This window comes from Glandiceps talaboti, chromosome 15 (genome assembly GCF_964340395.1).
Source record: "Glandiceps talaboti chromosome 15, keGlaTala1.1, whole genome shotgun sequence".
Classification (NCBI taxonomy): Eukaryota; Metazoa; Hemichordata; class Enteropneusta; family Spengelidae; genus Glandiceps; species Glandiceps talaboti.
In genome coordinates, this window is record NC_135563.1 from 12,508,359 (window position 1) to 12,567,930 (window position 59,572).

Sequence of the window (59,572 nt, forward strand, 5' to 3'; positions counted from 1 at the left end):
CCAAATTCTGTAAGTTAATGGTGAACCACAAATGTCGTTTTCTTTATTGTAAAAGTGTCAGGAACAGGCCATCCTATGGCACAGTCGAGAGATGTTTGAACAAATTTGATTTTCAGAGAGAATTGGTCTCCGAGGCGTATTCTAACTTAGCGAAGCTTTGAAACATAGGAAAAGAGCCAGCCTTAAAATACATTTGAAATATTCAAATTTGAAACAATAAATAACGTCTTCAAATGGCTCGAATTGTAACAGTGGCGGGTACACGTACACTGTGATACAATGACAGCAACTGGAGCCACTTTTGAACTGGTGGACAGCGGGCTCATGTAATGATACGATAAAGGCGCAAGACATGCATATGTTGGGGAGCATACGTTGATGAGTCGGGTAAAAGAAAAAGTTAGTTCTGTTCATAATATAACCATTAGAACATTACAGCATTGAGATTGAAATAAATCTCACCTTTATATATTTCTGTAAAGTAATATCCATTGAAGGTATCGGCATTCGAGGATTAAACTTTTGTGTTGATGCTCCTCAATATAAAAATAAATTACACAGAATGCCACAGAATAGTAGAAAAAGAATTCGGAAAAATTGCTTATTTCATTTCAAACCTCACAAATTGCTACAGGCCTTAAACTGTCGATAGGTTGACATATATTATTATATTCCAAAGACGTCTCCACTCTGTCTGACAAATTTGTGCTGACGTATTGAAGAAGCAATTCAAAGATGTCAAACTAATTCAAGCAAGTGAAGCAGACAAATATATCGAAGGATTGCAGTTTGCTGTGGCATATCTGCAAAGATAAATCAGGTAACAATCGAAAGACGTCAAAAACTAAACAACATTATTAGACACGTTTCGTGTGTGTTCAGACCGCTCGGCTTCCATTTACCCACAAATCGGTTAACCAATTTAAAACGCGGTGGAACGGAAATCATTTTCGTCAGCACAAATTTTCTCTGAAAGTTTAATCACAAAACCTGTTTTATTTCTATTAATTCAATTCAATGTTTGTTCGAAGTTGAACATTGGTCGAATATCGCTAATAAAAAGGTTAGAATATAATTCTAGAATATTCCTGAACGTTCGTGATTGCTAAAAAAAGCCACTATTTTAGCAGACGCGTACTAGCTTCTTTAAAATGCTACGATATCGTAAAGTACACGTTATTTCAAAGTGATAACGCTCTAAGAACAAATGAACGTTTCTGAACCATCCGAATGTTTTGAGCACGTATGGGGTCACTGACGATATAATCACGTGACGCCATGTATCATTGAGAGAATATTTGACATTTTCCGTCAATTTAAAATTCTGCTGAATACGTTGTCCATGGCAACAGGTACGTAACAGTCCGCAGATGACATATATCCCAAGCAAGGAGTTTACTTAAGATGATTTCTTGCTCGATCTCTCGATTTTTCTAATGCGATAAATTGAGTAATAATATACCAGGAGTACGGAGGACGAACTTGATGGGAGTTGAGAGAGGGAGGGGGGATGGATAGAGGTGTAGGAGGGGGGGGGGTTGTACATGATGTGTGTAAAGGAAAGAGCCAACGACAGGTAGCAGGCAAACATACATATCTTTACATACATACATACATACATACATACATAGATACATACATACATACATACATACATACATACATACATACATACATACAGACAGACAGACAGACAGACAGACAGACAGACGGACACACACACAGATACATTCGTACGTACATACATACATACATACATACATACATACATACATACATACATACATACATACATACATACATACATACATACATATATGAGAACGTAGGTGAGGTAGAAAGAGGTGGTTAACGAAAAGTTCGTTTTCACTAGAACTGGTTTTCACGACAAATACCTTAATAAGTGGTATAAAGGCAGAGGCAAGATTTCACTCTCGGAATTATTCCTACCGAGAGGTATATAACTCCACAACTGCAAGCTTGGTTGATGACGCTTATGTTGACCAAATCAGCTAGACCTTGTTTTATTCAATCGCTTGCTTTCTGTATGTTCTCAAACGTAAAAATTAATGCTGCCCGCATTCAGTTACTATAAACTGAAATACCCTGCATATGGAAATACCATAAGTATATGGGAGGTGGGTGGGGTGGGGTTCTGGGGTTGTGGTATGTTTTAATCCATGTAAACATTTTGATATAAGTCGTGTCCCTAAGTCATGTATTATATACGGTGCGACGGATAATAATTGTCAATGCAGTTAATATTTAAGACTTAAATGCAGCCTCAGGCAATGACGTAGTTAATGCTGTAAATCATGGGAGACATTAAATTTTACTATTGATTTATTTCTGCCATTAGTCAAATATTTGATACATTAAGATGAGGAATAAGGTGAGCCATTATTATACACTATCCATTTCACTTTAAAGTCGATATTCGTTAGATAAAGTGGCAAACCTAAAATCGTCAGGGGTAACTTCGCAAATAGTGTATATATACTACATAACTATATGTGTGTGCGCAATTCAATAATGTAAGTACGTACGTATTTATGTATGTATATATGTATGTATGTATGTATGTATGTATGTATGTATGTATGTATGTATGTGTGTGTGGATGGATGGATGGATGGATGGATGGATGAATGCATGTATGTATGTATGTATGTATGTATGTATGTATGTATGTATGTATGTATGTATGTATGTATGTACACGTACGTACGTACATACGTACGTGTGTATGTATGTATGTATGTATGCATGTATGTATGTATGTATGTATGTATGTATGGATGATGGATGGATGCATGTAATGCATCCTCCAGTTGAACGAGTTATACGTCCATCTATCTATCTATCTATCCATCTATTTATATGTATGTACACACACATATATATTTTATATATATATATATATATATATATATATATATATATATATATATATATATATATATATATATATATATATATATATATATTAAGGTACACGCGGTCTTGGGAATAAATAATATATCAAATGAATATCAAGTGTTAATGAATACTACTCAGCAAGACTTTCTGATCCATCAAACTGCACACGAGTAAGTCGGTCCACCTGACTATATGTGTTTCTGTCTGGCTGTTTGTTTGTTTGTCTGTCTGTCTGTCCACCTGTCTCTCTCTCTTTTTAAGGTGAAAACAAAATACAAATATTGGTTACGTTATCGACGGATTGATGAGGCGCTACATGAATCAGTTTTAAAGTACGGTCGAATAAGTAATGCGCATGTGAGAAACACATGGCTATGCACTTTGGCAATCGCGTGTTGCTTTATCAACCGACTTTTGATGCAAACAGCAGGAATCTTTGCCAAACTGTCGTCAGCAAGCTTTTGTGTGTCACAACGTGATTAAGCACGAATGCATGCCTTTAATTCATCGTCGCGGTCTCTTTCAGTTCACCTCTAATTTTCAAATGAATATCAATTTGTGTTCTGAGAAGACCATAAACGTTAGATGCGTTGATGTGAGAGGTTTGTTCAGTATACAAAAAGACAAATAGTAGGAGTATAACCCCTGACGTCAGCACGTCTCGTAATTGCCTTTTAAAAATACAGATTTTCCCTTAATTGGCACGTCCCTGTTGTCTTATGTTGCGTTTACGAATGTTCACTGTTGAAATGTGAGCAATTACCCGAAGTATACTGTAATGATAATACATGTTTAGGTGCTTGAAGATGCGTTCATGGAATGCACCCCCACCCAAAAAAACAACAAAAACTCAATACAAAAACAAAAAACAACGAAAATCGCCCATATTCGTTGTATTGTCACGTGACGTGAATTTTGTTAACAGCATAGTCGTTCATTTGACTCCCTAAACTGAATAAATTACTGGAGAAACAACCTGTTAATTTTACATGTTGCTTTGCATTGCTGAAGGTTTCGCTGATAATCAAGCACATACTTTGATGGTGACTGAACAATGACCATTACTATAATAACTAAATAAACACGATGTATCAAACATAGACATTTATTCCGTATTACATGTATATAAGATATTACATAAACGTAGCCAATAACGTTCATTTAAATGTACATTAACCAGTAAACTATAAATTGCACACACAAATTGAACTGTCGCCAGGAATCCTCATTAAAAACCACAGTACTTAGCCTAACTGTCAATCGACTTTGATAAAATATTGTTTTGGTTGGTTTACGGCCAGGTACGTTGAAAGGTTAATCAATTTGCTCGTACAAAAGCAGTCAATTTGGTTGCAAATTTAGTTAGGGAGACAAATTTGAGGCCATTATCACAAAAAGCATTGCAAGTAGTAAGCGACTTGACTACACATTTGGAATTTCAATTGCTTGTTTACTTGTCACATAAACTTAATATGCTTTAATGGTATTCACTGTTCGAAGAAAAATGAACTTTGGGTGACGTGATGACCCTCGTAAATGTTGCCGAGGCAGAATTTAATTGGTTTTAGACTCTCAAGTGATGAAATATAATGAGTAACCTTGCCTCTCTTTGCGTTCTCGTATTAATAATTTACAATGGATGCATCTTCACTGACTACATATAATATATACTGCCTCATACTGTTGTGTGTATAAAAATATACAGTAATAAGATGTGGCCACTCACCATTACAATAATCTGATCAGTTTGAGCATACAATGAAAACTGTGTTCCCTGAAACACAGCATCGTCTACCCTCACAAAATCTTTAGTAACTACATTGTATCGTCTGGCTCTTCAAAAAATCTTGATAACATAATTATTACTACATTCTATTGTCTGACTTTACAAAATATCTTATCAATATTGCAACATTTTTTATCGTCTGGCTCTTATCAAAAACTCTAACCAACATCGCTACATTGTATCGTCTGACGCGATAAAAAGTCTTACTAACATACATGCTACATTTCATTCCCTGGCTCTAAAATAGTTCTTGCAATCATTTACAGTACATTTTATCGCCTGGATCTTCGGAAGATCTTCCTAACTTTGTTACATTTCGTGGTGTGGCTTTGAGAGTAATTGAGCGTAAAAGCGTAATCGGAACCACACATTTGTTTTTATTATGCCTTATATCGAACCAGACGATTACATGAAGTAATATTAGTAACAACTTTTGAAATGTAACATTGAGTCAGACGACGTGCTCTGCTTCAGATAAGACGTTTCTCATTGTATTTCGTTTCGTTTTATATCAACCCAACATTAATTTACAATTGTGCGTTGTTGGTTCACTGTCTTATTAGAAATCGAAATTACATCACATCAAAGTCTCTAAAAGATCTGCATATCGAGATAAGAGTTCAGACAGAACTTGTTTTATGTACATGTAACTCGCGTAAATGTACTGACAACGAATTCTACGAAAGGGAGTATTTCAACACGCTCGAAGGCATATCGAAGTATTACGATGCTAAACCGGGGAAACAGCGTGAGAATTGCGACAAAATGTTAAGATTATCAAAATAGATGTGCAATAAATAATGAATATGTTAACATACAATAATATCATGTTTCTGGGATATATTTAAGTATGTCAGACTTAGCCGTATCAATGGCATGGTTAGCAAATAATATCGTCAGACGACTAACACAACAAACATGGACGTCAATATGTTATACATCGATTAATTTACACTTCGAAATTAAAAATCTGGGTGTTCTGTAATTCACTGACACTAAATTTGGTGAAACCGGATAGTGATATCGCATATTAAGATTATTTTACTGAATATTAAATATCAACATAACACGTGATATGTCACTAGCAAAATGGTACACTTCCTAATTCATATATATATACCCTCCGCCGGTATACCCATTACTTTGGGAATATTTAAAATACTATAGTGCAAATAGACATACTCATCAAGTGAAAGGTATTGTAAACATCCTGGATATGCTATTCTGTCATTTGAGTCCAACGTGTAATCTGAGATGAGTACTCAAACTGTTGAGTTTCCACAGATCGGTAGATTGAGGCATTAGTGTAACTTTTCAATCGGAATGCATCAAAGACGGAATGCAGCGGAGTGAATTGATGAACTGGCTTTTGTATTGGTTATCAGTGTCAGTGTGATAGGGCTATAATTCTTGTTTTTTGCTATCACAAAATCGATTAATATTTGGTACATATTATCAAGATACTATTTGAAGCAATCAGGTCCAAAGGTTAATGCTGAGAGAGAGAGAGAGAGAGAGAGAGAGAGAGAGAGAGAGAGAGAGAGAGAGAGAGAGAGAGAGAGAGAGAGAGAGAGAGAGAGAGAGAGAGAGAGTGAGAGAGAGAGAGAGAGAGAGAGAGAGAGAGAGAGAGAGAGAGAGAGAGAGAGAGAGAGAGAGAGGAGCTCTAAAATGAGCACAAGCACAGTGACTTGTATATTTTAGGTAGTTTACCATACATTAGGCTTATATATAATCACATTAATTCGAAACGTCAAACATTATACTGATTGATAAGGGCTGTATATATATATATATATATATATATATATATATATATATATATATATATATATATATATATATAAATGCATCCATGTATGTATATATATATATGTGTGTATGTTTGTATGTATGTATGTATGTATGTATGTATGTATGTATGTATGTATGTATGTATGTATGTATGTATGTATGTATGTATGTATGTATTTATGAATGTATGTATGTATGCGTATGTGTATGTGTATGTATGTATGTATGTATGTATGTATGTATGTATGTATGTATGTATCACAAAATATTTACTAAAATTGATAAGTTAGGATATAATTAGTGTGTGTTCCCTAATGATGAAGTGTAAATATTTAAAAACGTACAGAATATGTAATCAATTAGTACAGATATTTTGGTGGGTTAAGTCGTTGCCTTCGGAAAGCTCAAAGCAAATCCGTCATAATCATGTCACTACACTGCGGCTTCATGTCCCTTTGAGCTTCGTAAAGAACTAAACCTAGTTGAACGAGGTGAGTTGTTCATATAAAATTCACGCGTCTGTAGAGGAGTCGCAGGCGTGTGATTCAGAGTACGAGAAAATAGTGGACGTCGAAGGCAGTTCGCTGTAAATATTGTCTTTAGTCGATGTCTATATTTCTCGTGCAGCCAAGCGTAGACGAATGGGTTGTATACGGTAGAACTGGTAGCAAACCAATGACACATGATGTAAATCAAGTCATACCATTGAGATCCAAACACCTTCGGATTAATATCCGACACCATCTGAACTGAATAAAGTGGAAACCAGCATACTGCGAATGTTACAACCACAGCAATTAGCAGGCGATTCGTTTTCTGCTTTTTCTTCAGGTCTCTTCTCGCCTGCTCTTCTGTAAACACGCCTGGAACTGCCCGCACAGTCAAAAGATAGGAAATCCTGCCATATACCACGATAACCACAATCAATGGAATTACGTAGACGAGCAGTATGAGCACATAGGTGTACGTGTACTGTGCTTGTCGTAGCGGCCACATCTCAAAGCACACGATGTGATAGCCCAGCAATCGCAAGTCATAACGCCGTGTGTAGTATGCAATGGGGCTCGTTAAGGCAACAGCTAAAGTCCACGAGAGAAATATAATAAGAACACATATATATCTGGGTAAGCGTGGGCTCAAGGGATACATTATCACACTATATCGGTCACAAGCAATCACTACATGTGATGTGATTGACACAAACACAGACACAGCTTGCATGGTTGGCATAAGGCGACACATGGCATCACCAAAGATCCAATCGTCCATTAAACTGTTTGCTAAGGTCCATGGAATACAGAATATGCACATGAGTAAATCAGAAGCCGCCAAGTTGGCGATGAAATAGTTGGTAACATTCTGCATGGATTTGTGGCATGCAACTGTGACTACAATCAAAGCATTTCCTACAGTTCCTATGACGAACACAACAGCGTACAATATAGCAAGAAGCCATGCTAGTTTTCTCACCAGTGCTTTGCCGGCTAGAAGTCCTTCAAACGGGTTTTGTGTACTAGAGTTTGTTAGGTTGTGCTCGTAGGGCCAACTCCATAATGCTCCGTCAACCGAATTCGTAGTGGGGTTATCCATGTTTAACGTCAAAGCAGACTACCAACAAATATACATCAATCTCCTCGGGTGATATGTACGTCCATCTGTTGCCGTTCAGTGCACAAGTGTTATAAACCTTTTGCCAAAACATCTATAGCATCGTATCCGAAAGAGGTTTTCCGCTTCTTATAACCATACAACATTCGGAGAAAGTGTTAACATTTGATGAAGTTGGATGTTCTTTCACAACCCCATGGCCACAACAACACAAGCATAGATGAGACCATCATGATGAGACAGCATGTATGCGAGATCCCGATCTTTGGATGTACATTGTATTACATATCTCTCGTCGATAGTGGTCTGTACGCCGTGTGGAGGAGCTGTGTACGTGTTATGGGCGGCAAACCAAGGCTTTTATAGCAAGCGCATTAGAATAAATGAACGTAGCCCGAGAGACGGCTACCGCTTGAGGTAGCAGCGTTTCGTTGTTGCCACTGTGCATATGATTACGTTTTTGGCCAATCCATTCTTTCGTGTGATTGGATGTCTAATTTACTCCAAATCACCTGAGCTGATATTTAGTACGTGATACACTATTATATCAAAATGCCACTGTGGTTAGTCCGATATACTCCGAGCAGACGATTTGTTTGTTTGTTTGTTTGTTTGTTTGTTTGTTTGTTTGTTTGTTTGTTTGTTTGTTTGTTTGTTTTATTAAGTAAATATTTCAAAAATCAACAGTCTCGACTAAACTTGTTGATGTCATTAAAGTCTATGTAATGATGAATTCAATCTGTTTTAGACTGTTGCGTAAGTTTAGTTCGTTTTGTCGTAAGATGCATGCATGCATGCATGACAAACTTACTAAAGACGTCCATGCAATTTTGCAATCCGGGTATATACTTTGACATACTGGTAAATAATTATGTTTACCGTACACCAGATGTGTTAATAAGATTATCATGGTCGTTCTAGATAAAGGTAGTACATTGACTTAGTATATATATATGCTTCGGAAATAAAAATGTTAAACTTGAAATTTCCTATCGTTTTATAGAGACAAATTTAGAATCAACTCAATTCTAACCGAGAAAGAAAGAAAATCATACGTCAGTGTACAGTTGTGTTGAAATAGAAGATATCAAATGTGATAACGCGTTGCCCCTGACAATCGACTAATTTGCCCTGGTTTGAATATGAATGCGAACGTGTATATATGATAATAAGAGATGAGGATGGGGTTGTATATTGAACACCATCAAGTCATCACCACAAAGGGAGACGTGGTATTAGTAGGATACTGTTTACTGTTTACCGCTGTTGAAAATGGAATTATGACGATATCTCCTGAAACAAAGTGATGAACCCTCAACAAATTTATTTGATTATTTTGAAAGGGAAAGGAACATGCTTTCATTTCGCAAATATTGAATTATAAAGAAATTTTAAGAAGATTTGATTTTCAGGGAAATCGATCCCCGAGGTACATATTCAGTCTTAATGTTAATATTGAACGAGAAGTGCGTTGGATATTTCCATAGTCCCACTCGTAAAAGGATTTCTCTTTTAAAAAAGCGCTCGTGGTATCTTATCAGACTCGAGTATGGCTTCACCGCATGGCACAAGGTAGGCTATTGTAACACGTAATTGCCATGATGCAGTCTTCAATGATTAGCTCAGACCCTTACGTGGTGCGGACTAGCGTAGAAGTATAAACAACCTCCTTGGACTAGTCACGCATAGTGACCTCAATTTGCATAGAGCATACACTAGTCACATTTTATTTACCATAGGGCATTGTTTACGTCTTACCCGCGACTTGCTTTTACCATGCAAAGAATATGAAATAAAACACTTATTGCTTGGCCTTCATCGGGTCCTAGTACCGCTCATATTACGCCTTGTGCTGTTATGTACTAGGTAGCAACTATTTCTCATAACTTCCAGCCTCGGAAAGTAGCCTCATGCTACACAGCAGCCCTCAAGGTAATAGAAAGCTACTCTTGCCCTCATAGCCAGGCAATAGTGTGTATTATAACACACCGCAGGCTCAACTCTCGGCCGTTATTGGTCAATGCGACATTACCTGTTATGGAGCATTCTCACGTTGTTCCACGATAAATGAAGTAGCAGGCACTAATTAATAGAACTAGTCCCTAGCGATTAGGTCCATTGCTTAGTACCTATTGATGATGTCATCTATGCGCGCGAATACAGACATTTTCAAAGAACAACAAATTGTAAACATGTCTGGCTCTTCTGCAACTACGACCGCAAGCAGCGGCCAAAGCACTAAATTTTTTGCTTGATTCGTCGAAATTACGGAAGAAGAGCTGGCCAACAACTGTAAAAACAAAACAAAGGCAGTAATCGAGACAGCGGTTGGTATTTTTGAGAACTATTGCGCCGTCATTGGGACAACTCTCATGGTTATTGAACATTGCGCAATGCAAACGAACTCTGCTTGCTGGAGAAGTTTGTCATATTTATTTTAGTGTGCTGTGGTGTGTGATTCGTGTTCGGGACTAGCCAGTTACACCAAAACAGTCTCGTTTCCCCTTTGGCTTTGCCCTCGGGGAGAACGAGACTGTTTTGGTGTAACCGGCTAGTCACTCGGGAACAAACGTACGCTAACGCCAGAATAATGTCAGTCAACATGTGTACAATATTGACCACCATGGTGACACCCACGTTCTAATGATGAAAAAGCCAATGTCCGTATTATGATAATGAGCGGAAATTCGTTTTCCACCTTGAGACATTTGCATCATATTATCGCTTTTAAGTCGTGATCCAGAAGTTCTTATTGTGTTTATTTAGAGACAGTATAGGTTCATGTTAACGTTTATTATACTCTTACTCGCCATTAATACATCCTGCGGATGACAATCCAAAATCATTTTCCAAAACAAGGCGGCCTTCAGAATTCACGTCATAAGTGGGATGAAATGATAGGGGGAAATGGAAATGGAGGGGCACATTGAAATGGAAGGGGGGGGGCTTGATGTGTTGTACTGATTGAAAGGAGGACTGTAACTTTGTTTCTACAATGGCATGGTAATGAAGGATGTGTGCACAATTTTAAGGGTTACACAGTCCGTGTCATATTAGAGTTCACTGTCTATATCCGATACAATCACGCAGAAACCAGTCTGATAGCAAGATTGAATGAACACAGTTTTGTACGACATTTTGTCTAACTAAACGGAACTACCATGCCACCACGCAGTCTTCAATTCCCCGACATCAAAATATTGGTGCCCGCGTGTACCCGCATCTATAGTTGCAATAATTATACATTTAAATGGTTTATTTCATTCTAAATAGACAAGCAAAGTGGTAGAGTAATCTCTTATTTGTGTCTCCGTGGTTGTATCAAACAGAGCCAATGAACACTAACATGAAACGGGTTGTATTGTTTTGCATTGGTAGGCCATGTGAATATTCATCAACATTTTAGCTTATGTACTGAATATATACAGCTCACAGGTTCCTTTCCCCAAACGAAATTTAAAACTACGACTGAGAAGTTTTGAAAATATTGAGGGCGCTCGAAATGTCACATACATTGTATACATACTGTCTTGTTTTACCTGTCATTAATTACAGTAATGTGTTATTTCTTCAAAATTCATATACAAGGTCTACGTAATTTACGTATTACGTCAGTTTTTCATTTTAACATATAGATTGAGCCCTAAAAACGATCTGAAACTTTACTGGTGAAAAAAGTTCAATCATGCCAGTTTCCTTCTTCCCAATCCAAGAAAAAATAATTTGGCACGAACAGTTTACTGAAATGATCTATACTAAATTCTGTTACTATTAGCCATCATGAACAAGTATATAATAAGAGTGCTTTTACGAAGGAAACCTCTAAAGATAATATAAAATCCGGGTCATTCCTACAAAGAAAGATTTAACTCCACTTAATTCTTAAGGAGCTCTCAGGCCTTGAAAGAAGCCAAATTGTGAAATTGTTATTCATGTATATTCATTTTTTTTTGTCAACCGATGTGAAACTCAACTCATACTTTTCAAAGGGTAACTCGACTATATCTATAATGGACAGTGGACATTTTATCATTGATTTTGTTATATAATGTTAATACTGATAATAACATCAAGGTTTTCTTGTTAAAGAAGGGAATTAGCTAGATTTCCTGTTGACGGTTCAAGGTAGTCTGATCCCGCTAACACGTACACACTATAAACTTTACATATACTGGGGGGCTATTACAATGGACTCCGTCTGTCCGTCCCTCCATAATACCTCATTTCTCTGACATGCAATATCTAATATCATTGAAACTTGTCACGAAGGTGGTATATCCTATGGGACATATGAACGACACTTTGCTTAACGACATGTGCAAATTTGAACGAATTGCGGCCACATTTGTTAAAAACAATGATTACTACATAACTATACATTCATAATACATTCAAGTGTCTATCCCACTATCATCAGGTGAAAGCGTTTGATGTTTATCTGGACTTTCAGCGTCAATTATCAAAATCAAGCCATTGCTTGCATTTTCTTACAGACAGTATGTATTTGCTGCCAATTCGTTTTCAATTATGTTTTTAGGTAGTACAGAAGACGAGAAACATAGCTACACAAGCATTACCTTTGATGCCAATGTAACGTTTTTGCGGAATAGCGGCCATATGTTTAGTTAAAAAGTCAATATTTTCTTCATAACCAAAAGCATGTTAATACATAGACTACATTTAGTGTCTACCCAATATTATCAGGCGCAAGCTTGCTTTTGAGACATGGGGTCAAATATCATTTTTCATAATAAATAAATAAATATCATACATTTTTTTATGTTGGGTACAGTTTTTAAATCAAAACAGGGAAATACGCATATGCATTTATTTAAACTAACTGTCACAGAATGATGTGAATTGATTCAGAGACTGTGTTTTCTACTAAAACTTGTTACAGTTATCTTCTGGTCTGAGATATCCGTTTGTGTTTTTTTATTTCCGTTGATTAAGTCGTTGTAAATAACTAGAAACAATAATGCCATAAGAAAATATCTCAACGACAACATTCGCTAATTTAAACAAAAAATGGGGTTGTATAAATTGGGTTATTTTAATATATTTATTGGAGTCGAGAGTTTAGCTAGTTTATAGCAATCATTCTGATAAATCTGACGTCACAACACTGTTGGCTTTATCGGCATAACTAAAGTCCAAGATCAAATTCGTTGTTTTATTGCCTGAAGTGTAATGATTAAAGTTCTATCAAAATCGACCCCTGAAAATATCAAGAACAATAAGCAGCTAGCATGCCAGGCTTGTTCTAACCTTGACTACAATCTACGTGAATTCCCTCCTATTAAGAGTACTTATCCGAGGCTACTACTATGGCAGTATACACAAGTTGACTGATCGCGATGGCAACAGCACATGATACGTCTATTTCCTCTAGGGATTGTGGGTCACCTCAACACTGACAGTTTCCTGAGGGCGAAGGGAAAGAGTCAATATTGGAGTGACCCACAGGCCCAGGAAAAATTGACGTATGATGTTGAACGAGTACTATCAGTCAACATGTGTTTCTTAACACATCACATCATTAATACCGTATTGTATATGTCGTGCCTGAAAAGTAGACGGCACATTGAGACGGCACACCACAGTAAGTTTGTTTGATAGTTTGTTAGTTTTTTTGTTTGTTTGTTTGTTTGTTTGTTTGTTTGTATGTTTGTTTGTCTGTTTGTCTGTTTGTTTGTTTGTTTGTTTGTTTGTTTGTTTGTTTGTTTGTTTGCGTGTTTGTTTGTTTGTTTGTTCGTTCGTCCGTCTGTTCGTTTAATTGTTTGTTGAGGGTTGTGATTGTTTGGAAGAGTTGGCAAAACGATGGTGGCCTCTTTAGCGATATGGATGGTTGGCCTGGCAAGCGTTCCCATGGCCACCACTCGCAGTCTGCGGTAATTCAAACTCCACATTCTATCTTGTACTCAATCCTAGCAAAACCTATCATTTCAAACGAAGTTATCTAGCTTTGATTCAATATATATGTAACTTGGAGAACCAGCTCACAAGGAAGATTTTTTGGCATGCTTAAGAACCCAAACAGCAGTTACAGGTGACGCATTCGGTCTGGTATGATAGCTAAATAGTCCAAATCAAATAGACATATTTGGTACTTTTTGTTTAGTTAGATATAAATTACTAATTATAGCGTACAACCTGAACTAAACAGTATTGAATCACTTTTGGATACACGTATTTGTTTAGCTGTAAACATAATATGGCACAATATATCCAATCAAATTGATTTTTGCGTCTGCATTTAAAAATCATGCGCAATGATGATTTCAACCTGTTACCGTACTACAGACGGAGAATATTGAATATGTAATCAACATTTACAGCATCAAATTATTGATAATGTAACCATTTCATGTGGATGTATTGTTTTTTTTCTTTGATAACAACCCATTTGTAGCTTGAACGTTATTCGCCATGATGTAATAACATACAAACTGATACCGCGGTGTTCTTGGTATATGCTACCAATGACTTGTTTGTTAAGCTTATGACTAAAAGTCAGTAATGATATTGATATATCGATTCAAGTTGTCTTTGTATGTACTGGTAGAAATATCAATGACACCATGCCATGCTTTATCTATCATACCTGCCTCAATATACGCGTTATATAGTTCCTTGGGAATAAGGTGGTAAACCACGAAACAAGTGCCACGGTCAAATAATAACCTCGCAAACGAACACACTGGGATTTGTTAATATTTGTCGAGTGAACAAAAATATTTTTAAAAATAAGGTATAAATGTTACTTTTTGTCATCATTATTTCAATCCAATTAGATTGCCAACATCTTAAACGTGTTAATAACAATTTCTTTTGTCGCGTATATTGCCCATGGGTAATGGATACTTCACTTGCCAGGTATTTACACTGGATGTTCCCATATGACGCAAAGGCAAGATAATATTATATATGACATGTACTTTATTAGCATAGTGACAAGATTTACGTGCTAATAATGTGATTTTATGTTTATTTTCATTTGGATCGACAGGAATGCTATTGAAATGACGTCAGTCTGAGAGTGTTTTTATTTAAAGCCTTATTTTCAATTTTCTTGATATATTCTATAGTATTTAAGACCTTTATCACGCCACTGATTTCTTCATTTGAGGTCGAATTCGATCGCTGTTCCATTATTTGCCATCACCCCACCCCTCCGGTCAAAGAGGTGAACATGATCACATCTATCTTTTTTAATACAATTTCTGGATGCAGTCTTTTGACATAAAATGTCTTTGGCATTTTTAACTCAATGTCTGTAATTGTGAACATTCCCTTTCATCTAAAACATGCATGCTTCGATACCATACAGAGGGCAATTTGTTTTTACGCAGATCTTTTAATTTATTCAATTCCGTGCGAGATATTGATCTATTTTGTTAGAGTGAGAATGTTTAAATCAAGTCTTTTGAACAAATAAATAGACTTGTAAGTTTCGTACGTTTGCCTCATTTCTCATACATTATCTTCGTCCAATTCTGTACTGTATATCTTATACATTTTTTTCTATTGCAGAATATTCAGAGTCTCCTACCTGTAGTCATATTTAATAATAATGTATAAATGAATGAATGAATGAATGAATGAATGAATGAATGAATGAATGGATGGATGGATGGATGGATGGATGGATGGATAATGAATGAATGAATGAATGAATGAATGAATGAATGAATGAATGAATGAATGAATGAATGAATGAATGAATGAATGAATGAATCTCTGAGTGAAATATATATGGCTGATTGTTTGTCATGTAACTGCGCGACATATGTAAGAACATTTATATTTTGATCATTTACAACTTGTAACACTCAAATAAAACGTTAGCGTGATTTGCCGCAATTGTTTCTAGCATCCACGTCAAGTGTGAAAGTATACTAGTTTCAATTGCTCTAATCATCAGCACAGTGTCCGGTGTCTCTTGATGTAATCGATCTGTAAACAATGGTAACAGTGCAAAGGAAGTACATAGTCAATAACTAGAGTGGAAACATAGATGCCATAGAACACTGTCTGGATCTCAAGTGAGACCTAAACTAATCCTTGCTGTGGAAGCTATCATTCATTGCAATCAGTCTGCTGTGCTTTAGCAGAAAACTCATTTTTACAAACTGAATACAGTTGAAAGGCCATACTTGGCGTATAATTAAAGCATTTGAGAATATATTTTAAAACTTTATACGAATGCTATAAATGTTTTTGATAAGTGACACGCAAAGTGCTTTACTTCAGTGCTAAGGGTTGTATAAGATCTCACCGGTACATTTCAATCATAAATACAGTTCACTTTGCCGCATGAGAAACTTGATTGTAATTAAACAAAGCAAAGGTTGAAATTAACAGTTTATAACACCTGAAGATCTTTACAATAAAGGAAGGTCGTGTCCATATCCTGAACGAATACATTGAATAACCAACATTTAAGTACTTCCCGCTTAACCATTTCAATGTAGTCGAGAAAATTGGATTGGCTTTAATTCAAAGTTATAACCCATGTATGTGATATGATGAACTATTGCTTTCTACTCATCATTTAACTTAGAGGTAGACATGTTTACACGTTTACAGGTAATTGAAACGGAGATGGGATGGCGGTTATCTGATTTGCTAAGTGGTTCAATCAAATTTCCCTGTTCACAATTTTTCCATCAATCTGTCCTCGTTTTTATATCAGAATACAAAGACGATAGAATATGAGGAAGTTAAGTCTATTGACAATTTCTATTGAATTTCTTATTAATGTTGTCCTTCACACTTTTTGTAAATATATTTCTCCTCATAAATATCGGTTACCAAGGTGCCGGTATTTCTTCTTTTATCATACTGGCGATGTTTTGTCTGAAACCGATGAATAGGTTAATTGAAGTTTGTGTTTCTGAAGATGCCGTTTCATTATATCAATTTGATTGAACATCACTATAATAGCGAGTTTCGATAACAGGTACCGTAATTGAGGTTCGCCTATTAAAGGGGATTGTTGTGTACGTTTGAGTTTGTACGTTTTGTTTTGTTTTTGTTTTGTTTTTGGGGGGGGGCGTAAATTCCTCTGTATATTGACATGGTACTCACAGTATTCAACTTACTTCTTAAGCATACTAATCATCACTTGTAATTGACTTAACTCAAATCTGGCATTAAGATGTGACTTATAAAATATTCCATGACGTAATTTATGGTACGTATGAAATATGTTGAGGACATTCCTACCATTTAATTAATCAATTGTTCTAAGACAATTATAATGTTATAGAAGGCATGCAACAATGTTAATATCACACTACTACAGTTTAATCGAAGTTTCCTGAGAAGTATTTGTACTTGAGTAAAATGCTTCTAAACTCAACTTGTACCACTTTAGGCACATTTATCAGTGTAATACATTTTATTAAAGCAAGCGATATCAATCTATGATGTGTGTAATTTCGTATGTGTCGTTCACGTTTGCCGTAACTAGACTGTTAAACTACCCAATGTATTCTAATGTATGGCAAATAGTTTTCGTGACATCTTGAATAAACTTCGATAGAGAAATATAGAGACATACAGACGGACGGACAGAGACAGGCAGACAGACAGACAGACAGACAGACAGACAGACAGACAGACAGACAGACAGACAGACAGACAGACAGACAGACAGACAGACAGACAGACAGACAGACAGACAGACGGACGGAAGGAGGGAGACACTAATGCAGTTCCACAAGAGAGCCTGAGAAAGAGATAAACAGAGTGACAAACAGGTTGTGACAAGCTGATGTTTTATTCACCATCAAGTATATTAACACGATAAAGTCGTATTACAGATAGATTTGTAATGTTCAGATTGCTTCAAAATAATTTAGACGCTATTAAAAAAGAAAATTGACACCTCGAAATGTGAAAAGTGCCATTCAGTGTTTCTTCATTAAGGGAGGTGAATGAATACAACAAAATGTCTGAATACAATCATGATTGAAATCACAAAGTCGACTATTAACTTGAGTTGCTGCCATTGACAAGGACGAAGTAATCAGTGGCTGATAGGCAAATGGAATTTGGAAGTGGTAAATGTAACTTTGAGAATAATTTGAATTAAAAATGGTCTGAACAATCGGACCACTTTGCTATATTCAAACTATGGTTTTAATGTGTTGCCATCCCTATGTTTGACTATCTGAAGAGACAATATACTACAAGAGGTATCAAAAAAGTATGCAATGATCGGTTTGGTATGTTTTCATATTTCCCAATTATAGAAGCTTGTCTATAATCGTTATAATCAGAGGAATAAACAAAACCAAACAAACAAACAAACAAACAGTCTTGTGAAACCTACTTATTTTAGCCTTACCTTGATCTGCTTTACCACCCCTCATTGAGTAGATTATTTGATATATTTCAGTCCAACTGCCTTTTAGGTGATGTTCACATATTCACAGTGTTTGCCTTCAACTAGCTATTTGCTATTTGCAGTACTAGATAATGAAATTCTCCAACATGCAAAAATCAACTGTACTTTGTTTTTTGTATGTATGTATGTATGTATGTATGTATGTATGTATGTATGTATGTATGTATGTATGTATGTATGTATGTATATGTATATATGTATGTATGTATGTGTGTGTGTATGTATGTATGTATGTATGTATGTATGTGACTGTGTGTGTGTGGGGAGGGGTTGCTTTGTTATCTCATCACGTACGACACACGTACACTTAAGTTTTATTTTTCCCTTCAAGTCATATAGATAAAATTCTTTAGTGGAAATAATGAAGGATCGTGTTTCAAGTTCATGCTTTTAGTACCTGAAGAGACACACACATATAATTTGCGTTGCGTTGGCTGCTTGTCCATCTTATTCACCCCATGCGTTTATTTTATTATGTATTCATTTATTTCCAATGATGACCCACGGGACAAGTCCCATCAACAGGCTCCAACAATACAATTATACAAAACATACACCACAATATGACCGAACTAAAAGTGCATTTGAATGGGAAGACGGGACAAACATTAACACATTTTCCACAATAAAAACAACCTGTATCACATTTATACAATAACACTTAAACTCATCAACTGAGAAAAAAAGTCAAAACACATTATAAAACAAGCTGGCGAAGTAAAGTCATAAAACATATCGCCAAATATATCAATCGGTGAATTGTTCTGTACAGTTTCATTAAAACACCTCATGCTCCTAATTAAAGGCGGGTATTTACTAATATTTATGCGACTTCACCTTTCCCTAAATACAGTCTGATTCCGTAAGAGTCTAGATGGAGCATTGAAATCAAGCCTTGATAAAATGTAAGAACTACTATTTATTCTATTAGCACAATTATACAAAAACCTTAAATCCATATTCTATTGACAACAAGAATAATCCCATGTAATTATCATGAAGATAACACTAATGCGGTGACCAAGGACTGAAACAGCCCTTTAAAAGCACTACATAAACACATTAACACCCGTGGAGCACCTGTGTGTTTTAATTGGTTATTGACACTGCAACGTTTAACAGACTACAGCCACACAAATAATTGGATAATAAATATCTGAGAGACTCTGTGAGACGATTTAAGATCTTGGGTGAGAAGAATGAAATATCAAGTTTCCCCAGATTTCCCTTTACAATAATCAATGAATGTTTTATCCACCTTATATGCAATAACATTCTCAAAGTGTAAATATTTCTAAATTCGTGTTGACATTTAAACATGTACGTCAAAACGCACACGATGCAATTAACCCCCGACAGACACAATTTCCACCAAAGTGTCGTGATATGAAAAATTGGCAAAGGGGTCGAGTACTTGAAGCTGCTGAAAGACGACTCTCCAAACAAATTATAGACAATTATAGAAGGAAGGGAGATCTGCCCCGGAAATTTCTAGACACGATGAAGTATCATTGGAGGTAGGGCATTCTTTGTGATTAGACTTTAGTCACTTGATGAATGCGTGGCTCCATGGTGGGTAAACCTCTTTACGGGAAGATTAAAAAGGAACTCTTGCTCTCATCACGACAGTACAATTTTCTTCACGTCTTTCTAAATTCCCAACCTTTATTTTATTGTCTTATTTTTGCCATTTTATAAAAAGTATGTATGTATGTATGTATGTATGTATGTATGTATGTATGTATGTATGTATGTATGTATGCATGCATGCACGCACGCACGCACGCACGTATGTATGCACGTACGTACGTACGTAGGTATGCACGTACGTACGTACATGTACGTACGTAGTTACGTATGTATGTATGTATGTATGTATGTATGTAAGTATGTATGTATGTATGTATGTATGTATGCATGTATGTATGTATGTATGTGTGTGTCTGTGTGTACGTGCGTCGTTATCTATGTTTTTGTTTGTTTGTTTGTTTGTTTGTTTGTTTGTTTGTTGGTAACACGTTTCTCGGGCTCCTTGTGTACAAACTTGTGATCGGACGTTTCATTTGATTCCGTTAGCAATAAACATCTGTTCAATTAATCTAAAATCCTCATTCGGCGATTATTAGGAAAGGTGTGCACATGTGGCAGGAATCTGCCAAGTGTTTTTTTTCAAAGCGTAGATATACATTGCCTCCTGATCTCCATTTGTAAAAGTCAAAGCTATATGGCATTTGCCTTTGATAAAACCCGATAAGAATTTCATTTCCGGATGCACATATCAGATCAAAATCTATGAAGTGATGATTTCTTCATTGTACCAGGAGAGATTAGTACTTTTACGTATACACATATACCCTGGCAATCTCAATTTATCAGTCGCCTGATCATGATGATCACAGAAGAAGCGTGAAAGTCCAAGTAACGACTCACAACATCCTTATTTCTAGTATTAAGTTATTATTAATTTGCTTATTTTGAAAGTAATTAATCAACCAATCGTTGAAACACATATACGTGATTTTAATTTTTTTTTCAACCACCGTTTTTTTTTCGAACGACTTTACAAAAAGTTTTAAAATATTCAATATAACTGGGAAAATCGAGGTAGGATAGGAATGTGCACCTTATATATCAGTCACACGTTGATTACTTTTTACGGATGTTAGAACTACGTCATTATCAAAAGTTCAAAGGTCAACCGATACACATGTATGGATGCAGTGCGTTTTGTAACAATTCGAATGCTTCAGAACGTATATACGCACTGATTAAGTTCTAAAGCTTTGTTGCGTTTTTTCTCTTGTTGACATCAAAAGTTGCTTTGGTCTTAATCACTGTGCTAGTTCTTACCAAATTAAACTTCTGAGCACCAGGCGGAATTCGGCTGCACTTATTTCTTTGAAGCCCGAGTTCACGTCAGGAAACAGGATTATCTGCTCAGAAACAAAATTTGATTGCACGTCCCTACAGATAGTTATTAACTGGGTTTTCGAAACATTGGTATGGACCCGCTGCACGCGTGTGCAAATCGGACGGCGTACCTAGTTACTGTCCAGGTTTTCGTAGCATGGGACCCAAGCAAGGTGCGCATGTGCGAACCAGACGACTGGCATACTGGCATACTTTACCTTGTATTTACAACCGTTTTGCATTTGGAAAAAAAAATTATATGACCAAGCGAGTATTCTTGTTAAAAGCACATGAAGCGACGGAAACAACCAAATGATTACAATATTTAGAAGCATGACACGTTTTGTTATTAATTCAATACTTCCAATGACACTCTCCATATGTCATTTGTATTATGAGCGGAGGAGCGTATCTTGTTTCACCTACTATACAGCGTAGGTGTTCTTGATAGATGACTTCTGTCAATTAAGTATAATAACTGAGTGTGGTAGTGTTGATGGCTATAGCTAATTATACCACAGACAAGGACGCATTCCTTGTTTTCCATGTCAGTAAATGTCCTTGCAATTGGCTCAGACCACAAGTCGCAACATAGACATTGGAGAAACTCCACCGTGGTCTCACTTACAGGCTTATCTAGACGGTTTTGATGTAAATCTTTCCGTACCTGAGCTGTAAAATCTACTTTTCTCTCTATTTATATATCTAACCGTTGTCGGTTTATGAGGTATATCTCTTCATAATGTTTAACTTCATAGAATTATCCCTTCCTGTATATTTTTTGAGATGTTTCTTATTGCCAAAAATCACACGTTTATGACCCGATAATTTTGTTTGAAACTACCAATTAGGAATCCTCAATAACGTCCCTAACAAATAAAACGGTCATCCACCAAGCAGTTTTTGTCGGTCACAAACAGAGACAATTCACCATGCCTACTATGGCACTACTGAACCCCAGTTCAGTTGTGCTAAAAGCTTCAATATGAATAGTGTCTTTGAAAGATTTGCACATTTGATGAATACAGTTTTTCTCATTTGTGTAAATAGACGTCTGACTGAGTACTTACTTAACTGTCAGCATACATGTAATGTAAGTCATCATCACTCAACGTCAACAAAAGTGTCATTTCTGGTATCATTCGCAAATTGTAGATTTGATTATTTTAGACAACACATGATTTTCCTGTTTCAACAAACTTTACAGCAGTTAAAGGGTTGATGCACCCCTGGGACTGGTTTCCATAGAAATATAACAAAAAATCAGACTCGAAAGCTTTTATCCGAATGTGGTTGTGCGTTAGTTGCTTTACAATAACAGGCAGAAATTTCACACATTCGGTTCTTATTTTTAACGAAAATTGACATTTTGTGTCGAGTTCATCATCAATTTGGCGGTCATTTTAAGTACATTTATACCATTGATAACTGACGACTATGCAAATAAACATATTACATTTTTCAGAAATGGAATGAAATGGCACAATTTAAAGCCTTGATGAAAATTATATGCCGTGCTAATATTACTCAGTATATATCTGGATAGTTCTTTTTCCATCAGCAAGTCAATTGAGTCCTTTAACCTAGCAAATGTATTGTTTCTGTATTCAACCGTTTTTAAATAAGTATACAAATGCAACTGATATAATATGTATCAAGTTACAAACACAGACTTTGTTGTTTTTTTCACGTTGTTTTCACAGTAGAAAATTCAAAATAAGTGCCTATTTCTTATCAATTAAAGTTTTGGCTACAAATTTATTAAAATACAAATCTTTATAATTGCGTTACAAACTACCAAGGTCATTTTTGTGTCTGAAGTACAATCTGTTTGACATCATTACAATTAAATCCACGAAGATTGAAACCTGAAACAAAACAACTTATAATGAGTGAACTCGTCAAAGGAAAATAAAAAAAATGACGACTGGTTCAATTATAATGCTTTGTCGACTTTACTTTACATTAGACGTAACTGATCTTGGCAATAATAGTGTTGACAACCTGGACGATAATTTCATTTTAAATAGTGGTGGTTTACATTGATAAATGATCTTCAGTTCGACATTTACCTCCAAAATGAAGAAAGTATAAAGAGAGTATAAAATTTCAATAAGTTGGTATTGTGTTTTAACGTCTCAAACAAGTCTTCTTTTGTTTTGAATTATACACACAAAAATACATAGACACGGATTTTGTACTTATATATCAAATGATATATTTTAGTATTTCACTGTGAAGTGAATCAGTGATTAATGTCTAACACACACACAAATTAAATCTAAGAACATGCAATATTATCTGTTACACAGATTCTTTTATTGTCCAGAATATAACATTTGCTAGAAGCTTGATAAGTGGTTGTTACTATATAATCATGTTCATATTTATACTGACAATTCAAATTGATATCATATTTTAAATATGATGTTCATAATTTTTTTAAACAAAAGATGTGCGTTTTGAGTTAGATGTCATCAGTATTAAACAGAACACTGGAACAGGAAACATTAGAAAATGTTATTCAAAGGGGAACATCACTGCTAGCAATACAGGCATTGTCGTTAACCTTGGTTTCTGGAGTCATTTTTTTATTTTACATCACCTACATGATGTGCGTTTGCCAAGAAACGCTGAGTTTCTCATTCATTGGCCAGTGGTGATCCTTGCCATGGACATATGCAATACCACATCATAAATATTCATGACTTCTACGTGCTTATTACCTTCAAGTAAAACAGTCATGGATATTTATATTCTGCTATTATTTGTACATATGCATGTCTGTTTACGCCAATGAGATCAAGTATGTACATGACAAGGACCTCAACTGAACATTAAATGTGGAACAGTGTTTCAACTCAAATGTTTCAACATAGAATTTAACAAAAACTTGCAGCAGCATTCACCTTTTAACTGTTGCATATATTGTTACAATGAGATCACAATACAATCTGACAAGCACGACATGTTATATCTTTGCTATGGGCATAAAGTGCAATAGAATTTGACATGACATTAGTTGTCACAGTAACAACAATTCACACAATAACATGTGAGCTATATGGTATATTTTGTTGTACTCATGGGCACCAGGGTATTTAAATTTAACTTATCATTATCAAAACTGTGTAACTTTCCCAACAAAATGAGAGGCACAAATGCTTCGATATTTTTATCAATTTAAATTCCTACTCACAGAGTCAACAAATTTCTTTGTAGCAAATCCCCAATTTCTGCTCATATTATTTTTAAAACACAGTCGGCTTGAGCAGGTAACAGGCACTTAAAACAGGAGTCAAACATGATAAATTTAGACATATTTAATGATAAGTGACCTTGATTGGTAACATGGTGGATTTTTTTCATGCATTTTGAGTACTGTTCTGAAATAGGTGAAAGTTTCAAATGGCAATAGAATTCTTACAATGCCAGTAATATTAGGCAAAATAAAAAAATAAAATTTGTTTCCAATAACCAGACTTCAGAATATAGGGTAGGTAGTTCGAAATTTTATTAAAAATTACTTTGATCCCAAGATAAGATACTTGTCAGTCACAATACTTCTCTGAGAGTTTGAAGTGAAAAAGAAGTAAATAAATGAAGACAGTAAGTTAAGTAGACAAACACATTATGTAGATTGTACGGTTTTAGTCTAAGAAAGACTTGGTTTCTCTCTGTAATGTGATTTACAAAAAGTGACCACAGATGAGGCAAGGGCATGAAGTTGTACATGGAAATACAGATAAATTGTTACCAGTTTACCATTTTGCATGCAAAAAAAATGTTTAGGGTCATCGGAAACACTATTTTTTTTATTTGACCCAAATTTGACATCCAGTATTAGATATTCAAATATGAGAGTTACTGCTCATTTCATGTTAGTGTTCACTGGCTCTGTTTGATACAACCATACAGAAACCAATACGAATCTGTGCATGCACATTCATCATGTTACGATGGATAGATTGCATTTTCTTGCTACAATTTGTTTATAAATAAAGATAAACCATTGAAATGTACCACAACTAGCTGCAGATACATGGGCACCAGTGTTTGATGTCTGCATGGTGTACGTTTGTTCACTTCATTTTGACAAAATTTTGCAAGAAACTGTATTCATACAATCTTGCCATCATAATGTAGAATGTGCCGATTCATATTGATGTCTGCATGGTTGTATCAAACAGAGCAAAGGAATACTAACATGAAACAGGCTGTATGATAGGATACCCTGATTGAGAACATGGTCGATCTATAAAGCAAGCATATCGAGTACTCTTCTCTAATTTGAGTTATCCTAAGGGTTCAGTTTCTTTCATTAACCACTGGAGAGCCTCTTTACGCCCTTGTTGCTCTAAAAGTGGTGCCACGATGTCTCTGCACTTACTGTGATATTCGTTCAGCCAGCTGATCTGTTGAGACATCAAAATCGTTCACAGATTAATAGAATACACAACGCCACACTTAATCATTTAACCCCCTAGTACAGCATCATAAAGATTATCACTCCATTTGCTGTTTACTGCTGATTATAAAACAGCACCCTACAGAGTTAATTGTCATTGATGTTAACCATCACAGCATTTCATCAAGCAATACATTTCACTCCTTAGATATTAAACTAAAAGAGATTATAATTAACTCAGAAGTAACATGTTGGTATGACATTTAGTCAGCAGGGAGAACAGGTGTTACATTTGTAGTTTCAATTACATCAATTGGAGTAATGAAAGCTATTAACACAGTGGTGCTGGCTACAGTCAACAATAATTTTCAAAAGGGTGTCAGTTATTAACTGGTGTAATGATGCGTTGCTAACATCACAGACGTAAGAATTCACTAGGGTGCCCAGTCCAATCAACACTAATCATTACATTATTGCCTGAATTACATTTGCACATAATGATGTGTCCTTAACATCAAAGACATAATGAAACTCAATAGGGTGCTTGCGACAATCAAGTTATAAGCAACTGATGTTTCTATAGGAGAATGAATATTCAGGCACTCTGGGTTCACAGTCTAGATATTATCAATAGCTTCAAATCTCAAGATCTCAATCACTCCATCTAGTGAAATGAGAAATCATGAACCAAAAGTTGCTCAAACAAATGAAGAAACCTTCAACTGTTAGAATGATCTAAACAATGTATGTAGTATCTTGATCTGACAAATGTACCATATTTGGTCACATTGTGTAATTGCCACCAATGAACACTAACTTATTACTGTGCAGAATTCTGTGATTGATTAACAAAAACATCATGTTAATGACAGTAGGTGGCTTTGTTTGAATTTGAAATTTCATATCAGGACCTCATTGAGCTAGACATGAGAAGATATTCAAAGCCATGGATAGCCACTACACTACTGGGTTCATAAAATCAAATAAAACATTAGAGAGTACAAACAAATCAGGAAGCAAATCCCAAATTTTTCTTGACATCTCGCCAGCATTGTCAGGGCCATACATGTACTACAGATCATTTGGGATTCACTCCCAAGAAATCTTCAGACTCTGTGTGTAGTTTTTCATTTATTTTTATGTTACTTGAGCTGCAATTAGTGTGATGGTCTGTAACATTTGAGACGTGATTTTGGAAATCAACAAAATAGTCAGTCAAGCGTGATGTCAAATTTCGAAATCAAACAACTGTATGGTACATTTCACGGCAAGTCATTTCAGTATCATTGAATTAAAACCTTACCTCTTTCTCTGTCAGTAATGATGGCTCAATCATCTTCAATTGAATGGGCACCAGGGTCACAGGTTCAAAGGTTAGGAAACCTCTGTCATTGAAGTTGTGTTTAGTTTCAATTGGCTTTACCATCACAACATTCTCCAGACGACATCCAAATGAACCATCTTCATAATATCCAGGCTCTATCAAATTGGGAAAACAAATCAGAAAATGTCAAGAAAATATATAGATTTTGTAAAAATTACTAGTCTAAGAATATTTATAGCTTTTCAGATTTCCTGTTAAATCATTAATGTCTACTGCAACAGAATGATTGCCCAGATAACAACATGAATATGAAGAAACTGAATCTAGAAAATGCACACAAAAGTGTGTACCAGTTATTCTGAAATAACCTTTGATTTTTCTATAATATAATTCTTTAATAGAATAGATGCCCCCTGTGTGCAGTCATTAAAACTATTACTACAGTATAATACAATAACAACTGAGTCAATTAGGTTTTGCAGGTGAGTGAAGGCCAAACAACAGTAGAATGAATCACTCACCATCTGATAAAAACATGCCAGCTTGCAATGCTACATCAGTACCAGTGGCATGGTAACTTATATTACATGGTCCTTCATGAACATTCAGATATGCACCGACACCGTGTCCAGTGCCATGACCATAGTCTAGGCCTGCTTCCCATAGGTACTGTCTGGCAAATGTGTCCAACTGGTAGCCTGTCAAGATATCATACTTGTCATTACTGTATTAAAAAGGCAATTGGTGTTGTTCTCACATTTCTCTCAAGGGACACAGTGTTTTTACATACAAATACACACACATTTTAACTCAACACTTACAGTAACAAAGACATCAAATACACAGCAGGATCCCTTACTGAATCACACGGAAAAGTGATAAGCACTGCTATTCATGTACAGTGCAGGAGAAACTGGTCTGTGCTGAAAAGATTCTGCATCCAAACTGTGCATGAAACCCTGTACAATTATTTAATTTAAAGTTGTCTAGGAGTTGAGTAAAATATGTCATGTCACATGAGGGAAATGATAGGGCATTTTTTCAATTTCCCTGAAATGTTGGCTGCTTCATAGAGTAGCTACAGATAGTAATATGTAATACATCGTCAAGTCCAACACGAACATATGGAGAAAATTCTCTGTTCTTCCAATACTTCCAAGATCTGTGTATTGCTTTGTGCTGGACTGAGTGGCTTGCTTCTTATGTGCTATGAGTATTACACTGTATTACAGTCATGGTGTCTAGCCATCTTTGATAATGATTTTATATGTTTTTTTTCAGTAACTTCCAATGACATGTTATCAATTATTTGATGTTGTCCGCCTCATTTAATGTACTATTCATCTCAGAAATAACAATCTTAATTTAAAACTGATCTTAATAAGTACTTATGAGTTTATGAAAATACTTTTAGTTCCTGGAGTGGCATTCCTCTCTAAGTTTGCATAATCTCAACCCTTCTCCAGTCTTTTTCTGACCACAATTAAAGCTTTCATCAGAATGAGAAAATCGGAAGATAATTTGATGAGAATGCTTCAAAGTGACTGCCCTTTTAGATTTTATTATATTTCACATCAAATAAGAGGAAATTACCTTTGGTTCCATTTGGGAAGACTGCTGTTGACAAAGCAATGTGACCTTTGACCATCCTGGTATAGCATTCCTAAATGGGTAAAACATAGTGCTATGTTAAAATAGTGCAAATGGCATTGTAGCACAACTGTATAGTTTATGGGTTAATTTTTAAAAAGGGTTAAACCAATGTAAAGCCACCCCAACACTACTTTGATTGACTGATTGGTTGATCAATTGATTGATTGATTGATTGATTGGTTGGTTGGTTGGTTGGTTGGTTGGTTGATCGACTGATTGATTGATTGATTGATTGATTGATAGGTAGTTCCCAAGACTTCCAGTACATTTCATTTGTACTCACCTTTTCATGTTGAGACGGAGTTCCAAAATGCATAGTTCTTGTAATATCAGTAGTACCATCCCTGTAAACATGGAACACCACATGGGAATATTTCAAGTTTATTGATTCAGAACTACTTGAACACTGACAGGGTGTTTCATCATGTTTACCATTGTTAAAGATAACAAAGCCCATACCCTGTCGATTCTGTGATACTCCAATAGCACTGTTCAAAAACCGACTGTTAAAATACCGTGGCTAAATCATGTACAATGTACATACAAATTGAGTTGTTTTAAAGTGGAGGGTCTATGTATTAATCTAATCTTATACACATCATGAAGACAATTTATCAAACAAGCCAAATTTTTTATCATTTCATGGAAAACCATTTTTGAATAGCAATTACATTACAATGAGAATACTTGTAAGTGGCCTACAGTTGAGTTGTGTGGGGATTTTGGATTTTGGCTTTCACTCCCTGCCATCACACCTAGCATACATCTATTCAATGTGTTGGTTTTTCACTTCAATGAAATCTCTGACAGAATGCATCTGCAACAGTATACCAGGCTGCTTACCTGAATTGTGCACCAGAATCTAGAAGGAAGACCTCGTTACAGTTGAGGAGTCGATTTGATTCCTCAGACGGTTTGTAATGAATGATAGCACCATCAGACCCGATACTAGATATTGTGGCAAAACTGAGACTGACATAATCTTCTTGTTGACTGGAAAGAGAGAGTGAAGAGAAAGAGCTAATTCTGCTATTATGTCTGCTGACTCCCATGAGACAATGCATGTTCAGGACGAGGACTTCCACTGAACAATAAATGAAGACCAAGTTTCAATTAAGTGTTTCTCAGTAATCATGTATAGTATAAGTGATGTAAAATCATGGCAAGGTTCTCCAGAATACAAATTTATGAAAATACAGTTTGTGGCATTCCCTGTAAAGATTTTTGTAAATTAAGTTACCTTCTCAGCTCCTCACATTTGTCAGCCACATCTATTTCAGTTGTTTTACCTTTTGGGACCTATGGTGAAATATACAATCAAGTAAATTAATTTCAAACATGACATACAAAAAATGTAAAACTCTGGTGCATAATTTGTTATGATGGCATTTGTTATGATGGCAAGTGACGGCACAGACATTTTCTTAGGTCTAACAAAGTTATCAACTATAATCAATCCTTCATAGTGATGTGCTCAATAAAAGTGACTACACTGGACAATTGTTTCTGGTTACTGACAGGTATAACAGAGATACATAAAACATTGCCAAGTGTTCTGTTACCATTGGGAGCTAATAACCTATATACAAAATCAGAAAAGGTGAACTGTGTGTCACTCTAGCTAACAAACATCTTTCACCAACTAAGAGTACACGACTTCATCCAGCCAGATACAACGTATCAACACCTTGATTCAAAAACTGAAATTTTCAAGAACTCATTTTTCACCAAAACAATTGTTGACTGGAATGCACTATCCTCGTCTGTCATCGAATCACCTTTGACATCATTATTCAAGATAAGACTTTCAGATCACTAGTAGTATTCATATCTTAACCCTTGACCCCCATTAGCGTAATACTCCTAAGAAGGCAGTGCCAATTACTTATCCAGATCCAGAATATGTTCATAACGATGTACTGGAAATTATATACAGGTTTTAATAACAAAATGCATAGAAATTTGTGTGTGTTGGGTGAACCAAATAGGTTGGAGAAAGTATTGTATTGCTTGCTTTCAATATCTATCTTCAACTATAGTTGTGTGCGTAATCAGTACCTTAGGGTACGTATATTAGGTTATGATTAACAAAAGGTCTCATGTTTTGAAAGCAATAAAATGTGACTTATCATGACGTTACATTCTCTTTCCTTTTGTATTGCAAAAATTTTCCACAAAACATTTTGTTTAAAGTACTTTTTTTTCAGATTCTATAATCAGCTGTGAGTTACATGTAGCACAAAAAAGGTTTATTTATTCATGTATTCAAATTAATTCATGTTCAGTACTCACTTCCTTTTCCATCCATGCAAAGGCTTCACACAAAGCTGCTGCATCTTTTATCTGTTTAGAAAAAAAAAAGATAAGCCATTATCCAACTTCTGAGGTTGTCAAGGGACAAGTGTATGAGTATGGCCATATGGAACACCATATTGTCAATCATGCAAATATCACATGGGCATTCCGGTGTCAAGGTGGTATGTCATATAACCCCTATACCTAACATAGAACAGTATGGCATACATGTACTTGTACTTACATGAGCTTGTCTCATTCCATCGATCTCAATATCATTCTTAACAGCTTTGGACAGAACTATAGGTGATGACTGGATTATTCTTCTTCTCTGATAAACAAACAAATCACAATGAACAGAGCAACACAAACATACAAACCATGAGTAGATAAACACAAACAAACGAACCATGAGTAAATGAACACAAACAAACCATGATACACATAAACAAACATACAAACCATGAGTCGATACAATACAAGACACATGGAGGCACTGAGTACAATGTGACAATATATGCTCAACATGAATACAAACTTCAGAAACGCAAGCATAGTATGTGAATGTCTGATCAATCTTATAAACGTGTGTGTGTGTGTGTGTGTGTGTGTGCGTGCGTGCGTGCGTGTGTGTGTGTGTGTGTGTGTGTTGAGGGGATCTAATGCAACCCTCATCCCCATTGAGAGCACAAAGAACATTGGCAGGAATGTGAATATGATAGCTTTTTTAACCCGACTTCAGATTCATAATTATCTACATATACAGGACTTTAAACAAATATAACTATGCCTGTGCTTGATTGAATATAATCTAACCCAAGAATTTGAAAACCATGTATTTACTCCTCTGTGCTGTTAGTGGTAGATAAAAGTGTAATTTTGCATATATTTAGTGAAATTACTACAGGTAACTGATTTAAAGTGAAAATCATTATTACCTTTGGTATGATGCTGACTACCCCATAACTGGATTTTGCACTGATCTGAAAGATTTAAAAATAATATTGCTGGTAAGTAAAATTATATAAATAACTCTCATTGAAAATCTTGCATGTAACAGTTCCGAACTATGTCACTTAACAACACTTTTTGTTATGCCATTGTTACATAAAACAATTCAGCTGTTTATGCTTTCCAGAAATGCACTGAATCCTGCGGTAGGAAAAACTCAATTGTTTATCTGTACACATACTCCTGATATATTAATGTATAAAAGTGATTATAACCATGCATGAGCCAGGTTCAACAAAAATATAAAATATATACTTTGGTTGTTCTATGTCATGACAACATGCATCTATGTACATGTAACTGGTTCTGCTGTGCCCGAAAAACGAGTCAAAACATTTAAAATTGCCATTACTTTCCCTGATTTTTCTTTGATATGACGGGTGTTTGTATAATTATGTTATTCTCCAATATTTTCCTTCATTCAGCTGGAAAATACTTGTGAACTACGGGTTGTCACTACGAGTAGCTAGATGTGTAGTGACAAAGGCCCCTTAGGTCGCCAGTACTTTCCTTGGCTGAACAATGAAAAATACTGGTAAATAACACCAAAATTGTCCTTTCAAAAGAAAGCATTATCTATCCCTTACCCATGTCCTAGGACCATTCTCTTTGTCTTCATAAATACTCGCCAGGAATGTCTGTATGGAAGTGTACGGATGAATACGTACTGTCAGGTTCTCACCACCATCGCCATTTTCTGAACCGTTCACATTCAAATGTTGTAACACAGCTTTGTCAAGTTTGTCCTCATCAACAAAGAGACTGTCAAAATAATAGTATATTCAGTTCACATTTGTTGGCTCAGAATAAGGGCGTATGTATATTTTTTGTTACCCCAAGGGTATAAAGCCAATAAAACTATTCCCTCACTCCAAAGAATGGATTTATTTTAGCAGATCAAAAGTTCCAAGGGGAAGAACTTCTCTGATGATCCCTGTAATAGATGGCCACTGCAAGTTTTCAAATGTTATAGTACAAAGTCTCACTGTCAAACTATATGAAGATTAGTAAAAACCCATTATACCACATGCAAGCCACGTTGAATACATTGGGAAAAAATATATGGGATATATACCCTGGTCGTATATCTAGCACTTTCACCCTACATACTTGAGTCAAAACATTCAAATTCACCATTACTTTTCCCAATGTCTTACTTATGATTATGTAGGTATAATTATATTCCCAATAGTTTTGTTCATTCAGTTAGAAAATACTCACAACCTAATGGTGTTGTCAATGAAGGTAATTTTTTTCCAAAAAATCACATTTTCTGACCCAAATCACAAACCTGTGGTGCAATCAGTTTCATTTGATCAATTTCCAAACGAGACACCTAAAGTAACATCTCCACCACACACCAACACAATCGGTTCAGGGATTCTTGACTTTATTAAGTCATTTACAGACACACAGGCAGACACACAGACAGACACTTTACCATTATAGTACAAATGAACTCTATTGTTCAGTTGTGCTAAAAAGTAAGATATACCAATTAGTATGCCTATCATGATGTCCAATTCAATATACAAATAAAACGCTGTAACATTGATGATGGACCTCAGTGGCACAGTTCATATGCCCTCCGAAGATCAGGCACCTCATTCCACAAAATCAATCTAGAGTCTACAAGATTGATAAACTGGGTATGAAGATTAAAATCACAAAGAAATGTTTCATTATGGTCAAGCTATTGAACTTACTGAATTGAGTCTTCTCCAACAACTGCATAGGAAAAGAAAACTGGATTGAATTCGATGTCTGAACCTCTAAGGTTAAATAACCCTGGAAAAACAAGATCACCACTAATTAAAAAATACCGCCAATGGTATTGTAGCACAACCGTATGGTTTAGGTGTTATTTTTTTGAAAATGTTTATCCACATGCCAATCCAGCCTGTCGTTACATACACTGAATCTAATATATGCCATTATCATATACCCAGTATCACTCCCAATGCAATTCAATGGAGAGCATGCACATCAAACCCGAGATATAATTTTCCGTATCCAACACCAGCACACTTTGCCCAAATATGACAAGGGGCATGCTCATCGATATCCATTCATGCAGTGATTCGGATTTGTTAATTTCTTCATTATATTTATGTTAGCCTAACTAATGAAAACCATTTAATTATGCAAATTACAAAATTGAAAGCTACATTAACAAGTTTTTCATGACATGTATGCTTGGTTATGTTTCAAGTATGTACCAAATTACATTCAATTTGAAGTGTGAATTCCTAAGATATAGCCTAATTACTGAAAAGTGTTAATTATGCAGATGACATATTAAAACTACAAGTTATATTATAAAACTCTATATGACATATTCACGTTGTCATCAATGTATGCCTTAAATTATATGTAAATTATGCAAATAGCTCATTAATATTCAACGATGTTTAGCAAAACCTAATCAGTTCTAGCCATTACCCTAAAGAATATGTCCACAAATTTCGTTTGCATTGAACCAGCCATTTGAGAAAACGGTAACAGACAGACATACATAGACAGACAGACAAACAGACAGACAGACACACACACAGACACAGACACAGACACACAGACACACACACACACACACACACACACAGACTTTTAATACCTAATATACAACCTTCCTTACGGAAGGTAACAAAAAGGAAGCATATATATTGAGACATCAGTTTACATCATGACACTTACATGCAATTTCATCCAAGGCAGTGACCACGATGTATTCAGCACTCTTATCTTTCATTTGCTTACGAAGCTTTGTAATTTTATCTTGCCAAGATACACCTACAAAGAAACGACATTACTGTTTAAATCTAATTGCCGACATCATGGCCATAGAGTGTAAATCACAGCTATTTAACTTTCTGAATTCTAAAGTCATACCGACAACTTATTACAACTTCCTTAAAGATGTCATTTTATGAACAAGGAAGTGAGCAATACTACAATAGTTGACAAGTGGGTGAGAAAACAAAATTACCCACTACTTTCAATATCTATTCAGATCAATGCTGATAAAGTTCACTAACCTCGCTATTGTGATTTCATAGTAGTTATTGTGACATTTTTCACGAAATTTGCTCCATGCATAACACAATTGCCCACTACTTTCAATATCTATTCACCTCGCTATTTTGATTTCATAGTAGCATTGTGACATTTTTCATGAAATTTGCTCCATGTGCAATGAAATTGCCCACTACTTTCAATATCTATTCAGATCGATGCTGTTAAATTTCATTGACCTCGCTATTGTGATTTCATAGTTACTGTAGCATTGTGACATTTTTCATGAAATTTGCTCCATCCACAGCGAAATTACCCACTACTTTCAATATCTATTCACCTCACTATTTTGATTTTCATAGTAGTATTGTGACATTTTTCATGAAATTTGCTCCATGCACAAGAAATTGCACACTACTTTCAATATCTATTCAGATTGATGCAGTTAAATTTCATTGACCTCGCTATTGTGATTTCATAGTTACTGTAGCATTGTGACATTTTTTCATGAAATTTGCTCCATGTGCAATGAAATTGCCCACTACTTTCAATATCTATTCACCTCGCTATTTTGATTTCATAGTAGCATTGTGATATTTTTCATTAAATTTGTTTCATGCACAACTTGTATGGTTACATGCAGTAGTTTAGTTACAGACACACATCATATTAGAATTCAAATATAGGTGTGAAACTGGTTGTTTGGCAGAGTCATAGAAAAAATCAGTCTGAACAAAAAAATGATCCCATGTACCCCAGTACAAGTGTACATCAATCTGATTAAAATCCGATGTGGTGAAAGCGGCTAGATATCGTTATTTACCTCTATTCATCGTGTTGTGACGTTTGTTTTGTTCGGAGTGATCGCCGCCTTCCCACGCAATCACTCCGAACAAAACAAATGTCACAACACGATGAATAGAGGTAAATAAGGACATCTAGCCACTTTCACCACATCGGATTTTAATCAGATTGAAGTGTACATGTAATCCTTATTAAGACCAGTATGCCTTCTAATGATAGCCAAATTTTGTTGATGTGAGTCAAAGAGAGAAAAACTGACATTTCTTGTGAATCACCCCATATTAAGAGATAGAAAAATACCAAACTTTGGTGTGTCACTAGCAATTGTGTGTGTCAGTGGTGCATCAAATTGGCTTAGAGGGTACACTGATTAAGACAATACTAATACGATGACCTGGGATTGAAACTTAGCTGTTTAGTTAAATGAGAACAAAAGTGAGTCTGATTTTATCCTATCTGATTTAGTTGATGTCTAGCAAGTCACAAAAAGTCACTTTCACAACCTTCGCTTTTTCAAATAATGAGAAATACAACAATTCAAATCAAATCTAATTCAGTTGTTTATTTTCCCTGTTTGTAACAAGTTAAGCTTGTTATTGCTTGCCTGACGCTGGATGTAAATGTTGGTCATGTCAATGTCATAGACACTCTTACCAGCATATTTGATGTCCAAAACTTGTACTCCTTTGTCAGGTGGGGCTGGTTTATCATCACTCCACACCAAATCTACAAGATTTTGATTGACAGGTACAAGAGATCGGCCAGTTATCTTCAGATGCTGGTTCAATTTCTTCCACTGTTCTACAATTTTAAATATACAATACAAATGAGTGCAAAACTTCTTGAAAAAGCTTTCTACTGTGGTGTGAAAGTAGTTGAAGATGAAAGCTGTATTTGTACTCAGTTACTGCTAAATTCACTTACATGTACTTGTACTTTAGAATTTAAAGTCTAGCATTTCCCAATCTTATTAAAATTCAATGTAGTGTATTTCTTGTCCTCTTACAGTTACTGTCATTTGTTCTTTTGTGAGCACCTGTTACATTCTGACACAATACCATAAGGTTTCCCAAACCCAATCTCATACTTACAAGTAGCCATTATGAAACTGTCTTACAATAAAAAACTCAATGATCAAAATTGAAAGAGAGAACCACCAAACAATAACATAACATCATTGTCTGAACTCAGTGCTTGAGCTCTTTTAAAACAGAGCATTCAGAAGTACTGTATCCATATATTTTGCTGTATTATGCATTTTCATTCATTTAGTCAATTCACTCAGCACTCTCGTGTGGTTTGGGAAAACCTAATGTTATTGTGTCAGATGTATGTTATGGGTGTTCACAAAGAACAAACGACAGTAAACATAACAGCTAAAAAGAAATCACGCCAAGTATACTACATCAAATTTTAATCAGATTGAGCATTTTCAAAATCGCTGACTATATAAACTATGTCAAGTGGTAAAACTCATATTTCTTGTGTATACTATTCAATAATATTTATTGATTTTGGCAAAAAAGGACAGTTGCACTGGTCAAAAAATGGCAATTTTTCTAGTCATGCTACTTTTTGTCACTTATTGTGAATGAAATCAGTACATGTACATCCTAAAGGAACATAATGGCTTCAATAAATAGCGCCCTCAGTGCCATAAATTGCAATTCTGTATAATTAATTTGGTGTTTTTTTCATTATTTCATTGTACAGCTTAACAATTACATGACCTTTGACCTGAACATGATTGAATACTCAGCTACAACTTTTGACTTTGGATTTGACTTTACAGAATATTACAATATAGTGCAGATGTTATCCGTACACAACAATCAAATGATCAATTTCACTGGTCTGAATTAGTATATTCAGACTACATATGTTTGAAAAGATAAATTATTATTCAAAGATATACGGTAGATTGCAAAGATATGAAGTATATAAAACTTGGTAGACTGTAATGTTTTTGTGTACCTAATGATAACAGCAATGGATCCACTCCAACTCTACCGCCTTCAGGTAGTACCTATGAAGCAAAATAAGGATGTTATGAAAATGGCCATTGAACCACGCTATTTACAGTGCTCACAAACTGAGTCGACTACAAGACATTCTGTCTGATGATCTCACAATAAGTCACTTATAATCCAATTCAAATTATGACTAGTATGGCAATACCTACATGTGCACTTCTAAATGCAGTATTGCAAACCAATCAAGTACATGTACATGAATAGTTAGAAAGTGCATACTATGGAAAGTGAAACATGTTATGAAAATTATCTTAAAAGTTAAACATCAAGAATAACCTTCCAATCATTATATCAGAGCTAAAGTCCTTGTGCTTTTGAAATAACTGTACACCATTTGTTTAGATCCAACATACACATGTATGGTTAAAACTACGAATGTGTGACTGACAAGTGATTAGGCAATGGCTTCAATCATTCAATTCTAAGAATTACTCTCCTAAATAACATCATCAAAGTTCTATAAACAGTAGAGCCCTATATACAAGATAAACATGTTAATAAACTGTTCAGCTTCCCTGGAAACTTTTGTAAATGTAACCACTCAAAATAAAGAACTTGTAATCAACACATTTCATAAACCATCGTGGCTTCGTTACTTGAGAACTGGTTTATCTAACAATCTCATTATTGTATTCAAAACTACGTTTTCTAAAGAAAAATAATACTGTAATAATATGTGTCCCTATAGTGGTTTTTATGACAAGAGACCCCATATGTGTCTCTAAACAGTATTTATTTATTTTAATTTTATTTATTTATTGATTGCACACCTTTTATATAATTAAGGGGCTCACTATTTATGTTAGGAGCAGCACTGACAGTAAGTTAAACACATACATGACTAAATAAATCACAGAAAACATGAGCAATACACTAGGTACATAAATAAACAAAGACGAGGAGTGTCCTTTGAGATGTGTATGAAGGGTTATAGTTATAGCGCCCCCTGTGGCATAAAATGAACAAGAATTTTCCTCAATTACTTCAAAGAAGTTGTTACTATTTTATCCCCGCTTCACTGAGATCAAAGTGTTAGTAACTTTTTGTGGAACACTGTAAGGTGCTTATTGAAGACACAAATAAATGCAGAATTAAACAGGCCTTGAATCACATTTGAAAATGAAATATTCCCTCATTTAGTGTTATTACCTTCACAAGCCACTCTTCCTGACTTGGTGTACTGGGTAACCCTAATAAAAAAAAACACAATTGAACATAACATAATATATCTACATAGTAAAGTCATTGGGAATAAAATCAGCTGTCATCCAATTCACTTGTGCATGTCAGAGGAATACCCCACAGTGGAATGTTTACTGACCAGCAAAGGACAGAGACAGGAGAAATCAGCATAAGAGAACAGATCAACAAAGATGGCTCATAACTTTTCAATTTTTGTGTTTAACTCTTACTTTTAAGCACCCTAAAAGAAACTGAAGAGGTGGAGGATACAACCACTACACTTTAATTCAGCTACAAAAGGTAAACTGAGTTCTTTTCTCTGTCATAAATATTAATAGCAATATGCTGGCATATATCTGGAATAATAGTATAGCTGCATAACTGCACACATCAACATTACAGCAATTATTATTACTTCGTGTCCAAACTTAATATCAATTGCTGTAAAACTTTGATGAAACTCTGTTGTGAAAGAAGTGAAACTGTGGATAAACTCAACCTCTATTCTCACCATGTTTCATCAATGCCCAGTTTTGATCCATTTGTTGTACAGCTTGTAGGAAGTATCTACTGTCCGTCCACATCATTGCGTCTTCATGTGTTACAACAGCAGTACCTGATAGCAGCCAGAACACAGACACATTCAATATATATTAGTAGCTATTCAGGATAAATTGGCTTGAATCTTTGCAACTGAGCACATATTGTTCAAGAATCTACACTATTTCCCTATATGATGTTCCTTATGTTTTGGTGTTTTGGAGTAGGTTTATCGCATTATCCAGACTAAACATATCATGTTGTTCAGCCCCTCATCGGCCAACTCTTTCTGAGAGGCACAGGCCAATGCACGTAGGTGCCCCCAACATGGTGTACAAGTGTATCTTACAGACAAGGAAATTCTGCATAAGATGACAATCTTGACATTATCATATCCTGGTACAATTGACCTAGGTGAAATAAAACATTACAGTTCCATGGCTATTCTATTGTATATTCTCTGATGTTTTCACAATCTCAATATGAAATTAACACTCCTTATCATTTTACTTTGTACATACATATCAACAAGGTGTCCATTTTGTGAGTCCCTCCATCTGTTATCTTTGGGGATATTACACATCACAGACTTTGGATACATATGACAATAAGTAGCTAAAATCTACCTGAATTCCCATAGCATTTTACCCGGGACTAAACACCAAAATTGGGGTACAATGATGCAAATCTATACAAGTTTGACCTTTATTTCGCATACTGATTGGTTCAAATGACGGGTTCAAGAACATTGGCAAAAACACATTTACTAAAAAACCTAAATGGGTTGCCACAAATTTGAATGACATATTGTCAACTTAACACTACTAATATATTTAAGGAATGAGCTCCTCTTCATCAATGAGTCTCCAGTTCTGTCAAAGAAATCAAGTTCTGTCACATATTATGACGGTATCAAAAATGTAGGTATAAGAGTATCAAAGAAAAAAGGCAACGTCTACAAATGATAGCACAACAATTGACAAGTGGCCCATACCTGCTGACCCATCAAAGCCAGACAGAAAACCACGTCTTTTATCACATGCTGCTGTGTATTCACTCTGTAAGAAACCATACGACAAACAGGAGAAAACAGGTAAGTTTCATTGTAAAGTAGACTAGTATATTTTTATATCGATATTTTTTTTTTAGTCTGGTAATCTTTAAATGTTTTTTTTTCTTGTAAAGGAAAATGTTCTCACATTTAAAAAAAAAAATCCCAGTTACTAGTAGTTTCCGACAGTTTTGAAATCACAAAGTACATAACATAAATTGTAATTGCATTATATCTTTAAAATATTTTTTTTTATTCAAAGAAAGAACAAAAAAAGTCTAGAGACTAGTAAGGCTATCTATACTCGACTCTTACCTGATGTGCGTCTCCTGATGGTACAATATATGCTTGCAATGGTTCATTAACATGGGGTTTACTTTTCATTAAGTTACGCAGCTTTTGAAGTAAGGCTGTGGAGTTCTTTGCAGCCATGGCGTCTTTCACCTTAGGCCAACAAATAGAAAAAATAACAATCATTACAATCGGAACTGGAAAAGTACCAATTTCGACACTTTTTTGGATCTTATGAGCGACTACTCTCATCAAAGAGATATAAAATGAGTACATACATTCAATCGATTGCTAATATTTGATCGGTGGGTAATTCTTCGGTAATTGGTGCAGAAGCAATTTGCTTCCGCACTCGAAATAGGCTTCAAGTACATTGGTTTTTGCAGGACTGTGATGAAGGTCACATCAATAAAATCTGGACCCGTGCACCGTCTGCAAGCAGGACTAGACTATGTAGTCGCTCATAAGATCAAAAAAAATTGTAGCTTTGTTTTTATTTTAAATACTTTTTTTATTCTTTTTTATATTTTATTTTGTGTGACTCAACATTTTTCGTTTTACTTTTTACATTGTGTATTTCTTACAGGTATGCAAAGAAAAACAAAGCTACAATTCTTTTATCGAAACAAGGCCACACAACCCTACCACACTGCGGAGATACTGGAACTGTTGTACTTTGCAGTCATATTTGATCTAGACAAAATATCTAAGTCTGTTTGAATGATATAGCTCTGGTTTATACACTGTGGGTTTTCGACACTTCTCCCACTCCGCTATGGTTCTTCCCTACTTCAAACATCAAGAATGCGAACAGATTTTGTGTGCACGGATTTTGGGAATAAAAACCACCCATATATCTTTGCTAATGTCAAAAAAAAATACAGAAAACAACTTTAGATCATCAAATGCAACAGACGTCTTGTCTATTCCGTTATTTCTTGTCTATGCTGGTCGTAACATATGTAGCCTCGAATGTTCGTTCGTTCGACCATGTGATGATTCTTTATGTTAGACAAGAAATGACAGTCAGAAAATAGACGAGATGTACATGTACATGTATGTTGCATTTTAATAATGATGTTAAGTTGTTTTCTGTACTTTTTTATAGACATTAGCAAAAATATGTGTGGTTTTTATTCTCAAAATCGGTGCACATATCAGTGCACACAAAATCTGTTCGCAGTCTTGCTGTTTGAAATAGAGAAGAACCGCAGCGGAGTGGAAGAAGACGTGTCGAAACCCTGCAGCGTAAAAATCCAGAGCTAGTAATAATATTTACAACTTACAAGACTAGTACATATTGAATAATACATGTGAACTCCGGTGAACTCGACCAGTGACGAATTTAGCAAACTATAATACCTGAACAGTATTAATTATTTTAACTGAAATTACCTAGAATCTACTGTAGACGTGATCTACTAAAAAGCCACTCTAAAAACGCAATATATGGTCCATAGCATCACATGTCACTGTCAAAATTTTCCCATACCCATACCTATTAGTACCTATCCCACACGATTGTAGGCATTGTGGCGATCTTACCTGTATCTTGAGACGTTGTTAATAGGTTTCCTTAAATCAACCAGTAATTCTCGACAAAGAGAACGACGGGCATATATCAACAATGATAAATGTAACCGAAAAACTCACGGATCACAGGTCCAGCTTCCGCGGTCCTTGTCTCATCTCAAGGAGGCCGCCATGTTTAAAGACTTCCCGGCATACAATTCTACATCCTTTTATTTTGGGTGCTAGCTCAGTGCAGGGCGAGTTTACATGTCTCCTGGTACATGTGCTATGGTGGGACAGTGTGTAAAGTTTAAAGTTAAAAGTGTACCGGGAGCGACGTGAGTGAAAGGGGTTTTGCTCGAAAAAAGAGACTTCTTTTGTCATATTATTGTTGGTCCAATCAAACGGCACAGATCACTTTTTGACAGGAATGAAAACTGAGGTTGACTTGTACATGTTCTATGCACAGGCACTCGAATAAATCTGTATGTTTTTTTTGTTTTTTTTTAAATATATAGTAAATTTACTATACATATTCATTCGAGTGCCTGTGGTTGTATGGGTGACACTCTATAATATATATATGTACATGTGTGCATATATATATATAGGAAGTCAGTGGTAAGATTTATCCGTAGCACAGTGCTCGATACGTCTGCACGCAGAGCGGAGTATATGTTGAGGGTAGAAGAAAATCAAGTAGAGTTTTTCGTCTCTACACGCCTGTTTCGTGAGTAAATCACTCGTCAGGAGATGCTGATTTACTGAATATACCTCGTATAAATCGTGTGGTGTAAGGCGGGTTTTACCTAGTGGGTTGAGTGGTGCTTTTGTGTTAAAAGCACCACTCAACACCCTAGGTAAAACCCGCCTTACACCACACGATTTATACGAGGTATATTCAGTACATCAGCATCTCCTGACGAGTGATTTACTCACGAAACAGGCTTGTAGAGACGAAAAACCCTACTTGATTTTCTTCTACCCTCAACATATATATATATATATATATATATATATATATATATATATATATATATATAACTCGGTGAGTATCAATCTGCTATAAGACAGTGCTCTATACCGCAGTGGCAGAGCGTAATAGTTTTGGTAGTACTGGAACTCTTTCTTGGGTGTAACTCGGAGTTTCACGCATATTGCGATCATCAGACACTCTGAGGCCTACTCTCTGGGTGTGCTGTATATATAGAGTGTAGACAATAGAAATACCATCACTATTGTCTGTGTCGGTGGGTAGGTGTTGTATGTGTGGAGGTGTTGGTTGTTATTGTGTGGGTTATTGGGTGCGGACAAGTAAGTGTTGGCGGGTTGTTCCATGTTGGGCTTTGATGTTCCGTTAGTTAACGGGTTTAATAGTTTAGGTGATAGATGCTCTATTGAAGTTGGACAAATAAAACTTATTCTCGTGTCGGCATTTGGATATCAACTCAGTTCTTTTGTTTAGTGTGGAGCTTTTGTCTGCTTTAATAATAGTTAGTTTTTCGGTTAAACACAGTATATATATGTATATATATATATATACATAGGAAGTCAGTGGTAAGATTTATCCGTAGCACAGTGCGTAAACTATTGCGCTCTGCCACTGCGGTATAGAGCACTGTCTTAGCAGATTGATACTCACCGAGTTATATATATATATGGGTGTATCGATGGATAGAGAAATAGATATCGGCAAGAATTGGCAAGAGATCAGTGACGTTAACACTTTGCTTTGTCTCATATCTTCAGTGGGCAATATCACACTCTTTCATGCATGAACTAGCATAATACTACCAGTGTGTGATTGATTGACTGTTTGTCTGATGTGATAATTTCCCACAAGATAAGACATAAACCAAATTTTTGGGGTAACTGATCCATGCTATTTATGAGATTAGGGGTGTTTTAGTTTAAATAAGAGGAGAAGAATGGACAAAATGTCTTTATTCAGTCAATAAAGAAATGTATATACAGCTGACAGAGGGAAAAGTAGCCAGGGAAAGAAGAAAAATATTTTTATATCACAACGAAAATCAAGGAGTCAATTGATCAATATCACACACAAACTTAAATGAGTTTTATTTCATCACAAAAATCAATCATTCAATCGATCAATCATTCAACCAAATAATAAACCATTGATCGATTGATCAATCGATCGATCAATCATTTACATGCTTGCTGGGTCCTGTGATAATACAGTACACCCTGAACAGTATGGAATCAACTGTACAACGTATTTGTGAAGCTGTAAGCTTACACATGTATAGCATGGTACAATAAATCAGATCCTATTGATTATGGGGTCCGTACCCAAAAAATGATCAGTGACACAATGCGATCACATATTTAAACTTGATAATTCAGTGACTACATTGATATGTGATGAGTGCATGAAAAAATACAGCTTAATGATATTGTTAGATAATCCAATCAAATTTATACAACGGTGAAGATGATAGCATGGCACAGACGTCGACAGATTTATATACTTTATAAAGTTTTGTACAAACCAATTGAGTTGTTCAAAATCATATCACGACAAAAAAAATGTACAAGTTTTTTTTTTATAAAAATGTGTAAAAGCCTCAATGAGAATTTACTTTGAAAAACATATACACCAGCAAGTCATCATATCACAACAGGAAGTATAATGATTTAACAACAGTAAGTGGTGACATCACAACAGTAAGTGATGACATCAAAACAGGAAGTGATGATATCACAATATAGTCTTCAATTTTGGGAATACAGCAGATTACAGTGGATTATTATGAAATATTTCGTCATCTAATTTAGCCATGGCTATACACTGATAGCCGATATTAGTGTACACATTTAATTACACCTTCCTGCCAGGGTACCTTATGTGCCCAAAGTGTTTAGTTTGGATAATTATTTAAATGTTTCGGTATCTAAGCAGACTTCTAAAGTAACGAGACTCTAAATCCATGGTTTATATATTAATAAAATGCCAAAGAGAGTACTGAAGATAGGACAAGCAAAAGAGGGGTGATGGACGGAAGTTTTGAACTCGAAGAGAAAACGTCAACAACTTCGATCTTCCAGCCAAGATATTGATGTGTGTAACACTGAAAGAGAAGACATGCAGTCTATTAGTATACAGATCTCTGTAGCATGAATACTAGTGAATAAACGAAACTGCACTCATAATATTTCATCACAAACTCAAAAAGGTCTCCAATATTAGAGTGTGTATAAAGGTACACCGTGACGAGACACCCTCACATTGGTCAACCCATCTGCCGGTGAGGGCGAAGCGACACGACGTACCTTTTGAACAATATTGTCATTGCAAAGGTTGACCAAATGTGTCACTCCTGAGTGAAGTGTACTCGAGAAACAAGTCTTCGTAGTACGAGATGACGTAACAGTTAAAACCCATGCAACCATGTCTTCTAGAACAAGTTATTAAGCTGTATGTGAATGGCAAGGACAAGTTGTCACGTGACCTCGGGTATCTGATGAACATCATTAACAATTTAGCACAGTAATATGAATTCAGATAATCCAGTTTGCTTGATGATAGATCTAAGATATCACAATACTATGCTGTACCTAAGATTTCAGTTTCTCCTAATAATGTATACATGTAGATGTACATTGTAGGATATTAGCAATGAGGCCTAATAAAAAACATTTGCGGTTCCGATACGCTCAATTTTAGAATAGGTGGGGTAGGTAGATTTTTTAATTTTATTATATTTTTTCTCATGTGTTAGTGTCTAGTTCAGGTTTTCCCTTGTTTTCCATGTGGTCTCTGTGTTATATATTTCTCCCTATCAGATGTACAGCCAGTACAGATTGGAAGAACAGTTTTATATTGTCTGTTTAAGTCACAGTGATGTCACATGATCAGTTTCCGCATCCACCGTTTCTCCTGAAACTTCACAATTTTTGCGATTATATTATTTTATTTCTCGAATACGTCAAAAAAAAGTTTAGGGTTGGCAGTTAAAAACTAGGTGGGATCGGGTAACCGGAACCACATACGTATTTTGTTTAGGCCTAACGTGTGAAGAGAGTGCCCGGTTGCATTACAATAGTTGCAGGGTACCTAGTTTGCCATACCTGGTAATAGTATGTACCCAGTTTTTCAGGTGTCCATTTTAGTGTCGCAGCATTTCCAGGTTGACATTCCAAACTCAGTGTTTCAAAATACTGGTCAAAAGTCTTTGACTGCTCCGATTGATCCAACCCTTTCGAGGTGTACTCACAGGAACGCCCAGCTGTCAATAAATAAATGTATGAAGTACATTTGGTGACTTCTAAAACGGTAAGAGTACACGGTCATTTCAAGTACCAATGAACCAATCAAGACATCTTTGGCTTATCAAAGATAGAAACCTCAAATCGTACTTGTTACTTCACTCTTCAATTTAGTCAGACCATAGTACAGTATGTCTACTACATAATATTCCCCCCGACCTCTCTGAGAGTCAACGTTTCTCACCTACAAACAAAATCGTTATAAATGACGGTTTAATACGGTTTGGATTTACCTGCAGTTGGGTATGGATTCCCGTTGTCATCAAATTCTACTCCTGCAAACACTTTCACTTTCTAAAATAAATTAATAAATTAAATTAATTAATATGGCATATTTGGGTCATGAAAAGTCAACAATATAAGCAATGACTCTCTGTGTGTATGTATGTATGTATGTATGTATGTATGTATGTATGTATGTATGTATGTATGTATGTATGTATGGATGGATGGATGGATGGATGGATGGATGGATGTATGTATGTATGCGTGTGTGTGTGTGTGTGTGAGTGTGTGTGTGTGTGTGTGTGTGAGTCTGGATGCACGTGTGTGTGAGTGCATGTGCGTGTCTGCGCGCGCGCATGTGTGTATGTATGTATGTATGTATGTATGTATGTATGTATGTACTGTATGTATGTATGTATGTATGTATGTATGTATGTATGTATGTATGCAACCATGATATACAAACCTTTCTGTCTTCGGCACTTTGCTGTGCATAACCACCTATTGGATCGTCTGTTATGTAGAATGGATGATACTTGGCAGGTATGGTAGGGTCATTACCGCCCTCAACGATGAAAGTGTAATTCATTCCAGGTTTTAATTCAATCTTTGGTATTATCTTTTCATTGATATACCATGCTATACCCCAAGATATTTGACCTAAAAGTGGTAGATATGAGATTGTTAGTGCCTAGGATGAAATCTTTTTTAATGAATTCATACTATAGAACTTCCCACGAGTTCTAGATTGCATATTTGAGATCTAGCTTATAGATACAGGACATTCCTTCTGGTAGATTAACGACACAAAACTGTACAATAACAACCATAATAGTATATGGGTATATGAAAAACTACAAATACATACATACATACATACATACATACATACATACATACATATACATACATACATACATACATACATACATGCATGCATGCATGCATGCATGCATGCATGCATGCATACATACATACATACATACATACATATATATATATATATATATATATATATATATATATATATATATATATATGTCTAGTCTGCAAGAGGATATGTGTGTGTGTATATATATATATATATTTATGGAAACTCAGAATATTTTGCAATGCATTACACATGGAAAAAAAGTAAACACACCATTTTGTACTCACCTGTGATGGCAGCATAACCCCTTCTTCCACCTGCTTGGCCAATACGAGCAGTAAACTCAGTGTTCTTTTTGTCACCTCTTAGGGTTATCTCATCCCAGGGCTCCACTGGTGTTTCCGTTGCATCAGGAAACGCTTGACAATATTTCCCAGCTGGGCGACCAAAGTTCAGTTGAACATTACCTGGTTAAAAAACAATGACTTTCGTGAGAAGATCGAAATTTATTCATTCATGAATTTTCGTTAAACTATCAAGTTCAAATTGCTTACCAAGTACAGCTAATATAATACTTACCACTTGGTATGGTATGATGTTTAGCTACATTGCCGGTTTCCTCAAAAATAAATCCTATAGACCATACGACGTACACGTCTTTGTCAGTGGGTATAATCTTGTCATTTGCGTCACCTGTAAATACCAAAGTTGTATGAGGGTTAAAGTGAAAGCCGAGATACTATGAACTAAAAAAAAACTTCAGCGGTTATGACATCCACTATCATGTTGTTTCCCCTTTCAGCACATTCCATTCCATCCTCTTATTGGTTCATTCTAGTTATCTGATGTTTGTCAGAAGAGAGCATGGCACCAACTTTTTCAAATCACGTTTTCGAATTGGAATAGTTTATGTAACATGTAATTTGATTCATGATTCCTAAAACTTTACCATTCTTTTTGGCAAAGATTAGTGTATCCATGTTCAAAACCTTAAACTATGGTTGTCTGATGGTGCTGAAATAATACATTGCAAAAGTGTAACACGTCTTAACTATCTTCACATGGGCTGTTGCCTTGTTTCGTTTCGTTTCGTTTCATTTCGTTTCGTTTCGCAGAATACCATAAGCCATTGATATAATTTCTGGCCATCTCTTACTTGGCATCAACGGTCGTCTGAATCCAATACTAACAACGCCATCTTTTAGTAGTGATCTGACCTCACTGATGTCATTACTACCGTCGGTTACCATGGTATCCGGGCATGCACCTACCCCTTGACTACACTGTAAAGGTAATCAAAGTAATATCATGAATTTGACACATTTTGTGAAGTCTTCAGAATTCGAAGGCAAAGATTTAAGGCAAATTTTTTTAAGTCGGTAATCCTAGTTTTTTTTTCTGTACGTTTGGAGAAACTTATGTCGTGGCTGAAAACAGGCCCAGCGAGTTTAATCATGATGGGATTGGTATTCTGGACAAACAATTAAAAAAGTTTAATAAAGGAAAAATCATTGTTGGCATGCACATTAAAACATTAGAAGATGGGTTATATCAAGGCTATTGCTAAAAGTACTAGTAACTTTTCTATTCAGTTTCTTGAAATCTGGATTCCCGTTGTGCAGAATTTACAAATATTAGTGTGTCCAACATTTCCAGTTGTTCGTGTTTGCTTTAAATTAGTAGTAAAAACATTTTGTTACTTACTACCAAACCAGAAGCACTATAGAGTTTCAATTTGGCGCCATTGTGTTTTTCGCATCTGACAAAACGTTTTGTGTTACGAATTACACAAACAAAATAAACGCACTGATAACGCACATGCACGCATGTGAAATATTACGTTGTATCTAATTGTGAACACAAAGGAACAGTTTAGTGATTGTTCACAGTGAGATAAAATGTATCATTTTATATGCTTTCTCGCTATCAGAGTCTCTGTATTTTGTTTCGTGTAGGTTGTAAGTAAAAACACCGTGTTGCATAATTAAACTCTATAGTCACTCTAGTTTGGTAGTAACAGTGTAAATGATTAGGCACATGTATTCTTCCTACCTGCGCATACGCATTGAGATCATAGTCGACCACCATGACACCTTTTGTTCTGTCATTCCATACCACTGTGACGTCAGAACCCACCATACTAGTTGAAGTATCCGATCCACTGATACCAAAAGAAAGATATTCTCCAAAATCCACCCGACCACTCAACTCAATATCGATGTAATCACCACCCAGCGTCCAACTGATTTGAAAATTGTCATCCAGAGCCTCGCAGTTATCATATCCCGCCTGCAACCGGGGATAATGAAAATATCGAAATTAGTTTGGCCAACCCCCACCCCCCCCCACCCCCAAACTTATGCAATTAAGTTAGATATATTATATCGAACTTTTGATGTTGCCCCTAATCTAAGCCGACATTGACATTTGGTCCAACTGAAAGTTGAGTTACACAGTTAATATGTATGTATGTATGTATGTATGTATGTATGTATGTATGTATGTATGTATGTATGTATGTATGTATGTATGTGTGTGTGTGTGTGTGTGTGTGCGTGCGTGTGTATGTATGTATGTATGTATGTATGTATGTATGTATGTATGTGTGTATGTATGTATGTATGTAGAAATGCATAAGGAACTAATAAACCAGTCCGTATATATAGCTGTTAAATCCGACGTTTCGAATAAATATTCTTTTTCAAGGGAAAAAATGGCGAGACATAGAAATACCAGGTCAAAACCCGAACATTTCTAAATAACATAATATGTATGTATGTATGTACGTACGTATGTACGTACGTACGTATGTACGTATGTGTATGCATGTGTGTGTGCGTCAGTACAGTGTGGGGGATTGTTTGAGTGTATTTCCATTTAATGTACACACTCTATCGGTTCACGGTTGTGCATCAATAATCAACACTATATAAAATCACAGCACATCAATAGACCCTTACCTCATCCGGCATGTCAGATATATAGGGTGGAATGTTCAACTCATCGGGTATTAACACGTTACCAAAATCCTGTGTGGCTATGACACACCACATGGACAGCCACTCAATGTCAAAGACAGTCAGATCATCCATTTTGATAGAGATAGTCTGACCATTATAACCGTATAACTTTCCAGTTCTGTGCACAATATTGGTTATATAGAAGATAAATCATTAGTTGTGGTAAACTAGCTTAAATACCATGGTAGGGTAAAAAAGAATTGAATAGACGGGCGGTACGTACTCATAATTTCAATACAAATTTAATAAGAGTCGTGCGAGTCTAAAACCTCTGCAGGAATTAATAAAAGACTTTCTGTGTCGTTTACGTCACGTGCGAATGCTGAGAAATATGAAAATTTAAAAACTCTCTGTGTAATATTAACACATACAAAATTAATCCTACTTTGCCAGCTTTTAGTCATCCTTTCACCGCCGAATAGAATTATGGTGAAGAATATTCATGACGTCGTTGGAACCCCCCTTGGACTGGCTATCATTGAACACATGTTCCCGCAAGTAACTTTTCGTTTTATCAATAAATGAAGATGATTCGAACTGTGTACTGATGTAGCACTTACCGCCCATTTTCATCGGGTACTTTGATACCATTACGATGTGGACGAGCGCCCTCACCATTACGACCAACCCAAAAATACGCAGCTGTATATTGATGAAATAAAAGTATTTCAAAGTTACGCCTGATTGATCGGGGGGGGGGGGGGGGGGGTCCGAGAATGTGTGTCCTTTTATTTTCTAATTTGAATTAAAAGGTGCATTCATCAGATACATTTTAATCCTCAGCAACAAAATATTTATGAAGAAAACAACTTCGTGATTAGTCATTTTCATAAAATAAATAATTAATATACATTTGTCTAAAAATATTTTACAGGATATATATTTTTTTAAATTTTGATTGAGAGTCGGTTTTAGTAACAGTAAAAGCTTCACATTTTTATTATTTACGAGTCGACTCGAAGGCACGTACTGCGTTGATATTAAGGCTCAAGCACTTTTGAAATCATCAACCCGGTCATTCAAGTTGTGACACATGTCAGCAGGTCAGTTTACTAAGGGATAGTCTCGGTTGATAGTCATTCCATGATTCTCACCACGGGGGACTAGACCACCCAGACGTCTGAGTCCGGTGGTCTCGTAGTAGAACCCCTAGCTGTGAGAGTCCTAGTAGGTAACGGACACTCTAGTTCAGTGATTATTACCAATGGAAGCTAATTTGAATAAATTGTTAATTCAGAATACGTTTTGGAAATAAATTCTTTAAACTTTTACTGTTACCTTATAGTTCAAGAAAACTCCGACCTATTCTCAGTTAAAATCAAGAAGAAAAAAAATATGGTGTCTCTAAATCTTGAAATAGAGGTGTAAATAATATATCAAAATTTAGTCATTTTTGATTCCAATATGGCCGCCGAATTTTGTGTCTAACTGTATGGGAAATACCGCAGATTGATTGTCTCCTAATATAGAAAACGAGACAGTAAACCCGTAGATTTCTTGTAGTACTTCAAGAGGGCCTGCAGCAAGCTTCTATATGGCAAAGATTTGAAGAGAAATTGAAGAACTTTGATTTTCAGAGAAAAACACTTAGTTGTGGAATGAATATTTGAAAATGCCATTGATGGCGTATGCATTTAAGAAATGGAAAGCAAACAAACAAATTAGTATATACAGATAAAAAAAATCGCCACTGTTATGAACGAGTCACCTCACCTGGTCCATTTCCATCATAGTGTAAATTTTCAATACGAAATGTCTTAGCGTCAACAATATACACATGACCACGAAGACCGTGAGCAAGTCGTGAAAACTCTCCAAGATCATGTTCCGATGGTGCGACGAAGTTATTTGGAATATTCACTTGCCCAAAGTTAGCCTGTAGTTAACACACAAAAAAACATATATGAAATTATACCATGATGGTGTAATTTTTCTTGACTTTTGAAAAAAAATATTGTTACAACGTCAACGTGTTTCTATTAGATATATTATTATATTAATTAGCTATACTATTGTTTTAGTGTTATTATTTGTTGAATACAATTTACAGTCAGTGCAGGTTGGATTGGGGTTGTGTATTCATAGCAAGGTGCACCGTGACAGAAATAATACAAATCGCTTATGTATAGTCACGTGACCAAAATGGTTATTTGAACGGGTACTATTGTTTGCGAGTAATTCCATTATCTCCGTATGTATATATATATATATATATATATATATATATATATATATATATATATATATATATATATATATATATATATATATATATATATATATATATATATATATATATATATATATATGAGTGAAAAAGGGTGGCTTCGAATTCACCCGCCTGAGTGTGACCAGCTATACTTGCCATACGACAGAGAGAATCGAATATAACGGGTAACCAAGTCACCTTTTTTCACTCATTTAACAAGCTTTACATCCGTATCGAGCACTTTACACCAGATCTGGAACCTACATATGGATATATATATATATATATATATATATATATAACTCGGTGAGTATCAATCTGCTATAAGACAGTGCTCTATACCGCAGTGGCAGAGCGTAATAGTTTTAAATAGTTTAAAACTATATATATATATATTTAAAACTATATATATATATATATATATATATATATATATATATATATATATATATATATATATATATATATATATATATATATATATATATATATATATATGCTCAATACATCTGTATGTAGAGAGGTGTAAATAACACAGTATCAAACACGATACGGAGGAGCCGTTACACAGTGTTTCACGCTGTTGCAATCATCAGACGACGACATATAATATATACACACACACACACACATTGTGTCGAAATCCTCTCCCATGTAACTAATTACCGTAAATTGCCTACACCAGACAGAAATCCATTTGAAGTCAGTGATTTTGGTATCGCCAGGCAAAGTTAGCGTAAGATCGATATTGCTGTAAGCGTCGAGTTTACTGGATCTGAAAAGTAAACAGCAGTTACTTTAAAATTACTTGACATCACTTAATCAATAAAAATAAATGAAACAATCCTATCAAATAGTCCAGCATAATTACTCTAATATAATATATATATAGTGGTGGTGGTGGTGGTGGTGGTGGTGGTGGTGGTGGTGAGGAAGGAGGGATGTAATTACTGTTGCCGTTGCCCATAGTTTGTTGATTTTTTTTTGTTTACTCATTTACCTTCCTTTTTCGTCTGGTATTATCGTTCCCGACATGTCAGGGTCACTTGTGCTCCCAATCCAAAAGAACGCATCTGTGGATCAAAAGAATAACATGAATATGCATGTCATGTATATGGGACTGCTACACGCATAGGACAGTGATCTCATCTTAAGCTGTCGAAACTGCAGGTGAGTATATATTCCCCTATATATGCATACGTATAGCTATGACATACTTACAATGTGTGAATAATGATGACTCAGGACTGGTCTGAGGTTAGAACACGGGCATTTGTTTCCCGAGTTATGTCTCAGAATATTTATATCAGAATACAATATAATGTCGATAATATCGTTAATATTGACCTACTTAACCAACTATATATGAAAGGGGTAAAATTACACTTGTTTCTGTGATCGCGCAGGTTCACTGGCACCGCGAAAGACGTGTCTTCTTTCATTGTATTCTGATAGAATATTTTGAGCCATAACTCGGGAAACAAATGCCTATGGATTAGAACCATGGCTACTAGCATCTCGCTCCTTATTGCATTTAGGCATATTACATGTACACATATTCTCAATTTCTAGGAAAATATTTTTAAAAAGTAATATGGCCCGAACGAAAAGAGCAAGAAAACATATCCCCCACAAAAAATAACACCAACTATATCCTGCATAGAAACGACAATTAGATCAATATTTCGAACAGAGCACCTGCTGTCTCGTCAAAGGGTAAATATTTATGGTTCAGTTGACGACGTCATAAAACCTATCGGTCGGACGACAATGGTGAATGTTACTAAGTATGACTCAGCTTAACGACCAGGAAGTCGTAATATATTTTGTGAATATAGATCCTAGTTCGTATCCTGGTTTGACTTTCAAATCTTTTATTAGTGCCATGCCCCGGCTAGTACCAACATGTTACAATACTGCTTTCTTTTCACATCACGTGGCAAACGATCTGTGTTAATTATTGCTTGTTATATTGCAGCCATGTCACGACTTTCAAAAACAACGTTATTAATTCGCATTGCTGTCATGTCACAGACTGACAGATCAGCCTTTGTGGGCGCGGTCTAGCTCCCCTTTCCCTATTTAGGGGAGGTTGATAAGCCCGAACCGATGATGGCATTACTGTCTACGTCATGTCACGACTTCCAAACATTGTATTATTATTTTATTACCTGGTGCTGCTCCATCATAGTTAAAATCAAGTATTCTAAGCCGCCTGTCATCAACTGCATACACCGTACCAGACACACCGTGATCGTAAGTCGCAAAAGTACCGATAAGTTTCCCATGGTAGGGTCCGTTCGTTACCACTGCTCCTGTTCATAAACACAACAGAAAAATTACAATTCGGATTTTGTAAAATCTCTCTCCAACTTCTATGTTTTTCTCATCGAAATTCATTCTAATGATAACATATATTGAATTAGTTTACTTCTTTTAAAATCGTCCACTCAAAATAAAAATACTATAATAGTTTGTTAAAGTAACGATGGACTAGGCCACTATAGTCTTGAAGGACTAACGTTAACGCTACTACTCGCTATCCTAATTTACTGCCGTTTTGAGTTTTTGTTTTTTTAATTTACGCTCGTTCTCCAGATCTAGCAGATCTATAGAGCGCCTGTAGATAGCTTGGAGGACTAGCGAAAACAATTCCTCTCATCAATTGATTTCAACAGTAACCCGAAACTTACTATTGAAATCAGTAAACGGCTTCGGCATGACACTAAACTTTGCAAAAAAAAAAGATCCAACAATGAACACATTTTATCATAAAAACAGAGAAGGTTTCAGTAATAAAGTGACATTATGGAAGGTATCGCTAACTAAAGAAGAGGGGAAATCGTCGCGTTTTGACTTCCATGTAATCACATTTACATTATGGGATAATAAAAACTAACAAAAAAAATCAAATTCAAGATTAGATGGCCTCATTTGCCATGTATTTTTACCTAATTGTGTAGCGGTCAAGTTTTTTTTTTTAATGATGCTAGCTGTAAAACATTCAATGACTTAAACCACAGACAAGTAAGAAACTTACTTGTCTATGTTTAAACCTGTACAAGGCCTCATCTATATATACACACACTACGTACTGAGTTTTACTAGGGCGCTGTTGTTGTACAACTCTTGCCCAAGGACTTTAAAGATTCAAGCAGCAGCTACATTCGTACGTCTGATTAGGCCTCGAACTGGCAAGCTGCAAGCCAGTCTGCAGTCACCCTAAACATCTCAGTGATCACCATGACTACCGGGTTGTGAATTGTTGATTGAGTATAATAGAATGAAGGAAGTAGAATCTACCTAGTTCGGTGCTACAGTGTGTGGGCGTACAGTACTGACATTAATTATGATTGAAATGTCTTGTACATACAAATTAATGTAAGTGGAACGAAACGTCGTCAAGCACTGAGTAGATGAATTACCTATTCAGATCTATGCATATAATACAGACAATTACCTATTCAGATCTATGCATATAATACAGACAAGGTGAATGGCTTTGTCTGAACTATTATCTGTGTGCATGTCCATGACAAAGAGAGGTCAAACTTCGGTCAGCAGAGTTACGTATCTTCTCACTGGCCACATATCGCATATGGAAATTTACGTACCCTGATCATGTCGCTGTTATTACATATCCGCCATAGAGTCCATGCATATCCGGTTTACCACCTAAATATATTATACGTGTATATAGTGACATCGTGCAAATGCTTTCCAGTTTCTCACTTTTACATAAAATACAACAACCAAACAACTATTACTATTACTAACCTCCAGCCAAGTAAATGGCTGCCAAGAGACACCAAATCACAAGTTGTTGTCCCATTGATACGCTAGATAGTGTAGTCCAACCACTCCCTGTCTATGTTTTTTCTCCACGCTCCGGTGAAAGTCGTTTGACTGTCCTCTAGTACAAGTCCCAAGGCTTAGCAAAACTCGATTTGAGTCTGTGTAACGACCACACCTAATACCTCAACCCGACCTACGGAGAGAGTTCTATACGATGAGTGGTGCTTTTCGCTAAGGTTTCGATCTATAACAGTGTGACCTAGCGATGTGTATGGAATTATGAATTCACTACCTGATATACTTCCTTATTTAGTAAACACAAGTGTATGACGTTTGCATATCTTTATTTTTAACTCACAGTTTCGCGGAAAAAATGTTAAGGTTTGATCGATTGAGGGCAGTATATCTAACATGGCTGTACGTACATTGATTACTATGTACATGTACATTCACAGGGGCGTGTAATATTGCATAGATTGTTGTTTTCCAGGTCTACAGACTAAATATAACAACCTTTTGAATATATATTCCTACATGTAAAGGGAAAGAGAGTTATAGTATACGTAGTACTATAGATCGATACATTTGTAGCAGCAAGATTCGTATGATATTTTCCTAAGAAAACGGAAATCTAAGCAATAATACACGCCCCTGTGTGTACATTCAACTCCGTAGTACATGTATGTAAAATACTTAAAACAGTAGTAATGTATGTACTCATTAAAATTACAGTGTATGTAATGCAATAACAATTCGTTCAGCAGAATAGTTCGATAAAACGCATTGACTAGTTGACTGAACCATGACTGAACTCACAGCGAAACCCAGGCTGAATTTACATATTGTAGCTAACCATATTTCACACCTCCTGTTGTTGAGTACCTCCGGCCATGATTTTATGACTAAATATGGATCACGTTGTCAGATCAATAGGACAGCAAAACAGTTTCTTTGGAACGGTTAATCGTAAATTAGAAACGAATGCGATCCCTATACTACATATACGGACCTTGATCATGCGATGATACTTTACTGTACATTGATTCTTGGAACCATCGAGGTAAAGGGACGCTTTGACCATGAACAATATATATTCTGCATTGCCAGATCGTGTTTAGATACCGAAGAACAAGTGATCTGTTTGAAATATGTCTGTTTCTTGTAAATCCAAAGTGGAAGAAGAAAGTTTGTGTATGATATGTAATAACGTCTAGAAAAAAAGTTGTTTGGTTCCAGTTACCCGACCCCACCTAGTTTTTCACTGCCGACCATAATTTCTTTTTATATATGTTAGAAAAAAAAAATAAAAAAATGAAATTGTGAAGTCTTGCCAGAAATAGTGGATGCGGAAACTGACATCAACTGAAAAAGACAATATTGTAAAACTGTTCTTCCTGTCTGTAATTGCTGTACGTACATATGATGGGAAGAAACCAATAACACAGAGACCATTTGGAAAACACATAACTACCTGACCTAGACACACACACCTGAAAAAATAAAATAAAATAAAATAAAAAATCTACCTACTTCACTTATTCTAAAATTGAGTGTAACCGGAACCTCACAGTTCTTTTTTATTAGGCCTAACTAAACTTTTTACAAGTATGATTAATTGCATTTCTTCTATATGTGATGATACTTATGACCAATGCATGTGAAACTTACCGTGTTGTGAAAGCGACACCGAAGATTTACTCGGCATCGTGTTTAGCGAATTATAAATGTGTGGTTTTTTATCCTGAAAAAGTTTGACATGTAAAACAACTTATTCCCGGGAAACAAACTGTTCCAGTGCACCTACAGAGAGTTTGAATTTGCACGACATTCTCAAACTAACTTATGGTTAATTAGTTGTGCATAGTAGTAAGGTCATTTCTACCATTGCTTGACTTCTCTAAAATATGGTTTTAAGCTAGTCACTCCCATCCAATCATGTCTCCATTGGGCTGTTATTATAATTCCAATTATACGACACGGTTTTGTTCGACACATACTAGGATGGTGTAGTTCTGCAATAAGCAAATGATACCAGGTCGCTGGATTGCCCACCAAAGACAAAAACTAAACGAGTCATCTATCTCATCATTGATTCAAGATCTATCCAAAAAGTTTATTGAATTATAAAAAAAAATTCCCCTGTGTATATTATCAACAAGAAACTGCATTGTAACATGCATTGAAGGTAAAATAATGATATTCTAATTGCAATGGAGTATCGATAATGGCAAAAATAAGTGGCGAAACATCTTCAAAACAATAAATAAAACCATGTGAATAAAAGAAATATTCGTAGAAACAAATAGAAAACATGCCAAACTTAAAGATCTTTCCGAAAATCGCGATTTTTAACGTGGACTTGTAGTCTATAGTGACAGTGAATGTTAAAATATAGAACCGGTGTCAACAATGTTAAGAATTGAACGCATGGAGCCAGACTAGTCATCTTTCCAAACCAAATCATCAGTACACAGTTACTGTGGTAAACACCACATCAAAGTAAAAGGGTTGTGTCGATTAGCTAGCTAGACCATCTCTAAATATACTGTCGTTGATGGCGCTCTTGTAAGCGATGACGCATATTACTCGTAGTACTACCGAGCACAAGAAACTTCGGT

The 59,572-nt window shown here is 35.6% G+C and overlaps 3 protein-coding genes across 4 annotated transcripts; all 3 read right to left on the reverse strand.

Moving 5' to 3' along the window:
* Positions 1-6,928: 6,928 nt before the first annotated feature.
* On the reverse strand, positions 6,929-8,086 carry LOC144446225 (prolactin-releasing peptide receptor-like). The gene has a single exon (XM_078135977.1). It carries the CDS (start codon positions 8,084-8,086, stop codon positions 6,929-6,931), a length of 1,158 nt encoding a protein of 385 aa, XP_077992103.1.
* A 15,670-nt stretch (positions 8,087-23,756) lies between these two features.
* On the reverse strand, positions 23,757-42,730 carry LOC144446919 (xaa-Pro aminopeptidase 1-like). Of its 2 annotated transcripts, none has more exons than XM_078136766.1 (20): positions 42,686-42,730; positions 41,057-41,185; positions 40,685-40,748; positions 39,662-39,766; positions 39,118-39,158; positions 37,910-37,961; positions 36,590-36,736; positions 34,814-34,909; positions 33,826-33,907; positions 32,707-32,881; positions 32,047-32,091; positions 31,353-31,439; positions 31,106-31,156; positions 30,054-30,112; positions 29,657-29,806; positions 29,097-29,157; positions 28,754-28,823; positions 27,682-27,858; positions 27,140-27,315; positions 23,757-25,843 (listed from the first exon to the last, which is right to left on the reverse strand). In XM_078136766.1, the coding sequence occupies exons 2-20, from the start codon at positions 41,171-41,173 to the stop codon at positions 25,724-25,726; spliced, it is 1,875 nt and encodes a 624-aa protein (XP_077992892.1). In that variant the 5' UTR covers positions 41,174-41,185; positions 42,686-42,730; the 3' UTR covers positions 23,757-25,723. The 2 variants fall into 2 exon arrangements, with proteins under 2 accessions (XP_077992892.1, XP_077992891.1); XM_078136765.1 differs by having other exon boundaries at positions 42,578-42,724.
* Positions 42,731-44,599: 1,869 nt separating this feature from the next.
* On the reverse strand, positions 44,600-57,261 carry LOC144446638 (protein Skeletor, isoforms B/C-like). The gene is made up of 15 exons (XM_078136450.1): positions 56,937-57,261; positions 55,331-55,474; positions 54,160-54,232; positions 53,826-53,934; positions 52,664-52,826; positions 51,511-51,592; positions 50,891-51,068; positions 49,983-50,219; positions 49,087-49,213; positions 48,510-48,623; positions 48,218-48,397; positions 47,526-47,719; positions 47,068-47,128; positions 46,637-46,794; positions 44,600-45,636 (listed from the first exon to the last, which is right to left on the reverse strand). The coding sequence occupies exons 1-15, from the start codon at positions 56,989-56,991 to the stop codon at positions 45,508-45,510; spliced, it is 2,004 nt and encodes a 667-aa protein (XP_077992576.1). The 5' UTR covers positions 56,992-57,261; the 3' UTR covers positions 44,600-45,507.
* Positions 57,262-59,572: the final 2,311 nt, after the last annotated feature.

Coding starts and splice junctions, on each gene's coding strand:
- LOC144446225 (XM_078135977.1), bottom strand. CDS start 8,086: ATGGATAACCCCACTACGAATTCGGTTGACGGAGCATTATGGAGTTGG.
- LOC144446919 (XM_078136766.1), bottom strand. CDS start 41,173: ATGGCTGCAAAGAACTCCACAGCCTTACTTCAAAAGCTGCGTAACTTA. Junction 40,749..41,056: donor CATCAGGAGACGCACATCAG/GTAAGAGTCGAG, acceptor GGTTTCTTACAG/AGTGAATACACAGCAGCATG. Junction 28,824..29,096: donor CTCCGTCTCAACATGAAAAG/GTGAGTACAAAT, acceptor TTACCCATTTAG/GAATGCTATACCAGGATGGT.
- LOC144446638 (XM_078136450.1), bottom strand. CDS start 56,991: ATGGGACAACAACTTGTGATTTGGTGTCTCTTGGCAGCCATTTACTTG. Junction 51,593..52,663: donor CTATGATGGAAATGGACCAG/GTGAGGTGACTC, acceptor ATCAATATACAG/CTGCGTATTTTTGGGTTGGT. Junction 49,214..49,982: donor ATCTCAATGCGTATGCGCAG/GTAGGAAGAATA, acceptor TTACCTTTACAG/TGTAGTCAAGGGGTAGGTGC.